The 72089-nt window shown below is 42.2% G+C and overlaps 2 protein-coding genes and 1 long non-coding RNA gene across 4 annotated transcripts; 2 read left to right on the top strand and 1 right to left on the bottom strand.

Moving 5' to 3' along the window:
- Positions 1-13109: 13109 nt before the first annotated feature.
- LOC147897138 (uncharacterized) lies at positions 13110-16372 on the top strand. The gene has a single exon (XM_087381593.1). It carries the CDS (start codon positions 13380-13382, stop codon positions 15642-15644), a length of 2265 nt encoding a protein of 754 aa, XP_087237719.1. The 5' UTR covers positions 13110-13379; the 3' UTR covers positions 15645-16372.
- A 14082-nt stretch (positions 16373-30454) lies between these two features.
- On the bottom strand, positions 30455-47556 carry LOC147897139 (programmed cell death 2 C-terminal domain-containing protein). 2 transcript variants are annotated; one of them, XM_087381884.1, is made up of 9 exons: positions 46756-47556; positions 46383-46478; positions 46082-46165; positions 45857-45954; positions 45296-45690; positions 32148-32382; positions 31845-32055; positions 31639-31730; positions 30455-30938 (listed from the first exon to the last, which is right to left on the bottom strand). In XM_087381884.1, exons 1-9 carry the CDS (start codon positions 46795-46797, stop codon positions 30935-30937), a joined length of 1257 nt encoding a protein of 418 aa, XP_087238010.1. In that variant the 5' UTR covers positions 46798-47556; the 3' UTR covers positions 30455-30934. The 2 variants fall into 2 exon arrangements, with proteins under 2 accessions (XP_087238010.1, XP_087238009.1); XM_087381883.1 differs by lacking the exon at positions 30455-30938 and having other exon boundaries at positions 31358-31730.
- A 15748-nt stretch (positions 47557-63304) lies between these two features.
- On the top strand, positions 63305-63860 carry LOC147897140 (uncharacterized). The gene is made up of 3 exons (XR_015541740.1): positions 63305-63360; positions 63454-63522; positions 63745-63860. It is a non-coding gene; the product is annotated as an uncharacterized LOC147897140 (long non-coding RNA).
- Positions 63861-72089: the final 8229 nt, after the last annotated feature.

Here is a 72089-nt window from a genome sequence, read left to right on the forward strand (position 1 = left end):
TTCTTGCAGGGTCTAGGTTTTGTGTCTTCATCTGCAGATTCCAACCTCTATCTATTCAGACAGTCATCACACATGCTCTTCCTAGCTTTATATGTTGATGATATCATCTTGTTTAGCAATCATACCTTTACCATGTCACGAGTTAAGCAGCAGCTTCATTCTCACTTTGATATGGTTGACCTAGGAGAACTAGGATATTGCCTAGGAATGCAGATAAGTCGAGATCGTTCTAATGGTCGCATTCATTTGTCTCAAGGTAAATACATTCAAGATCTGTTATCTAAGTACCGAATGCTTGATTGCAATCCAGCTGTTATTCCCATGGATCCTAGTGCTCTTTCGCATTTGCACTCATCTTCACCTACATTGAGTCCTTCAGTACCATTTCCTTATCGAAGTTTGGTCGGTAGTCTTCTCTATACTATGGTGTGCTGTAGGCCAGATATTGCCTTTGCTGTCATCACTCTCTCTTAATTCAATTCATCTCCTACCACTATTCACTGGCAACTCCTTAAACGTATCATCAGATATCTTCATGGCACACACAGTTTTGGGCTTTTGTTTCAACGTCAGAGTTCATTTGATTTTGTTGCCTATTCCGATGCTAATTGGGGAACTGATAAGAGCACAGGTAGATCCATTACAGGATGTTGTTTTCTGATTAATGGTACTGCTGTCAGCTGGATCAGCAAAGCTCAGAAGGTTGTTGCACTCTCCTCTACTGAAGCTGAGTATATTTCAGCTTCTACTGCTTCTCGTGAGATTGTGTGGATTAGACGACTGCTGGAAGACATCCTTGGTTCTCTATCTACTCCCACAATTTTGTGGTATGATAATCAGAGCACTATTGCCCTTACCAAGAATCCAATTCTTCATTCAAGAACCAAGCATTTTGCTCTCTATTTTCATTATATTAGGGATCTTGTGAAGGACAATCTTCTTCAAGTTCAATATCTTCCCACAGCTGATATGCCAGCAGATGTATTAACCAAACCACTCCCTCGTCCACGATTTCAGATGTTGAGATCTCTTCTTGGATTGCATCCATCCTCTTCTGAAGGCATCACATAAACGAATCACATATAAGGTGGTGGTGCTTGAGGGGGGGATGATAGAACTTCACGTGATGACATCGTGCACGTATTTATTGCAAGCACCACCCTGTATCACATGGAGGGAGGTTGAGCATTCAAAGATTGCACAAGCCTGCTGCCTAAATCATAGGCGATGATTGAGAGATCAAGCTCTATAAGAGCATGTATACATTCTACGTAAATAATGAAAAAACTCTGAACTCTATCTTTCGTATTCTGGTTTATGCTGTGAATTGTATCAGATCCAAGGTCGTGTTGGTTACCTGGTTGAGAACGACCGTTGGTAGCTCGCTTCAGCCGCATCTGCTCATTTCGCAGGTATAGAAAAGATTAGATACATAGAAGCATCGCCAAACCTCACAGCGTTCTTCAATTAATTTTCTATCATGACGAACCTTGAAGTCGAGAGGTGGCTTCATCAGGACATCCCGGTTTAGGTTCTGCAATACTCATCATGTCTGGAGAAAAGTGACGTTCCAAAAACGAACGAATCAAGAAATTGGAATATGGAAAATGAATGGAAGAATACGAATAACGAAGCAAAGAGGTCTATAAATTGACCGCTACTGGTATCCATCGATTCGCCTGACAATTGTTGGTCTTCATCTGGGCTGCTCATGGTCGTCGGAGGTAATGTGTGAGTGATTGCAAAACAAAATTCGGGTTTCAGAGCAACACATAGATTCGTGTTGCAGAGCAAATCACACACATTCCCGACGGAACGATGTAGAGGATCAGCTTATAACGATCACGAAAGTGGCATTCTGGCACAAATAGAAACTACTCGTTTCCAAGGGATGGTCGACGTTGGAGAGTCGGGAAGAGCTTCTAGGACTTACTACCATCTACAAGGGCTCTCGATTGCTCACGACAGAAGCTCCCTGACACGCAGGCCGTGTATCACGGTGCTTGTTTTGGTCTGGGAACTCGTTTCGAATTGTAGAAGCAATACGCTGATCTCTATAGCTGCTTGCTCTTGTTCCTCCATCTTTCTCTTGCCTTCTGGAGGACCCGGGAATTGGCTCATGACCGCCTGTACCTCCTCCATCCCGCTTCGATAACTTACCTCATTGCACACAGTACCCAACATAATGAAGAGCCTGGCTTTGCTTATTTTCGAAGTTGTCTAGCGCGTCTGCTTGCTGCCCTGGTTCAACGCAACTTGGCATTCGTTCACTTTCTTGCCGGTCGTCCTGTGCAACGGGATACATTTTGAGATTCGTTGTGTCTAGCAATGCACACGTTGATGGAAGAACGTTTAGAATTGAAATGAAATATAGGTCGACCAAAATCGCGCAAACAATTGTAACTACAGAAATGAGAGAGAGACGTTCCAGATCCGCCTGTGAGCGCTTGCTTTTGGAGGAGAAAGTGGCAGATTTTCCATAGGGTCCGGTCATCGTTGCAGGGGGGGGGAAGGAAGTCTCTGCGACGACTGATCCATCAAAGCCTCTAATCTCTATTGTGTGTAACAAACGAAATAAAACAGTTGCTAGGATTCTGCATTGGCCATCAATCTATTGTCGCGCCGCCTGCCATGTAATCCCAGTTCTGGCACAGAAATCCAACGCGAAATCACATTGGTCACAAGGAGTTTACGAATGTCGTATGAGCTATGCGAAGAGCTTCGAGTATTTGGAGCTGATTCACCATCCGTTTCAATGCTCTAAGCATGCTTTCGAGATGTATAGCAAAAATCGTCAGTGGGTTGCTGTGTGAACAGCCAACAAGTAACATGGATGCCAAATAACACTTGCATGAAGAGCTACGACTCGATGGCAAAACTAGTACGAAACTTCAACGAAATGTCTTCGATTGATAAATAGTAACACAATTTTTGTTCACACGTTCATGCAATGCGTTCATGCCTTCAATGATCAATCTATGCAATCTATACAATCATCTCATCTTACGAAACACTTACAAAATTAACAGGTGCGGTCAACCTGCATAGGCTTTGATCTTGCACAACTTCGAACCAATTATTCTTAACATGCAGGGCTTTGTATGCGGAAAGATCGTTGAGCAAGGGGGATAAGAAACAGATGGTGATAGCGTCGAGTAGGGGAGAAGCGGGGAAATAGAGATGGCGATGGCTATGAGAAAATAGGATTTCATAGGGATTGAACTGCGAAGCACTCCAAGCACACAACAGACGAGCATGCGATGCAACTAGAGAAGAGGCTAGAACCATCATCCTCATAGCTTGCAATCACAAAGAGATAGCAGCCATGGCGAAACGAGTTGTTCTGTGTGCAAGCTACCTCAAGGGCTGCCTCTCTTGCAGTGCAAGCATTCTGCGTCTGTGGGGAAGGACGGTAGGGAAGGATATGAAGGTTGATTTGAAGCCATCCATAGATAGCTGGAGGAAGAGGGCGACGTAGGATTGATTGTAACGATGCCAACGTTCACTGCGGACTGGTTCGGCGAGCGATTGCAAGGCGCAGAGCACGGAAGAGGTGAAGGCGATGAAAGCTGGCCATGCAACTCAAAACCCTCATGCAAACTGTAAGTCAATCGTTTGGAATACAGAAGTTGTGGATGAGGGCTTCCCCCAAGTAGTGGCAACACATTGGTGCAACATAGTCACGTAGGTCCAGCGAGATGTTTTTTATCGCGCCACAAATAAAACAAACAAAATTATTTTTATCTTCTTAGACATCGACTCGACTAAGACGTCACCTACTCCAAGCCAAAAACATTTAGGACCTCCACAAGCAAACAAATGAATGTTATCAATGTTCAATTTATTAGTGGGGTAAATGTCTTGCTAGTGATTAGGTCAAGGCTCAACTCTAGAAATATTCTTCGTTATTAATGTCGTGTATGTCAAAGAAATTAATATTTATCTTTACCATGATGATAAAAACACTATTTTTGGTAGTTAAAGAATGCTTTCTACGATGGTGTCAAGTGCACTCTAGTTGAGATCGTAGATGGCAGTTGCTTCCAACTTTTTATTTAGGGGTGTGTTAGAAAATTTTAAACAATGGTTGGAGCTAACAAACTTGTTTGGCATGGTGTAGGTTTTTATATTTCTCATGAGAGGTTTACTCCAATGATAGTAATTGTGGTATTTTCAAGATGGTGGATCATGGCAAAAGGTCTAGAGTCGTTGCAATTGATTGGTCTACCTATACATCTATTCTACCTATTATCCAAGGACGGAAACAAGTGGCACTTGGAGGAGAAGAGTTGCCACATGTCACAAGTTCCACGTATGCACTTCATGTCCATGTCATTTGGTGCTTGTTCATTTGGACTAAGTGCGCGACTATAAGGCGATCCTTGTAGTGGATGCATCCGATTGCTTTGGCGTTCAGATGCTCGGACTGAGCAAGCTGTTGGATACATCGCTAGATTGGTGCACGCTTTGTATGATCCACGAATCAAAAGAATGCTCGACCATTGCTAAAGTACAATTGCCAAGCTTTGTATGAAAAAATCAATCAAGAATGCTCGGCCAAGGAAACAGGATGCGTGGAGTGATAATTTATGGGTGCATAATGAACGACAACAACATCAGTCCGGTGATGAAATCCATTGTAAGAGGGCTGCAGATCCGATAATTGTTGGCCACTGGATTCTTGATAGTGGGCTTCATGAGACTGGATTCACTTGGGTATTGCCTGCGAGCGCTTCAGATCAAGAGGACTGTATCATAGACGACGGCTTGCAGATTGCATTCGGAATTAAGATTTTGGTTCTTTCTGTTAATCGTGTTGCATTATCGTTTTATTAACCGTGTTGTATCTTCTTAATACGAGCTTCAACTAGAAGATGTATGTGCTTAGACAATAGTACAGGTGCTCCCATAGTCCTTTTGAGATTTTCCATACTCGTGTTTCCTAGAGCGACATTTCATTTGATTTCTTTCATTCAATACTCTAATCATTGTTGTTATTATATATACCCTGGACTAATCATTGTTGTTATTATATATACCCTCGACTACCATGAGACAAATCGATTTGAAAAAGACTATTGCCCACTCCTCAGTATGATCCCGGCCTGTGATTCATTTGCCACGTATTCAGTTACCAAGCCTTAAGGTTCACGTTTTTTATGTGATCATAGCCTCAAAGAGAGACTGGACTTTTCCACAGCATAATTGAAGGGAAGGGGCGCGTGCTCATTAAAAAGCTTGCTACAAGTATGCACAATGCATGTGCCTTTTGCTATGCAATTTCCTTGGGTAGTTTTTTGTGACATTCATGTGACGAATAGTGTACACTACCATCTATTATATACACACACTTGCCGTTTGCAAGCACAAGTAGTTTTTTTGCAAGTTGACATTGTGCTTAAAAGGTGCCATTCATCCACATGGATCCTTTGCTTATCTCATGGGTGTTTTGCCCTTTCAGATTTGTTGTTCATGGATACGCCCTCTTACTTTTACACAAATGGAGAGAGAGAGAGAGAGAGAGAGAGAGAGAGAGAGAGAGAGTATAATGCCACAGCATCGCGTAAGCTCCCTACTTGTCTAGACAAAGGTTGGTTCTAGGAACATCATAGCTCCGCCATTTGTCTAAAGAATCAACTTATTTTTAATGAGATTTTAATCGAGGACATGGTATATTACCTTATGGGGGGATATCCATACTATTATTATGGGAAGATTCATCACTCTTTGAAGAACATGTCTAGTGGATGGCAAGGGATTATGATCCTTCCGTACCATTGCATCAACCTTTGGAGATTAACATACCTTATGGGGGGATATCCATACTATTATTATGGGAAGATTCATCACTCTTTGAAGAACATGTCTAGTGGATGGCAAGGGATTATGATCCTTCTGTACCATTGCATCAACCTTTGGAGATTAACATAAGCCCTTATCTTACCATTCTCTTTTAAGAGAATGACAATCAATGATAATCTATATGTCTTATCTCAGAGATGAAATCTTTTCTATCAATATCTACAATGGTTGTTTTACTAGGATTGCATATTTTGAATTCATGGGGTAGGGCTTCACATCCTCCTTCATGGTTATGGTATGAGCTACCACATGTGTTTGCACACCTTTCATACCCTTGCGTGACCATACCAAATTATATTTGTATTCAATGAGGAGCACCTCTAAGGGTTTAAGCCTATTGTAAGAGTCCTTTGCCACGAAGGCTGCATTGGTGATTCTCTAGCTACAATTGAGTATATGACCTTGTCTTGGTATAATCATCATAAGCTTCATGCTTTCCTTCTTCAACTTTCTCCTAGCTTGTAGTAGGGCCATGGTAACCTTGTTTACCTTGTACTTGGTGTAGTACTCAAGGGTTGCATGTACTAGGGATCATCTTTTTCTTTTCTTTAGTTGACATGCAAAAAAAGGGTGTCTTTTAATCATACAATATTCACAAACAAGGGATTTTAAAAATAGGCCTGGGGCACTTGAAATAGAGGCTTTACATATAGCGACTCCCCCCAACATAGGACCAAGTTGTATTAAATGCTCCAACTCACCCTTGTAATGTGTTTGCTAGGTTAATGGTCACCACATCGAATATTGCTTTAGTTATTCTCTCTCCTCTCCTCTCTCCAAATTTGTTCAGCATTTGCATCCTACCAAATGTCTCTCTCTTACCATTTGTGTGGTGCAACCATAACCTATGATTGAACCATGGCCGCTGATGGCCATGACATGGTAGGCGCAGTAGGTGAGGGTAAGCCTCTAATATTGCACACATTTGTTATGTGATTTAAGTCATGGATTTCCTTCAAAGTTTCAATGTGTTAGTGATAGTGGCTTCCCTCTTGATAGGTGTTTGATACTCCATAAAGGCCTCTCTTGAGATGAAGTTCTCACACTTGATGTCTATTGCAGGTATGCGATTGCAGGTATGCGGGACTCTTTCCATATGTCATGGGTACTTATGCTTATGTAAGAAAAACTTGTTTTCAGGTTCTGATACATTCTTGCTCACACACTTGGGACTCTATGCTGGATAAGTGCATTGTGAGCTTGGATAGTTTAAAGGCATCAAGCACAATGATCATACTCCACCTTGCACATTCATTATTACCAGTAGATGATGGTTTTGGTACTTCCTTTTGAAAACATCTTAACCATTCATTGAGAGACCACATTCAAAGAAGATTCCAAAGAATGTTGCTACTTTAGTGCACAAACCAACATTGTCTTCTACTCATGCGCCCAAGCCTAAGTGCCAAAGCATGATGTCATAGTTGGATAGACAAAAACTAGAGAACCTTGATGGCATATTGCATTTTTATCCTTTGCACTATGTTTGAGACTATAATTGAAAGTTTGAAGTGATCATTCTCTTATGGTATTGGTAGTGCAATGTTTAATAGTACATCTTATGCTTCACATTGTAGACAGTTTGTGTGTATTCGTAAATGTTTAACATTCCATATATTTACATAGTAAAATGCATGCACATTTGCAATTGGGTATCAACATATCTATGTGAAAATATGTTTCACAATAGTGGCTATGTGTTCAATAAGCATATGCAATTATGTGTAAGTACAATTTTGGAAAGTGGTTCACTTGCACTTACGTGCACACACAATGTACTTACGTGAATTCATATGTATGTTTTGCTTTAATGGTTGATTTTTCACACATTGCACTTATGTGCTTTCATAAATGCACGTACATATAAATGCACGTGCATATACACGCTTACTTATGTGCACTTATGTGTACTCTATGCAATTGACAGTGGTTCACTTGCACTTATGTGTATTCATAGGTATGTTTTGCTCTCCAGAATTATTTTCACACACTGCACTTGTGTGCATTCATATGTACATGTACATATTAATTTTGAGTTATGTTCCTTTGCACACTCTCATTTATGTGCACTTATGTGTAATCTATGCAATTGACAGTGGTTCACTTGCACTTATGTGCCTTCATAGTAGGTATGTTTTGCTGTCAAGCACTTACGTATATTCTATGCAATTGAAAATGGTTCGCTTGCATTTATGTACACACACATTGCACTTATGAGCACTCATATGTGCACTTACAGGTATACATAAGAGCAATGTATGTGAATTTATGTGCACATTAGGTAGCAAAATGTTTTCAGTTATGTATATCATAGGTAGTACAATGTGTACGTATACATTATCAAACTACTGTTGGCATACATTAGTGGCACTTTTCTTGTATCTAGCCTATTTTGAGAAATTTTCAATAAAACTAGGTACTTGCGAATTTTGGGTGCATGTGTACTAGAGGCCACATACAGGTATTTGCTAATTAATTTGAGTGCAAGAAGGGTTATGGTAAAAAAGTTATACCTAGCTAGCCTATGTAGCCTATGAATCGGTGCATTGATAAGTAGTTGGATAGATCTGACTAGCTAGTTGACTTGAGGGTCAATTGTATCAATACATTTCTAGGAGGCCTTCTACAAGAGCATATTTGCAACAAGCATGCTAAAACACCATCAAATGAGCCTCACACCCCCACCCATGGCCCCTACTAGCATTGTAACATTACTAGGAACTCCTTGCATGTAGCCTTTTAGTAACTTTGAAGAATATATGTGTGAGCAAAACATTAACGGGTGCACACCTATGAAAGGGACGACAAAACTTTCACACATGCTAACCATTTTCCCTTCACCTCAACAAGACCTTGTGCACACAAGCACATATAGTACAAGTGTGTAGTCTCTGGCTGTGACTCACGTGTCATGGGGATCTTGCAAGAACGCTCCAAGAACGCTGATGGAGTACTACTCCAAGCTACTATGGTTTGAGAGCAATGCATGCAAATGCCATCCACTAGTGTCACTCTAGCAACTCCCAGCTTGTTGCAATCGTGAATCCATAAGCAGAAGAAGAGGAAGGGGAGAGGAAAGTGGAGAAGTAGAGGAGGAGAAGAAGAAGGGAAGAGGAGAAGAGAACATGGCATTCATGAAAGACACTATAAGGAAATAAGAGACAACTCCAAAGAGGAGGAGGAGAGCTTGTATTCCAATGTGTGCAACCAACAAGTGAAGACGAAAGTCAACCATTTGGCCTTTTATACATGCCACCTTTTGAAGGGAGGGCCAACCCTAATCTTTATACCACTCTCTTTCCTCATTCTCTACAATCAACTTGGGCCTATTGGGCTCCAAGGCACAATCATAGCACTATGAACTTGCCACTATCCCATCAAATGGCATTGCTAACTATTGTAGTTTGCAACAAGCAATCAATAGCTCCACCCAAAGCTGGAAGTACATTGTTAGGAAATTGAGAGAGGGAAAGGAATATAATAAAGGTACCTTGGGGAGATGAAGTGTAGTACATATGTGCCCAGTGTAGATCACCCACCAGACACCACTCTATGAGCATTTTAACATATGCATCAACTAGAAAAAGAAGGGCATCTCACTTGAATAACAAATAATAAAGTAAACTCCTTGTATCTAAGTTGATATAAAAACTAGAAACAACATCCACTCTATCAACAAGTTGATCCTTTCCCACTAAAAATGTAGAAATGACACTTTGAATTGTGCAAGACAATTGGGAACTCCTTGTAATGTGGATGGTTCTTGTCTCATCACAACATGTTGCCCCAAACAACACTTCCAAACTACATGGACATATTTAGAAGAGAGGGTATTTATGTTCGTTGAGTAGCTAGTTTGAAAATCTACCAGTTGCTTTACCTGAAGATAATTTAGGTCATGGAATATTTTTTGCACCAAACGTGAAAGAGGTCTTAATATCTACTAGATAGTTTTGCAAAGGAATAGAAGCCACACTAATCAGCTAGAGAACTTTATATGTGCTACTATTTGCTACTACTAAATGTATACATCTACACGGCTAGCAATTTAGCCCTAGGTGGAACGAGGTTAACATAACCAACAATGAACCCAAAGGGTAGCAACAAGAAAACAATTATGTGCATCGATTCTAAGGTTGACATCTAAGGTGAGGCTAGAACAAATTCATCAATATTATCCTCACCAAAAGCATCACATGATGGGTACGATTTTCATGTGTTGACGTATTAGTAAAGCACCTGATTAGATCAATTTTTAATGGTCGTACTTGTCCCAAATTAAAAAATGTCTGAGAGACATTGCTTTGCCCATTCATCATCACAAGGGTAAACAAGTTAGTTGTGAGGTAATGGTGGATACACATATCAAAGCCATTATTGTGGCAACCTTTGCCAAAGACACTTATGTGGAATGGGCATTTAAGTTAGAACTCCCTCATTAATTGTACTCGTAGATGTTGAGGTGCCTACCCACTCTCGTCCCGTTTGGGACCAGACTTCAACATTTCAATGGGAATCCTCTTAAAGATTTGGTTCTCCTTCGATGGAATTCACTTCATACCCCAACAAATATATCTCATACCAGTCACTATGTAAAACAACAGGTATAGATGTACACACAGTGTGGTCTAGACCACAAGCAAGATAGAAATAGTATTGAAAGTACTCACCATGATGCTTAAAGGAGATGCATACATACAAACATAATTGAAAGCACACAATATGCCCACGACATTGAGATGTAAGTTTCCATGAGACAACCTCATGGTGGTAAATGCCATGGTACATCGATGGTTTCTCTTGTTGAGCTATAAGGTTACTAACCAAATGCCCTTGCTAAACAAAACTATACAATATTAAGTGGACAATCAGGTACACAGCCTTTGTCAAGAGAGTTTGACAAAGGCTGTGTACCTGATTGTCCACTTATTCTATAGTTTTGTTTAGCAAGGGCATTTGGTTAGTAACCTTATAGCTCTCAACAAGAGAAACCATGGACTTGCCTCATTAATAGTGGGAAGGCACCTCAGCATCTATGAGTACACCTAGTGAGGGAGTTTGTGACTTGAAATCTTGAACTCCAAAGTGGACGACGCTTGCCACGACTGAGTGAGAACTTGACTGTGCATGAGAGACCTGTGGAGACTTCATGGAGGAGTGGGGAGTGGGAATCCAAAATGCCATCGAGTGGATGAGGTGACTAGTGAGGCGGGTTTAGCTAGGGAGATGAGTAGAGAGATCGAGGGAGATGGGACCCCGGGCAACAGAAGGGTTTAGCAATGAGAAAGATGGTTTGTGTGGGAAAGGAAAAGAAAAGGCCCCCAGGCAGACACCCCCTCCATCCCCACCGAGTGACAAAGACATGCTAGATGCTACTAGAGGAAGAGAAAACATGAAACCAAAGGCTTCAAGAATTGCCCGATAGAGGAGACGGGCAACAAAGAGAAGATGGTCGTTAGCCGTAGTTTTCCAGACGGACCAAAGAAGCAGCCCAGCATGTAGGAGGAGGTAAAGAAAAAACCAAACACAACCTGAGAGACTTGAGTTGGGTGACCCTGACTAAGGATCCCCTAGTGAGTAGTACCCTCCTTGATGTTCACAATTGCTTCTCCCTGGGGGGTCGTTTCTTGCTACGTGCAAGGCCGATGACAACCCGTAACTAGACCAAATTTTGTAAATATGGTCATTTTTTGCAAGGCTGACCACCCTTATTATCAAATCAGCATGTTAAAAAAAAAAACTTAGACTCTCATCCACAAGGGTAAGCTTGCTTTGAAATGTGTAGTTGGGTGGTTGTAGCATCATGGAAAGCTATTATGTTCACATGAGAAGGGATAAGTAGTAAACATAGGGTCATTGCGCTTGATTGTGAAAGCGGGCCGGAATGAGCGCCCACTTGGGGTTATAGCAACAACTGATGTGATGGGCGGGCAAGTGAGGGATGAAGGAAGGCAAATGGATGTTCAGGATGCTCCCTTTTCAAAGAGAAACGAGTTTGCATGACCCACCTTTGCAAACTCTTACCATGGCCACTAAAGACATGTGTGTGTTTTTGTGTGTGCATGTAGACATGTGTGTATGTGTGTTGCATACAAAGAGCTTCTTGTTATTCATGAGTCCATAAAAGTCCAAGAGTCCAAGGGTGGTAATCCAAGAGGTAGTGATGGTCCAAGAGTCCAAGGGTGGCATGTGGCATCATTTCTTACACTCTTCTTCTCCAAGCTGCGATGTGGTGAAAACCTGTCCTTGTTTTTTTTTTGTCTATGGGTAATAGGTAGAATTAAAGAGGGTGAAAATGATTTCAATAGTCTTGGAAATGAAGGGAGAAGACAAGTGAGAGAGAGAGAGAGAGGGAGAGAGACAGGACAGATCTTAGCTTGAATAAGCCATCAATTGTTTTAAAACAAAAGCAATAGTGTAGCGAAGAGAGAGCATCAAACGGAGGTTAATTAGGTATGAAGGAAGAAGAGGAAGAACAAGGGATAAGGTAAGCACGTATAGAGGGTTAAGTGAGAGCCTGCTCATGTGAGGGGTCCTATTTGGAAACTTTTTCAATTTGGCTGCTTAATTGGAATGTTCACATGCTTGGTTTTTTTCGTAATCCTTGGAAGGTGTGGCTCAAGAGGCAACCAAGTGTCATGATTATGGGTGATTTTGCACAGTATCCTTTGAAATCGCAATAACTACAATTAGGTTTTTAGGTAGGCAAGCCCACTTGAACCCAATTTTTATGGTAATCGGGTCGCTTGCTTGAGGTAGTTCAGAGGTTTATAACTAGCGTGATCACATGAACATCCTAGTCTCTAAGTAAAATCTCTAAGTAAATGCTGGTGACATCTATGTAAAAGGGGCTGCTGATTCAGCTGATGACATGTCGAGTGACAACCCCTTTGCCTTGCCTGAGCACGTGTCAACCAATCGAAGGGGCATTGCTAGATTTGTAGCAAGTTGATTTGACAAATGACATGTGCGATGGCACCCGCCCTATTCGCCCAAGCCTTGCTTGAGCACCTCCGTAAACCAATCAACGGGGCATTGCACGAGCTCATGACATGTTTGGTGGTACACCCCGACGAATGATGATCTCGAGCATATATGTGGCGATATATAGTGGGATGCTAAGGCCTGGGTCAAAAGGTGTGAAGGGGGGGGAGATACTTGGATGGTAAGCGAAGCGAGTCTAAGGTTTTAAAGCGTGAGAAAACGAAGAAAACAAGGAGGAGAGAGACGAAGGGAGGAAGGGAAGGGGAAGGGGAAGGGGACCAATGAACTCTTCAATTAATTTTCTTGCAGGCCTTCTTTCCCAAAACCCCCCCTACCCACAAAGCCACCTGTGCGTCCTGCGGTCCTTTGGCTATGGCGTTGCTCCTTTGCCTATTATGCCTATCGATGGCTATGGCGCCTGCATCGCCCCCTGTAGCTCTCTTTAGGGTTTTGCCTCTCCCTCTCCCTCTCCCTGCCTTGCTTCCCCCCCCTTTCTGTCTTCCCGCCATGGTTCACGGCTAACAGCCTCGGGCATGGCCGACGAGAACCGTACCGCCTTTGGAGCTTCTCACGCTGTCGATCCCCCCCCGTCCACAGCAGCATCCGCCGCAGTTTCTCCAGGCTCTCAGCCTCTCTACGTAGCTGCTTCCTCCGCAACGGAAGCGGTGGACACCGCCGTAGCATTTGAAGCTTCCCGAGACCGTCCTGGTTTGGAGGTCGCAGCTGGTGGAGGCGGTCCGGCGGTGGAAGACGGAACGAACGAGACCGCAGCGCCTTGTGTGTCTGTAGGAGGTTCTTTAGCTGCCGCTTCGGTCGAGGTCGAAGCAGCAGCAGCAGCAGCAGAAGCAGGAGACGGAGGAGAAAACGGCGAGCTTGACGAGCATCCAGCTTCGGATTTTGGAGGATCGGTGCCCGCAGGCAAGCAACTCCCTTCCTCCTCGCACTCAGCTTCGGATTCCATGCCTTCCATCTCCAAATCGCCAGTGTTCAGTAGTAGCCTCAAGCAGAGCTCCGGTGGCTGCTGCATGACTTGTGGCCGTGGAGCTGAGGGCCGGAGGTTGCACCGATTGAAGCATGATGGCGCCGTTCGCCTCCATTGCAGCTCCTGCATCCTTTTCTACAACAAAGGCATGTATTGCTCCCAATGCTTTCAAGTCTACCGCGACGCTAGTCAGCTGGGAGACCCGGCTTTGTGGCTCACCTGTTGCAAATGCCAGCGCCTTAGTCACTTGGAGTGTGTTCGCAACCTTGCCTCTTCCGCGAATTCCTTCGATTTCTCTTCTTTCACATGCCGCGATTGTTGTAATCCAAGTAGCCGCAAGGATGTTCGTGGCAGTCATCTTCTAGACAACAGCACCTTTGCGAGGAAAAAAGTTTTATCCTCCGGGACCTCGCCAGATGCTCTGCGACTGGACGGTGATGTTCAAGAGAGGTCCAACATTTCTGATGTCACAAGTGCACAAGCTGGAGATGTGGCGAATTGTGAGCCTTCTCTCGAGTTAAATCGAGTGGTTGAAAACTCTTCTGTTCTGGATCAAGAAGCCGTGGCGGCAGCTAACATAGTGGCTGCATTAGCAGCGAACGAGGCTCAGGATGCCAAGGCTAGAGCAAGAGGTATGGCAGCCGCTGCTGTCAAGGCAGCAGCTCGTGCAAAAGCTGCTCTTGATGCTGCTTACCGTTCTGGACGAGAGGAAGCTAGGTGGAGACAGGAAGCGGCCAAGATCTTACCTGTTTCTGCAGGTCCGTCCACCACGCAGTTTACAGGCGCAATGCTCAGTAGTGTGGTAAACACCTCGGGAAAAAGGAAGTTCGAAAAGCTTGGAACCCCAGTAGGCGGTGGTGATCCCTCAGGTCAGTCAACAAGGATACCCTCTATGGAGGAAGAGTCGCCGAAGCAAGTTAGTAGTGTTTCTGGTGCCTCTACAAGTCCCAGAATCTCCCTTCCTAGTCACAAGAGGAGGACTCTCTCTTCTATTGCTGCTTCCGAGGCCACCCGGGCTCCTTCAAGTCTTCATGGGACATCACAAGAGGGCGAGGGCGCTACATTTTTTGAGGATCAGCATCATCAGCAGCAGCAGCAACAAAAGCTGGAAACAGGGACTTCAATCAAAGTTGGGCAGCACGAGGCTTCTAGTTCTGTACACGAAATTGCTGATCAAATTCTTAAAGATCTAGATCACGTTGGCCCCTTTGCTAGTTCAGAAGGTCTTGCTGTGAGTGCTTCTCCAGCAAGCATTTTAGAGGGTGACATCCTTTTGGGGACTCCTAGGTCATCGTCTACAACTCTTGTTGGTATCCGTGAACCAAATGTTGTAGGGAATGGCTGTTCCACTTTCTTGCCAGAGGACTCAATTGGAACTTCTGGAGTTCCTGTTTTAGAGAATGGCTTGGTGGTCCTTCACAGAGAAGATTCTTTTATAGATGGCTCTCACCCTCCAGTTTCTTCAATCACAGCCAACTCTATCATGGACACACATGGAGTGTTTGGGAAGTTGACTGCCCAACCCAACACCAAGGAGGTGGAAACCTTTTCTCATTATACAGGTGAAGCAATGATCGAAGATCTTGTGGATTTAGGGGCGTTGGTACCCAGAGAGTCTGAGAAAGGAGTACAGCTTTCAAACGGGTTTATTGCAGTTGATGGAGATTCAACATTTGATGGTATTTCTGTAGAGAGTGCTTTGACTAGTGAGAAGTTGAGAGAAACCGCTGTTGGAAATGGGACTATGTCAAAGGCTAACAGAGATGCAGGTCTGGAAGAGGCAAGTCATCAGCTTAGTCCATCAGTGGTAAACTAATAATCAGTACAGCAAAATGACACAAAGCTGGCAGGAAAATAAGGTGAAGGCTTGAAAGACGAACATGTTTTGGCGAATGAAGCTTTCGTTAAGAAGAGTCAGGGACCTATAATACCACATTGGTCAGTGTCCAACCATGGCAAAAGGCTCACAGTCTACAGTATAGCCAAGGCATCTGTGATGACTTGCTTGCTCATTTCCACTGCAGTCAACGTTTGACAGGGGCTCAAAATGGCCAAAAGGCCTGATTATTTGTCAGTCAGTTTTGACTGCGACATGACTGGTTTTTCAGCTGCAGATGCTTCTTCATTGTGAAGTCTTTGCTGATTATGTTAAAGTCCTGTTGAGGGGCTGATCATGTGACTGGGTGATGTTTGAGAAGTGCAGTGGGCTCTATCGTGGAGATTCTCTGATTGAAGGCTATTCCAGATGTGGAAAAGTTTCTGTAGTTATTGGAAGCCTCTGATGAACTATTGAAGCCTCATCCCGAGCAGGCTTCCAATTACCAGAAGATCTAGTGATTGAGGTGTACAATATTTTTTTGAATCTACAGCAGGGCCTACGAGCTTTGTTAAGCGTGTCCTTTTGGAGGGTGGGTTAATTGGTGCTTGCAAGTAGTATATGCAGACTTTTGAACATCTTTGCAGAAGGTCGCATAGAGTAGCTTATGTAGATGTTGCAAACTTTTGCTTTTTTATTTAAATATAAGACCTTTATGTGAGGGTGGTTCAGTGTGGCGACGAATAATTTTCATGTCAGAATATTTTTAAGCAACTTACTAAATCATTCTGTTATTCACTGCCGTGGCAAACACGATAAAGTATTTTGGGGCTTTTAGATTAAGTAGATAGATTGTCCGACCGAGTAAACGGGTCTTACCTGATTTGTTAGATTCTTTATGTGCACCAAGGATTATGAGTGACTCTTTTTCTCTTCATTCCAAGATTTGATGCTTCCACTGTACCTTCTCTCTGCATTCTGTCTTCATGGGAGCCAGAAATGGCAAGATGTGTATATGTGATATATTTATCTAACCTCTATTGCTCTGCAGGAGCAGCAGGTGAGTCATACTGGGACCATAGTCTGTCTGGGTAGTGCACAGTTTGGGTTTTGGAAGTGCAGATTACAGTTATATAGGTCGATGAAGGCTGGTGCCAGAACAAAAGAATTGTGCCCCCAAATTTTTGCCAATGTTCCATTAATGTAAAAAGGATGCTGAGCAACTGGTGGAAGCTATCACATAGCTTCTAAAGCAACAAAAGTTAAAAATTGAGGTAGAAAGAATCTCTCTTAGTGGGTACAACCCCCATGTGCTCACTTTTAGAAATCATCTCAAATACACTACTTTGCATGAAAAAAGGCTGGTAAACTATTGGCCTCGTGTGGAGTCACAAATGCACTCTCCCTTGTGTAGATGCAGGCATTATGTACATATACTCGAGGCTACATTCATATTCCATTTCAGAGTATCAAATATTAAATTTATATAAATTTGTTATAGAATTTGTGATGCCACTTTGATGATGGAGTTGATGGCTTGCAGATTTGGGATGCCACTTTGACGAGTGGACAGAGAACTGGAAGTGATGGCTCCATTACTGTGACGAGTGGACATAGAACTGGAAGTGATGGCTCCATTATTATGTACCTCATGGGGTCAATAGTTGTTGAGTTTCTGAAAGACAAAAAGCCAGCTTCAGAGAACTGCTAGTTTTACACAGGCAGCTAGAAAGTGTTTGACATTGCATTTACAAGTGCATCCAGGTGCGTTTGCATCCCTCACATACCCTATTGGGAATTGCACACGTTGAACCTCCTAAATACTGCCTTGAGTTCGATTAATTGTATGCTACCTTTTAACCCTCTTGCTTAAGATGAAGATAATCCATCAACTCTCATTGTTTGAAGAGTTGCCGTCCCCTAAAGAATGTTTCTTGTTCTGCTTACCCTCGATGGATTTACCTTTACCCTTTTTGGTAGAAACAATAAATATCTCGCGGAGCAATAGAGAAACAAAGGTGAGAGGCTTCAACCTTTCTCCAATCGTCCGGGCAGTCTCCAGCCCATTGAAGTTACACTGAAGCTTGCTGATGAATAGCATGTTTGGCCAACCGCCACAAGTTGATCCTTGAGAACCTTCACCTTGACCAAATGGTGTTGACCCTCCTAGTGCCATTGTGAATACCTGATTCTGGAGAGTAAGTATATGTGCCACATTTTGGGTCTTTATAGATCCGTCAAGGTCGGCGGTCGGATGGAAGGGAATCCCAACTGTCCGATCGTAGACACTTCTACAGAACTTCGAATCCATTGTTTTGCGCTGTCCTTTGTGGAGGTTCTCCCGTACGTCGCTGTCTAAGTCAGAAAACAAAGGAATGTTGATGTGTTTCTTGGAAGATGAGCCTCCCGCCCAACCTCGACGTCCGTGAATTGTTAGCAGTCGGCAATTGTAAAAAATAATTTGGCTCAAATTTCTTTTTTAGAATTGCCTCCCGTGGGCAATTCACTAAGGACTTCATTCTAGGCTTCGCCCATCATCTCAGCCAATTGAATGTGCAAAAGAACTGAATCTATAATCATCTGGATAATCATTGACCATGCCTGAGCACCCAAATTTTAACCTTATTTGGGTCTACAGTCTTTACAACCATGTGTGCTGCATCCTCTTGGTCCATAGGCTTAGTCTTGACACCTTCAATAATCTCCTAGTGCTCTCAGTGCCATGTGACTCAGTAGCTTTAGCTTCTACATATGGGGAACTTTTCCCATGCGTTGTTCCTCTCTCTCAAATGTTGGGTATAGGCATACGAGATGCCTTGTGGATTCCATATCAAACATGTTCCTTTGCATTCACTACACACCTTCACTTAATTAAAAGCACACTCGCCAGAATTCGCCTCCCCACCATGGAAAACACACCTAAGCATGAGTAGGCATGAAAAGTATGTTTCATAGTACCAAGCATGGATTCTATTCGTAGCTGAGTATAATATGCTTGATATGAGCAATAACTTGATCCTCCTCAAAAGTGTGTATCATAGTATCAATACAAAGCTTCCAATATCGCTCAGCATCCTCTATTGGGATCATGACCATGCTCGGAGGATAATAAAGATAGTGAAAGCATCTATGACTCAACTAGTTCTTACGTTTGAGTCGATTCAATACCCACTAAAATTGACGTGAGAGCGCTCAATAAAGCTCTTAACATGTTCGACTTTAGTAGCGAGGATGGATAGAAAGAGGGGATGGAGGAGAACCTAGAGGATCACCCACCTCCTCCTTGGAACAATAAATTTTAATCTCATCCACACAACGATCTAAATAATTTTTTTACACTTGATCAAATGAATGATGATTAGCATGTCACCAACACGTCACAATGGGTACCTAAATCCTCTATGGAGGCATAGATAAGGCTACGTGAGGGATCTCTTAAAGCATTCAACGAAGACTTTCAATTGCAAAGGATCTAGATGCTCATGATGTTTGAACTAGTATGCTAGATGCTCAAGCTAAAAGCTTAAAATCTTTATGGTACAAGTAGAAAATTTTGCAACAACTCCTAAATAATACTCCTACTATTGTGTAGCAAGATGATAAGGGAACAGAAATGCTTACTAGAAGTTTTAATGCCCGAAAAAGTATAATTATAAAGGTAGACCTAAGGGCAACCTAGAAACTCCTCTTTTTGGTCCAAAATTTTTAAGAAACCTACAGTGCTAGCTAAACCAATTTTTGTTCTTTCTTTTAACATGTAGGGCTTGTTAGATGAACTTAAAGCCACCGCATTCCAAGGGGAGCAAGTGGTCATAGGGAAATGGCTAAGATATATGCAGATTTCTCCTTTGGTAATTGGGTGAAAGCATGGATAGGTCGTACCACTTTTCTCCTTTTTTGAAGGCTTTCACATGGTGGTTTTTGGGGTGTAAAAGACACATTTTTCCACATGGCTAGAAGATGTTTAAAATTTCCAACATGGGGGAAGATGTTTAGAATTTCAAAAAAGATATGATGAGAAGGATCCTAGACGTGCTACTTCAGTCTCTCACTTCAAAAAAGGATATGATGACAAGTAATGTGGGGTGTCCTAGACGTGCCACTTCACTCTCTCACTCCAATGCAAACACACTACAACAACTAGTCTCTCTCTCTCTCTCTCTCTCTCTCTCTCTCTCTCTCTCACTCACTCTCTCACGGCAACAGTCTACAGTTATTCTGAGACCAGAAACGTGTGGGTGGCTTCCTGAACAGGTCTCTCTCTCTCTCTCTCTCTCTCTCTCACCAACAGTCTATAGTTATTTTGAGACTAGAAACTTGTGGGTGGCTTCCTGAATAGGTCTCTATGTGTGTGTGTGTGTTTTCACGTACTCATTTGTCTAACCATGCCTTCTTCATTTGTGCAGAATGAAAACTACTTCGAGAAAGTGTGCCAAGAAGAATGTGCGCGCTGATGATGTCAAAACAAGAGTGTCGTCGTCAAATCTTTTTCACAAGGTAAGGTGTTTCTATCAAGATTAGTTTAAATGCCTTATTCCTTCATTGTTTATGCATGATTCTAATCGAGGCAAGCAGTCCACAATCAATTATGACTCTTAGTTATGTTGTATGGTTTTCTAGGATGTGGGAAGCGATTTGAATATCCTCGTCTCAGTAAGTTTCGCTATACAGCCAAGGAATTGAATGGATAGTACGGTTTGTGCTTGTCGAGCAAGCTCTCGGTCCATATAAGTGACACTGATCTCCTAGAGAGTCAGTGGTTGACGGTGTTCACTAGCAGCCACATAAAGGGCATCAAAATTTTCCTTAGCATGGTTTGCCCTGAGTTCTTAGATGAGTGTATGCTAATTTTTCAAAGAGTATACCAGGGGATTCTGCCAAAAAATGAGCTCATCACCAAGTTTGTAAAGTGCTTCACATTCGAAAAATGCAACGTAGCCAAAGATTACTGAGAAGGGCACTGAATTACGTGGGAAGTTTTTGGGGAAAATGTCTTGAAAACGGTTATGCCCCAAGCGGTTGGCCTCAATAAGAAGCTGGACAATTGGAGGAAGGTCAATGGGATAATAAAAGCTTACTCTAGTGCAAGGACGTCAATGTCCCCGCAGGAGACTGTAATGCTTACGAGTGTGAAACTCAGCTTTGCTAGAAAGGAAGAAACCTCAAGGACACCTATGAAAGAAAGAGAGATTGTCTACTTTGGATGGAAGGAGATTCCAATACAAACCTTGAACATACAGCTAGCTGTCGGAAAGCTAGAGGCACAAATTGAACTGTGTGAGATGGGTTAACGGCTTTGCAGGGTTGACCTGGACAACCATGAGCCAGAGAAGGAAGATATTGAGTCACTACAGGTAACCACACTTCCAAAAACAGTGCTTCAAAGTGCTTCTAGTTAATGTAAGTGTTTGAAAAATCTAGAAAGTGCTTTAAAGTTGTGGAAAGTTATTAAAGGTACTTTAAAAAGATTTAAAGTACTTGGACAGTCCTTGAAAGTCCTCAAAAGTACTCTAAAATACTTTTAAGTATTTTTAAAGACTTTAAAACATTCTCAAGTACTTTAAAGTACTTTAAAAGTATTTTAAAGTACTTGAGAATGTTTTAAAGTCCTTTTGAAGTACTTTAAAGTACTTCTATGTACTTTTAAATACTTCAAAGTATTTAAAAATTCTTTTATGTGCTTTTATGTCCTCAAAAGTACTTTCAAATACTTCAAAGTATTTAAAAATTCTTTTATGTGCTTTTATGTCCTCAAAAGTACTTAAAAGTGCTTGAAAGTGCTTAGAAGTGGTTAGGAGTGCTTAAAAGTACTTAAAAGCACTTAGAAGAACTTAGAAGTACTTAGAAGTACTTAGAAGAACTTAGAAGCACTTAGACGTACTTTATAAAACTTAGTTCTATTAAGTATTCCTAAGCTAAAGTACTTTATAAGCTAAAGTACTTTAGCTTAGGAATACTTAATAGAACTAAGTTTTATAAAGTACTTTTAAAGTTTTATAAAGTACTTTAGCTTAGGTACTTTATAAAACTTTTTTAAAGTTTTATAAAGTACTCTAGCTTGGGGATACATAATAGAACTTAGAAGTACTTAAAACTCCTTAGAAGTACTGAAAAGTCATTTAAAGGATTCAAAAGTACTTTCAAGAATTGGAAAGTACTTTAAAGTATTGAAAAGTACTTTAAAGTACTGGAGGTACTCAACAGTACTTGAAAGTGCATCAGACTTCTTTCAATGTCCGGGAATGTACTTAATGTTCTTCAAAGTACTTGAAAGTGCTTCAAATACTTTGAAAATAATTCAAATAACTATACAGGTCTCATCAGCACTTTGTTTGATTTTCTCAATATTGTGTGGATAGTGAAATCATTTTTTTATTCCTTCTCTCAGATCATTTCTTTGTTGAATATGCCCATGCAGAAAAGATATGAAGCTACTATGACCACAATTGCATATGCGAGGAGATGATATGAAGCTACTATGACCACAATCGCAAATGTGGAGAGACGATGTCTGCTTATAGAGGCATTGTTGGAATAGGTCAAGCTTGGTGAGACGCTCTATATACACCCCACACCCCATGATCCGGATGGATTGCGCATAAGGGGATTGTGGTATCAGAACCGAGACATTAAGGGAGGTTGGGACTCGACAACGGGTCCAACATGAGGTGCCACGACTTGGAGACTAAGTTCAACATGCTGGTACCTTAGACTTGGTATCAGAGCAAACCTCAAGGTGTGATGATCCTTCGAGGCGGATCCTGTATAGAGGTATGGCATCACGTAACGGGCGAAGTCAATCTTACGCACATGGGAAGGAGGCGATATTAGGGGTGATGAGGAGTGGGAAGCCGAAGATGGAAGCCGTAGTGGACATGATGAGGGCAGTTCCAAATTGGGTGAACGTGCTCCTACGTAAGGGTTAACTCTAGTAACCCTAGTTCAATGCTATGTGCCACATGTCACAGGCTAAACAAAGCCTTGGTTTGTGACCCTTGGTAAAGTATCTACCACGTGTTTGATTTCAGGCCAAGCTTGGTGACCCTTAGGATAGGGTAAACAGAATAATTGATGATGTTGTTGATTCCATTTTGGAGATGCGTGCTTCAACCCCGTGTGCTTGGAGAGGTGATGGCGAGCCCGTTCCACTTGTACGCTTGGCTGCTTATGTTATGGAGATGAAGCAATTGGTTGTTGTAGGTTGGACATGGGTGAGTATATTGCATGATGTCCTCTCTGTTTGTGGATGCCTTTCCCGTATTTTCCCCTTATTCCTTCTAAATTCCCCTGTACTCCCCCGCCCCTCTTTAATTATTCATTTCTCCCACTCATTCACACTTGTCCTAATTTCCCTCCCCCCACCGTAAGTGTGTCTATCTCTCCAACCCTCAACCTCTTCCTCTCTCGACCCTTGATATTAGCGCTTGATGAGGAATCCTCTCCATGAAACCAACTAATCCTACTATAAATACTTGCCCTCCCTACCTTCTTTACCTCCCTACTTCTGGCTTGCTTGCATCCTCTGTCTTCATTGTCTTGCTCCCCGTTCGGTTCACTGCCCACTGCTCCCTTGTTTGGTTCACTGCCCTTTCGGTTTCGGTGCTAGGCTCCAACCTCGCATGCTCTGCCTCCCCCCGTCTTGGTTTTTGCCCCGTTCTCCTCGTGATTCATGCCTTAGTCCCAGTGAGCTACTGGCTGTGGGTTGCCTCTTCTCTTCGCTTTAGTTGCTCGTGGGCTTTATGGTTGCACGGTTTTGCTGCGACAACCTTTCCCGATTTTGTCAGTGACATTTTCCCCCCTATGCGTGTGGCGACAGTGCTCCTCTGCCTTTCGTTTCAAGCCTTGAGGCTTGAGCCTCAGTCCTCTCATGACCTTTTCGTTGAGATGGACTCTCAGGTCATTTTTCTCCCTTAACAACCAACCCCCCCCCCCTCCCCCCCCCCCCTTCATTCCCCTTTGTTAAAAATTTCTCCCCATTATTAACTTCCCTTTTTATGTATCTCCTAAAATCTTTTTTAAATCTCTCCTAAACCTTTCTTATGTCTCTCTTTAAAATTTTAATTAACCCTTTTTATTAAAAAAATTAATTTCCCTTTTTCTTATTTCCCCCATTTTCATCTCTTTATACTTATTATCTCCCCTTTAAATCTTGTTTTTTTAAGACACTCGCATAAATTTGGGTACATGTGGATTACTTTCAAGTAAATGGAAAGTTCCTCAAGAGTACTAAAAGTACTTTATATGAAAATAAAATATTTTGCAAGTACTTACAAGCACACACATTAAATTATTTTCCCAATACTTTACACTAAAATGTAAAGGCATAGTGAAAACATGGTGACCAAGTAAAGTAGTCTACACATTCTGCAATTTACATTGTACTAGCAAAATTCTTGCTTTTTTACATCAAATTTCTACAATTTACATTGATGTCAGCCACTTGCATTGATAAGGCATTTATACCAGCAAAATTCTAGTATAAATACAAGGAGGGGTACATAACTTCTAATATAAATACAAGGAGGGGTACATAAATCCTTGCATTTATACTAGAAGAATTAAGGTATCCCCTCACCTCATTTTTTTCTTGTGACAATCTCTTTCATGGTACCACCACTCATTGTATGGTAAAATTCTTCCTCCATGAAGTACATACTCTTGTACAAACTGGTTTCCAAGCATGGCATGCACATTAAATGGGCACACCGATTCCCATTCCACCCGATCAACTACTTTCAACCACTTGTGTAGCCATGGCCCGAGGTCACGTGTCAGGAGACTTATTATCTCTTCAAGAGATTGGCCTCCATCCTTGGGACTATCACATATGTACCCAAGGGATTCTTGCAACACTTGTACCCTAATTCATCCACCAATAAGGTGTTCGTACCATAAAAAATCTTCCAAAATTTTTTGATATGCTGAAAAAATGTGGGTTTCCCATTTGGAAATTTGAAATTTGCCACCAAGCAACTCTCCTATGCCATCCACCCAGCCACCATTTCTTTTGTCCTTCCAAAGAATTTTTCAACTTGTGTTCTAGTTTGGCAAGCGTTGCAGTGCTCCAAATAAACAGATTCGCATTTGCCACAAACCAAAACTACTCTGCATCTTTCCGTAGAAAGTGCTTCACTCCACCGTCAATGATACATTGTACATCGTCTAAGCTCGAATCAAGGAGGGAATGGTCCCTTCTAGGGTCAAACGTGAACAATAATACATTATTAATATCGAGGAGGATAATGGCTAGCTTTCCCTTCCAATAATCTTCTTGAAATTTTGGAGGTGCCACGAATGCCGATGGCACCCTGTCAATCTCTATGATCTCGGTTGTAGTTTCTGGCACCTGTATTTTTTTCGGTGTTTTGGCCCTATATAAGGGAACCGAATAATGTATTAGGACATAAAAATGCTTAATAATGTACTCTATTACAATAAAAACTACACTTTTATTACTAAAAGATAGAGCACAAGTAGATGCAGAACGATAAAAAAACGTCATTCCAAAGTGGAGTATACTTAAGAGCACTTCATGACCACTTAATAGTGACTCAAGACCACTTAATAGTACTTTTGGATACATAGAAGCACTTAGTAGTACTTTTGGACCACTTAGAAGCACTAAATAGTACTTTTGGACCACATAATAGTACTTCAGAACTATTTGTAAGTACTGCAAAACCACTTAATGCTAGTTCAAGAACATTGAATAGTGCTTCAAGACCACTTAAAAGTACTTTTGTAGCACTAAAAAAATGAATCTTGAATAGCACTTCAGGACCACTTATAAGTACTTCTGTAACACTTAAGAGTACTTCTGGACCACTTAAACTAAGTAGAATTTCTGGACCACTAAAAGGACTAAAGAACCATTTATAAGTACTTTAGGACCCCTAAGAACCATCCATCTGCATTTTTCTACATAGGAGGCAAAACCATCCATCTACATTACTAAAAGATAGAGCACAAGTAGATGCACAAAGACATAAAAACATCATTCCAAAGTGGAGTACACTTAAGAGTGCTTCATGACCACTTAACAGTACTTTTGCACTACATAGAAGCACTTAGTTGTACTTCTAGAGCACTTAGTTGTACTTCTGGACTACATAGAAGCACTTAGTCATAATTTTGGACTACATAGAAGCACTTAGTCGTACTTTTGCACCACTTAGAAGCACTAATTAGTACTTCTAAACCACTTAATAGTACTTCAGAACTATTTTTAAGTATTGCAAATCCACTTAATACTACTTCAAGAACACTTAATAGTGCTTCAGGACCACTTAAAAGTATTTTTGTAGCACTTACAAAAAGAATATTGAATAGCACTTTAGGACCACTTACAAGTACTTATGTACCACTTAATAATACTTCTAGACCACTTATTAGTACTTTAGCACCATTTAAAGTATTGCAGAACCACTTAATAGAACTTTTGGGCCACTAAAAGGACTAAAGAACCATTTATAAGTACATGTGGACCCCTAAAAAGTGCTTATAAACCATCCATTTGCATTTTGCCACATAGGAGGCACAACCATTACTAAAAGATAGAGCACAAGTAGATGCACAAAGATAAAATTTTCATTCCAAAGTGGAGATTACAGAAGTGGAACTTCGTCTCATAAAATTGCATTGGAAGATCTACTATATTTCGAGAGTCTTTTACATGCTCAAAGTGTTTCTACATATGTGGTATGAACTATTTTCACAACCTCCCTTCAAAGCATGTAGCGTGCATTGGAGGATCTTGTAGCTCTAAAGCTTTTTGCATGCTCTAGGCTTGACAAATAGTATGGGAGCAATACTTTTGGGCAGGAAGGGGTTGCCCTTTTCTCCCTTCTCTACATGTCCAAAACTCCCTGCATTTTTCTACAAGTCACATCCTTGCTTCATTGCATCTACTTTTGCTTTCTTATGTTGTCCGCCTACATTTAAAAAATGATCATTACACCCTTTCTAGCACATGTATGTCCACAAAGTTTCAAGACAAGATAATGTGACATACCTACTTCACCGTCATTTTGTTTTCCTCTTCCTGCTGTCTTCTTAGAGAATTTATTTGCCAATTGCTGAAGGGTCTCCACTTTAGCGTCAGGGCTAGATTTGACATCAATGTATTTTGAAAGCAGTGTCCACATCAGCCTCTGCTACGTTGTCCAAATGGGCAGTCTCCTCCTCAGCAAGCCTCCCCTCTACCTCCTTGGCAAGACTCTCTGTTGCATTCTCCGGGGCCTACCCACCATCTCCTGTCACATCATCCAAAAGAGCAGTCTCCTCCTCAGCAGTCTTCTCCTCTGCGGTAAGTATACTCGTCACCCCCTTACTTTGACAAGCGTAGGAGACAAACATAAGCCAAAGTAATAGAAACCAAATACAATCATTTTTTTGGAACTACCCAAGGCAGAGGACCCTTATTGACACATAAAATCCATACATCATTTTAGAGGGACTTCTCAAGGCAGAGGACCTTTTATTGAATCATGTCACACATACTTAGAATGCAAAATCTTTGTCATCCACAACATAGGCCAAGAGGGCCTGATCTTTCATCTGGTGGTTCATCAACTGCAAGATTAGCATGATGTTGCTCTTGTTCTCAATCCTTCCTTTTTAAGCAGTGTGCTTCAAGATGCCCTTTGCGCTTACAGCACCTGCATGTGATGTTCTTGCTGGCTCTCCATTTGTTGTGGGAGATGAGGGTCTCGTCAGTGCTTGAATAATGAGGAGTTGAATTCTTGTTGTGGTGATCCTTTTCAAGGAGGAGAGCTACCATATCATCAAATGTGGTAGTAGTGAAGCTAAGTACTTCAAGAGTGTTCTCAAAGCGAGAGACTCCTTCCATACTTTTCAAAAGTACTGCCATCTTATCCTCATTGTCAGGAGGACATTTTAAACTTGACAATTGTTGTTCAAGAGATTGGAATTCAGATAAATGATCACGAAACTCATCATGATCCTTCATTTCCAACTTGTAAAATTGTAACTTTAGAAAAACTTTGGAGTTTGTAATTTTGTTAACAAATAGAGTCTCCAAACTCTTCCAAATGTCCTTTGCAGTCGATTTGATGTCCACATGATGAATCAAGAAGTCCGCCAAGGAAAGCCCAATGAGAGAAATGGTCTGAGTGTTCCGTTTCTTCCATTCCTTGTGTTCGATTTCATCAGCATCTTCGTCATCGATTACTTCCCATACACCTTCCTTCATGAGAAGGAGCTTCATCTTGGTTTGCCAAGTGGGAAAACCTTCCCTCTTGAATTTGTCCATGATCACCGAGTTGGAGGACATGGAAACCATGATGCTCTAAGTACAAGATAAAGATAGAGTTCTCCGAGAAGTCACTGTGCGGGAGCCTTTAGCATATAATAATGTCCTTTTGCAAGGCTGAACCACGTGCAGTGGGATACTCGGCGACCAGCCCATGCCAGGGGTCATGTTTGGCTAAGGCAGACATATTGGGTGCACCTAGTATTTGGTGTGATTTCTCTCTTGCAAGTACTAGCATTTGGGATTTTGTTTCATTTCATCATGGGATCCTCTTCCATGTCTAAAAAGGAGTTTTTCAGCATTAAAAAGTTTGATGGGACAAACTTTTCTTTATGGAAAGAACTAATAAAGGATGTGCTTATTCAAAAGAAGCAAATTAAACCCTTGGCAAGGATTGAAGCTAAGCCTGCAGATATGTCCGAGGATGATTGGAATGAGTTGGATGCATTAGCAAAGTTTACTCTCAGACTTCATCTTGCAAAGTCAGTTAATTTCACAGTAGTAAATGAGCAGACTACATAAGATTTGTGGAAGAAATACTTTCTATGGGGAATGTGTGGCTTGTGGCTTACCTTTCGAGGGTGAGGATGTGGTTGGTATTTTCATGCTTGCATGTAGACACCAATACCACCCTTTGTGCATTGCTAGTGCAAGTACAACCACATCTATATGTGTGAAGCTTGGCTGCAGCCACCAGAGAATCCCAGAGCTTGCCTGCAGCCAGGTGTCGGCCCACCAACCATCAATGTTTGGTCATCACTATCCTTTGGAGATAAGCTTGTAAAGGAGTTTCATTTGATGTACGAGAAGAGAGTGGAGTCAGTGGCTAGGCGACAGAGAATGCAACAGGGAGTGTTAGCAAGAAAGTCATTCATTTAGGGATGATATACCGTGTTAGCAAGAAAGTCATTCATTTAGGGATGATATACCCAAAACCAATCATTCATTCAGTCTACCTAATGTCAAAGACACATCATGTTACAGCTATAACTGTGAAACTTAGGTGTAAAAATCATGTTGTAGGTATAACTGTAAAAGGCAGCTGTATAAATCAGCACTTACCTAAACCGTGAAATGCATGCTATTATATACATTTTCTTCAACCTCGGGTGATAGCCTAAAAATATTTTACTCTCCTAGTATTGGCTCCATATGAAAGTTGATGGCCCGCACTAGGTGTGCATACATAAGAACGGGAGGTTTGTTGACAAGCAACTCCCACACATCATCATTTACTCTCTCATAGTAGTATCCTGTAACTACTAGTGATATAGCATGAAGAATATTGCCCCAATTGTCCAACATCGCCTTGGATATTATTTCCTTTTCCTTAGAGCACTTAATAGTGTAAAATTATGCATCTTTCTTTCCATTACTTGACACATTGACATCAAAGTTGTCCTCCATGCACAATGCGTCACTCAAGGCATCTGGATGACCGGCATACATGGGGGTATCAACATCCTCTTCACTAGAGCTATCATTTGATCCTTAACCATCACCCATGGTGATAATAGTATGATAATCCCAACTTTCTACATACGCTTTATTCTTGCATCGTCTCCATTTTCTCTGCATACATGATCACAAAAGCAAGAGAGCCTCCTACATCTCAAGGTATATTTATCTGTAGTTGAGTATCCGTTAATGGAATGCATAGACCATAAACCTGCCACATGCTTGCAGTCTCACTTATTATCTCTCTGTACTTCATCCTCTTTGATTTTCCAAAAGACTATGTTCACCTCACTGCCACAAAACCTGGCCCTTACAAAATTCATGACATCATGCGCACACTTCAAAGTCCATCCATTTGGTTTCAGTTGTTGATGTGTAAGCTCTTTCTTTATGACAGCTCCAGCTCCATCATGTTCCCATGGCTTGAAGCTGGAAAGCTCCATAACATTTCAAGTGTAGTTAGGCTAAAATGCCTGGCAACAAAGTAGAAAGGACACTTCACTTTGAACTAGTCCGCACATCCATCCGACCACACCTAATGATGTTTTAGTGCAAGATCCTAATGTTTAAGCCACTATACATTTAAAGAAAAGAAACTTTGCACAAAGAGGATGTGTGTTCACAATGTGTTGGTACGAGCCAAAAGGAATCAAGAATGATTGTAGTGTCAAAGCACAGCATAATGACACGGTCATGTTCTAGTATGAGAATACAACCAGTGCATAAAGCTTCAACTTCACAATTTAAAGTAGCAAAGTAGTTGCAAATGATGTGCTTGACGAAACATGATGTTAGAATAAGTTTGTACGAGAATTGCAAATATGAGGCTTTTTACATATCATATCAAAACCACAATTTATGGTATACACAAACATTGCAACAACAAATGGCCATCTTGAATGTTTTAGCTATTGAGATCATTTCAAATTTGCCAGTAGCCTTGTATGAGTATTATGTTCTAACACAAGTTTCAAATGACATTTTCATATTTTCTACAATACATTTGGCATCTACCTCTTTGGGAGGAACTCTTCTCTAGTCCAAAAATAATGATTAGAAAATTTTAGCCTTTCACTCAGTTACAAAGTTTGGTAGTCTAAACAATGACTAGCTCTTTTGCGTCTTTCAAGCCAAAACACTATATTATTGATGTTTGGGCTCCACCCTACGATAGTTTACTGCATCCATGTTCTGTCTAGAAGAAGTTTTTCACATACCTAGAGAGCCTTATTTAAAACAGGTTAATGATCTCGAGTATGTACTCTTTAGTTGATTTCTTGAAAGCGTGTGACTCTTATAATTGTGTGAACCTTGTAAGTTTGCATGTGAATGAGCTTACACGCCATTGCTCCCTTCTCTTCACTCTTATCACAATGTTATTGCCCTTCCCACCCAACCAGTTGAGCCCATTATACAAAATATTTATGAGAATATCATGGCTTAGTACCATGGCATCTCTAGTTTGCAGTCCCCTCAGTTCTAATTACACACGCCATCCTTGACATGCATTCCAGGATATTCCAAGCATTGCAGATGCATTCTGCCACCTTTCCAAATAAATTCACCTGAAAAGATGGACATGACAAATCGAATTACAATCCATTTCTCTTAGCTAGTCCCTTTAAATTTCAAAAGACTTCAAAAACTGAGTTAGCAGGAATGCACACTATTAAAGCATATCCACCACACAAATGCTGGGCATCTGCTAAGACAGCAGTGCATGTTGCCGTGCGAATGAGTTAGCCATTCTAGTCAAGTACTCCAGAAAAGCCCTACAGTTACAATGAGGCCTCAAACATGCAGCTATATTGGCTTCTAACTACCTTTTAAAGACAACTTTCCTAAACTTTGGATGTGCTCAATACCCTTAAGAGCCAAGAAAACATGTATGACTACCCAAAAAGATCAGAAAATAGTAAAAATCAGAGACATCAAAAACAAAAAATTCAAAATGAGTGCAAAAAATGCCCCACAAAAGCAGGGGAATCCATCCATGGGAAAGAAGCCCTTTGATCTTTCCTAAAATTCAATCAAAAGGACCTAATTTTGATTTTATTACCTGGAATGAGTCTTTGACAAGTTGTAAACATAACAAGTAAAAAGGAGCAACATGTACTTCTGTTACTTACTGTGCTTGTATTCAAGTACAAAGATGACACAAGCCAGTAAATAATCAAAGAAAAAATGCATCAGAGATTAGGTGTGCATCGGCAAGATATTCTTCGAACATCTATGGGTTGAATGGAGTTTAATCAAGTTTCATACTGAAGAATGGTGGCCTCTTCAATAACAATCCATGGTTTTGTGTGTCCATTATGCCCACCTCCACTGCTCGAAGAAAGAGATGGTGTACAGCTCTGCTCATGAGACAAAAAGAAGCTGCATCAAGGATGTATCACTGAAGAAAGGAAAGCATCTAACTCGATCATGTGTATACGACTGGAGAAGTATACATGCTTACATATTTATACCTGTGCACATGTAAAAATTATCAAAGTAAGCCATTCCCAATCATTCGGTGAGTATGCTGTGGAGGGAAGATCCTTGCAAGCTTGCTGCAAATAATAGAGAAGAGGTGGCATCAATTGCATTTCATACACCCTAGGTCCTCCACATAGTGAACAAACACCAGGTTCCCCTCTGTCTTTATTCGCCCATAAAGGACTTCCTCTGAAGCAATATCTGAAAGGAAACATGGAGCATGTATTAGAATTCCCAAGTTCCAACTCCCCTTTCCTGCATTATTTGATTGTAACTGATAACATGATTGAAACCTGAAGCATTGTTCCGGGTAACAGTCCAATCTTTTCTTGAACTTCAAATATGTTCGATCTGCTGACAAAGCCCTGTCATGCTCATACTCTTCTCCTTCCCAAGCCTCTTCCCCTCCAATAACAGAATCTCTTTCTCCTTCCTCTAAATGCTCTGTAGTTTGCAACGCTGAAACTGCTCGGCTTCCACGAGAAGGATGTGACTCTTTTTGAGAATAAACATAGAAACATGGCAGCACTGTGAAAAGCAGTAACACGAAACTTTTGATCAGGTATGCAAGAAACCTTCCCTTGCTGGCAACAGGAAAGGTGGAAACCTTCCCTTGCTGCTGGCAACAGGAACACCTTTCGTATCTTTCTAAGATAAAGCATTAGAACAGCATATCTACTTTTAAAAAGGAAGAATCACATATAATATCCGACGTCCAAAAGCTGCTACCAAGCATCTCAGCACCAAGGCGTCTCAAGAATACAGCATATACTGAGCAAATAGTTTGAAATCCACAGGCCAAGGCTTGAAAGTATAACCTCTTTAGCCTGACCCACAGTTCCCACCCTTTGTCCTTATGATCATCTTGAAACAAACTAAATGGAAGACCCAAGACAGATCCTGCAAAGCTAAGACAGCTTGGCAGTGTACTATTTTAGTCAGTAAAACTCTGCACACGAAATACGGCTAGATGAGTTTCATATTTCTATCGGCATTGCATAATCTCCACCTAGTGCAGCAACACATCTAGATGAATCCAGGAACTTGCCCAAACCCATCCTCTAAAAAACTTAACATAGTGCAGTTTCAATCTCATGATAGTCACTCGTAAGGTTGAAACTCCATCACGCATAGCAGGGACTAGCTACTATAATATCCCCACTGATGCCATCAACACCCAACATGGGTGTAGGCCATAGTATAAACATATGCTCTCACACATGCAAATCCACACACCCACACATACTTGAGCATCCATTTATACAAAGGTCTTCGTACTTCACTTAATAAGGATCTTTTGCTTGCCCATGACCACTTTTGAGTACTTCAATAAATCTGTGCATGCATTCGTTTCAATTTCCTTGTGACGATACTTCCATATCAACATATATACCTAGATGAATCCAGGAACATCCCCAAACTCATCCTCTAAAAACACAACATAGTGCAGTTTCAATCTCATGATAGTCACTCACAAGGTTGAAAACCATAAACTCCATCATGCATAGTAGGGACTAGCTACTATGACATCCCCACTGACGTCCTCAGCGCCCAACAGTGGGTGTAGACCATAGTATAAAAATATGCTCTCACACATACAAATCCACACACCCACACATACTTGAGCATCCATTTATACAAAGTCTTCGTACTGAGTTTCTGTCGGCACTCCGGAGGTGAAGGGCAGACTCAGCCATGATGAAGGCTAGCACTAAAGGAGAAGGCTAATCAAAAGGTGGTCCAAAATCTCTTCATTCAAGCTACAACTGCTTGTGAAGTCTAAACATTTTCATTTTAGTCTCTCCCCAACGAGCATCTAAATCTAAATCTAGCTGATAGGGCAATGCACCATTTAAGATAGAAAGAATTATCACAATACCAGCAGGCCGCAACTTGGACGAAAACTTCACAAGGTGAAATTTGCATGTCCGCTAATACGGCAGAAGCATATACCTAGATGAATCCAGGAACATTCCCAAACTCATCCTCCAAAAACATATTTTAATTAAAAATATGTTTTTAATTAAAAAACATATTTTCATTAAAAAAATCACTCGTATAACAATATCCCCTAAATCCTAAGCATGCTGCAGGATATCTTTCTAGGCCATTAATTGTCTGCATCCACAAACAGGTAAGTGCAGAGCAAAAAATGTGACAAAGCACTCCCACCAGTTCTACTCCTCGGCATCACATCCTCCTCACGAGTGGGTTTCTCATGATAACTTTTCCAACAAATAAGATATATTTTGACTTAGAAGATTAGAAGCCTCGCCATACACACACACACCCCCCCCCCCCCCCGCCCCCCCCCCCCCCCCCCTTGCATAAGGCTCTTAGAGTTTAGAGTTGTAAAAGGCAACAGATTTTTTTCCAAAAAAATTTATTTCTCAGAGAGGTACCAAGATATGGATCTCAAAGAAGCTCAACCAAACTCAGCTCAAGATGAAAACTATAGAAATGAGCAAAGTGAAGGACGCTCGCAAGGAAGGAAAATGGGCTGTCTATAGAGATGGAAGAGCAATTATCAAAGACTTCAAAACCAACCCTCAGTCTTAAACTGATGTAATGCAGGCCGATTATCTTGCGTAGTGTATCATAGCTAACTTTGGGAGTGGGTATATGCACTTCCAAGAGACTCTCAGTCTATAACTGATGTTGGTGTTTATCCTTTTTTTGTGAGGCCCATAAGGCCTCCTGCAGACGTTAATACATCTTTCTTTCTCTCTGACTTCGTCCAAAGTGCTCTCCATCGGACCTAATGGAGCATTTGCATCAACTTATGGTATTGGCCCACCGTCCATGGTGGGTCGGTGAGAGGGGATTGAGTTTATCTAGGTCACCTCCTGTAACAAAGGGTTACTTTTTACTTAGGCTAAAAGTTAGTAGAAAGGCCTTTATTGGCTTGTAAGTGTTTTCTTCTTTTTTTAGGGGATACCATAAGTTGCCACGTGGCATCCTAGGAGGTAATCCCATAAGCAATACTACTTTGTACTACCCTGGGCCATACCTATATAAGGGCTCTAGTTGTACTTGGCAATATATTCATGACTTGTACTTCATTATTGAAATAGAATATACAGCAAGAGTTCAATACTCAACTGAATTCTAAAAAGGATTGACTTTCTCCTGTCCTTGTGCAGCCCCTCACAAGTCTCTGTTGAAGATCCAGCCCATGATCTTCCTCTCCTACCCTTTTTCCTAAACATAAGGTACTATACTACTTAACTCTCCTGCAAATTCTGCTAAACTTAATAGTGTTTACTTTTAGTAAGGAGCAGTCTTGTTGCATTGGTATCAGAGCACTTTTCGTGGGAATCTGTGGGAAATTCTTTGTCCAATCACTTTGAAATTTGGAGCATCTACTCTTGAGCCTAGGGCCTACCTCTCTGCAAAAATTCAGCAGAAGTGCTCTCTGTTGTGAGCTGCCACATGGCAAGCTCAGAGAAACCCTGATTTTCGAAGTGCTCAGAATTTGGGGCTTCTTACATCAGTGGAAAGCCCTTGCAAATGACAATTAAGAATAGGTTTCCTATCCCTAGAATTGATGATCTACTGGATGAGCTTAGAGGGGGCAAAGTACTTCACAAAGATTGACCTAAGGTCAGGCTATCATCAAATAAGGATGAAGGAGGGAGATGAACATAAAACTGCCTTCACGACAGAACGTGGACTTTATCAATTCAAAGTGATGGCATTTGCTCTAACCAATGCACCTGCAACTTTCCAAGCCCTAATGAACAAGGTATTGCAGCCTTTCCTCTATAAATTTATGTTGGTATTCTTTCATGATATATTGATCTACAACAAAATGAAAGAAGAGGATTTATTGCATGTCTAGCAAGTATTGGAAGTATTGAGGACACACCCGTTGAGTAAATGCACTTTCATGGCTGAAGAAGTGGAATATTTGGGCCATATTGTCAGCAGTAGTGGCATTAAGGTGGATCCCAGCAAGGTAAAGTGTGTAAAGGATTGGCCTTGCTGAGAGGGTTCCTTGGTCTAGCATCATTTTATAGAAGCTTTATAAGGCATTTTGCCAAATTGGCAGCTCCTCTCACTGATCTTCTAAAAAGAATGCTTTCCAATGGTCTTACAGTGCCAATAAGAGCTTTGAAGCATTAAAGGAGGCATTAACTTCAGCGCCTATCTTGGTATGTCCTGATTTCTCTCAACCTTTTATAATTGAGGCTGATGCTAGTGGAAGGGGCATTGGAGCTGTTCTCAAGCAGAGTCATGGAGTTATTGCCTTTGAAAGTCGGAAATTGGATGACAAGGAGTCAAGTTTCCACATTTATCACCAAAAGATGCTGGCAATACTTTATGCAATCAAAAAGTTGTTGGAAAGGTCACCTCCCCATCTGTAAGCCCCCAAATGAGGAGAGTGTGGGGGAGGGAGACCTAGGGCATAAGATGCCCAGAGAAGAAAGAGAGAGGGGGCTGCCACATGGGCAGCACCTCACAAGAGAAGAAAGCTGCAAAGGACGGAACCTGTGGAAGGAGCAGAAGGCGGGGACAGCAAGCCCTAGATCTGACCTGGCAGGGCGCGATGATATCAGCAGTGCACGGCGCAGGACATGTGGCTGGGAAGAGGGCCTGGCAGAGGCACAGATATGGCAGGATGTGCAGGCCCAGATATGCAGCAGGAACTGTGGCTGTCAGTGGGCAGGAGGCAGGCCTTTTATAGGCTGGATACCTGCCTTGAATGGAGGGCCAAAAGACCCTGGAAGTTTGGGCCAAAAGCCCTGGGGGGTGTGCCCTTTTAGGGCTGGACCAGCCACAGACTGGTCGGCCAGTCTGGTCGGCCAGTCTATAGCAGGCTGGTCGGTTTTTTGCCAGCCCCCTTGGGGCCTATATAAAGAGGCCATTGGGCCTCACTCAATCATCACTTGGAGCAGCACAAGTACCAGCAGAAAGGAGCAGCAGGGAGCTTGCCTTAGGCCTCATCGCAGGAGGTAAAGGGAGCACACAGGAGCTGCAGACTTAGCAAAGAGTGCTGCCCACCTAGGCTGGTGCAAAGACAGCAAGGTGGAAGGGATCTGGACGGAAAGTCTACAGAAGCTGAGGTGGAGCATGCGGACTCGAGTCTAGAGATAGCCAGCAGATAGGAGAAGGACCTTGTGGGAAGATCAGAGGACCACATCATTGGTGGGACTCTGGATCTGTCTCTTTTGTATTGTGTCCATAGTTGTGGATGGAAATATATATTTTGGTGGTTTCTCTATGTGGTTGGTTCATTGTCTATTGATGAGTCTGCACACCTATTGTATGCACATAAGTAAAGAAGTCTGTGATTCCACACCCACACCGCACACTGTGTGAGCTCCTGGGCATTACTATAAGTCTTCCGCTGCGTGTACCCTCTGTTGGGTATTTTCTAACAAAAGTGGCACCACTACATTTATGGCAGCCATTTCAAGGTCAAGACTGATCAGAAGACTCTCAGATATTTTCTATCTCAGTCTTCTCTATCACCCAAGCAAAGGAGATGGCTATCCATTGTGCAAAACTATGACTTTGACATAGATTACAAGATGGGCAAAGAAAATATTGTGGCAGATTCTCTTTCCAAGATATGGGCTTGTACTTTATCATCTATTACTGAGGTTTATAAAGATTGGATCCATGGCATTCAAGAAGAGTATCTCAATGATCCTCAAGCATCTGCTATGTTCCAAGACTTGCAAGATCCTCACTGTCAGCAATATCCCAATTTCAAGTTGCACAATAGGCTCTTGTGGTATAATGATAGAATATTTCTTACTAAAAATTCCTCCTATAATCTGCTAATCTTGCAAGAATTTCACTCATCTCCTTGACAAAATATGAAGAGGGGAGAGGAGAAGAGTGGAGATGAGGAGAGAGGGCACAGCTAGAGAGGACACCACAAATGACTAACTCTAGACTACATTTAGTTGAAAAAATAGAATATATACAAACCCTTTTAGGGTTAGGGTTAGGGGATCTAACCCTTTCCTTTATAGCACTCTATAAGGTTAGTGCTATGCACATATGATCACGTGATGGTGCTATGCACACATGATCACATGATGTTGAGCGTAAACTCTCAACACCTTCCCTCAAGATCAACATCATGAAGTAGGCCTTCCCTCAAGATGATGATTCTGGGGAATCGAAGAAGGACTGAGCATTACATTCCATCACACCCCTTTAATGGGAATGTCCTTCCTCTGCGTCAAACCAAGAGCTAGTCGGTGTTTCTCGAATAGCTCTTTACCGAGTGGTTTGGTAAAGATATCTGCAACATTTTCTTTGCTATCACAATGCTGTAGTGTGATGTCACCAAGTAACACTCTTTCTCTGATGAAGTGTTCTCTGACATCAATGTGCTTTGTCGTGGAGTGATATACTAGATTCTTGGCCAATGCTTGAGCCGATTGATTATCACAGTATATTGTTGTTGGCTTTGACTCATCAAAGTAATCTGTTTCCGACAATAGTCTTCTGAGCCATATAGCCTCACATGCACCTGTAGTGGGTGCTCTATATTCTGCTTCAGTTGAAGACAAAGAAACAGTTGGATGTTTGTTTGACAACCATGATATAGCACCTTGACCAAGGAAAAATGCACATCCCTGTGTCGATCTCCTGGTCTCATGATCTCCGGCATAGTCACTGTCACAGTATCCATGCAACCGTGGATGACTTTCTCTGTATTCTATCCCAAACTATCTTGTACCTCTAATATATCTCAAGACTCTTTTGGCTGCATTTCAATGAGACTGTTTTGGATTTGCCATAAATTGTGCTAGTGAGCTTACTGCATAACAAATATCTGGCCGTGTTTCCGACAATAGTCTTCTGAGCCATATAGCCTCACATGCACCTGTAGTGGGTGCTCTATATTCTGCTTCAGTTGAAGACAAAGAAACAGTTGGATGTTTGTTTGACAACCATGATATAGCACCTTGACCAAGGAAAAATGCACATCCCTGTGTCGATCTCCTGGTCTCATGATCTCCGGCATAGTCACTGTCACAGTATCCATGCAACCGTGGATGACTTTCTCTGTATTCTATCCCAAACTATCTTGTACCTCTAATATATCTCAAGACTCTTTTCGCTGCATTCCAATGAGACTGTTTTGGATTTGCCATAAACTGTGCTAGTGAGCTTACTGCATAACAAATATCTGGCCGTGTGATTGTCAGATATATAAGAGATCCGATGAGCTACCTGTAGTATCTGTCATTGATTGTAGGCTTTTCTGAATCGTTAACCGCTGGTTGGAAGAGTATCTAAGGCATTTTTGCTTTGAGACCCAAGCATCTTGGGATCAATGGTTGCATCTGTAAAGAGTGGCAGCGGAAGATGTAAGCAAACTGAAGCTACAGAATCACACAGAGAATACTAGAGACAACAAGATGTGCCACAAACAGATCTGCTGTAACTTAGCCCATAAACCAGGGCAGCAACTGTAATACAAGGAGTCCTGAACAGGATGAGAAACAGGAGCTGCAGAAGGGGCTGAACTGGAGCAGAGGATCTGGGCACAAGGAGGCTGGAGCCTGAGAGCACGGAGGCTGGATCCTAGGAACGAGGAGGCTGAAGGAGCCTGGAGCGAGGAGGCTGAAGGAGCCTGGAGCGAGGAGGCTGGATGAGCCTGCAGCGAGGAGGCAGGAGGAGCCTGGAGCGAGAAGGCTAGAGGGGCCTGCAACGAGGAGGCAGGAGGAGCCTGGAGCAAGAAGGCTGGAGGGGCCTGCAACGAGGAGGCAGGAGGAGCCTGGAGCAAGAAGGCTGGAGGAGCTGCACCAGAAGATCTGCAGAGGGAGCGTGGACAGCCAACAGAACAGCTGAAGGGAGGCTCCGGTGAAGATGGCCAGGAGCAGGCTGAAGACAAGAGCCCAGAGGAGCTGCTGGAAGAAGTGATAGAGGAAGTGAAGGGAAGGAGGCCCTTTTATAGGGCAGGCCAGGGGGGGAGTCGGCCAGTCTGGCTGAACCGACCAGCCTGGTCGGTAAGGCCAACTGGGCCGACCAGCTGGTCGGCCAGCCTACCCCCTCTGGCCCCCCTTGCTGCATGGGGGCTGGCCACTCCTGGAGATGCTGATTCTCAACACCCCCTCTCAGCTCCAGGGTGTGGCACAAGACCCAGAGAGCTGGTATGACGTTGGAGAAGGGGAGGAGAAACAGATTTGGTAAATATGTCGGCGACGTTGTCGGAAGTGGTGCTGAATAGGAGCACAATGGTAGAGCGGCGAGAATTGGGGTCGCCAGCCCAATCGGAGTCACTCCAACCTCGGAGAGTGAGCGGGGAAGGAGAGGAACCACCGGCAGTATATAAGATCCCGAAAGTAGAGGTCCCCTGAAGATGGAGGAGACGTCGAGCAGCTTGCCAATGAGAAAGCGAAGAGGTTTGCATGAAGGTACTGAGGGTGCCGACAGAAAAGCCGAGATCCAGTCGAGTGTTAAGTAGCCAGAGAAGAAGCAGGGAGCTGGGTGAGTCCGCAAGAAGCTGGTACTGTCGATGACGAGCCGGACTGTTGAAGGATGGTGAACGGGAGAGTCCCCCTCGAGAGTATGTTTCCGGTTGGGGCCATGTAAAGAAACAATCCAAGACTCGGAGTGTAGTGCAAATGAGGAAGGTTTGTCGGTGAAGAGAATCCGGTAGATGGGAACCTGTACGAGAGAGTAAATGGAGAAGAGGATGTCTGTCCCCCTCTGAAACTGCGGCGATGTTATCCTTCCAGGTGTCATAGTTAGTACCATCAAACTTCTGAGTTTCGGAGAAGTGGGGAAGGATGGAGATCCGTACTTTTTAGATAGGACTTTATGATTTCTTGAGTGGCTGAGGTCCCCCATGTGTTTCAATACCAAACAGAGAACTATCGAACCCAAAAATCAAGAGCCAATAAATTCTGCCAGGAACCCCTTAATAAAGTCGTACGGGTGAAGACGGGACCCGACCCGATGCGCGATGAAGGAAGGGGGGGAGAGGCTCTTGATGAAGCAGTAGGCTGCTATTGATAGTCCGGGGTACGGGCGCAAATTTTCAAAATATAAATTCACAAAACCGATTTTCAAGATGCCGACTGGTGCCTTGGAGTAGGAGATGCTAGAGAAGCTGTCGAGGTCACAGATGTACCTGGATTCAGGGGCAAGATGGATGCCGACTAAAATTGGTGCACAAGAGGTACTGCCGACCAACAAAACATGTGCCTAGGAAGATGCCGACCAGAAAACTAGGAGCCTGCAGTAAAAGCCAACCATAGGGAGAAGTGACCAAGGTGCCGATCTCGGGGCAGGAGGAGAAGGCAACGGGCTGATCACAGAGGCAGGAGGAACATAGGCTGCCGACCAGCAAGAGAGATGCATAGAAGAAATCACCCAGGTGTTGGTGGATGCTTCAGTAACCAAGAGGATGGGGAGCACCTAGTGCTCTGATACCATGTAAAGAGTGGCAGCGGAAGATGTAAGCAAACTGAAGCTACAGAATCACACAGAGAATACTAGAGACAACAAGATGTGCCACAAACAGATCTGCTGTAACTTAGCCCATAAACCAGGGCAGCAACTGTAATACAAGGAGTCCTGAACAGGATGAGAAACAGGAGCTGCAGAAGGGGCTGAACTGGAGCAGAGGATCTGGGCACAAGGAGGCTGGAGCCTGAGAGCACGGAGGCTGGATCCTAGCAACGAGGAGGCTGAAGGAGCCTGGAGCGAGGAGGCTGAAGGAGCGTGGAGCACGCAGGCTGGATGAGCCTGCAGCGAGGAGGCAGGAGGAGCCTGGAGCGAGAAGGCTAGAGGGGCCTGCAACGAGGAGGCAGGAGGAGCCTGGAGCAAGAAGGCTGGAGGGGCCTGCAACGAGGAGGCAGGAGGAGCCTGGAGCAAGAAGGCTGGAGGAGCTGCACCAGAAGATCTGCAGAGGGAGCGTGGACAGCCAACAGAACAGCTGAAGGGAGGCTCCGGTGAAGATGGCCAGGAGTAGGCTGAAGACAAGAGCCTAGAGGAGCTGCTGGAAGAAGTGATAGAGGAAGTGAAGGGAAGGAGGCCCTTTTATAGGGCAGGCCAGGGGGGGAGTCGGCCAGTCTGGCTGAACCGACCAGCCTGGTCGGTCAGGCCAACTGGGCCGACCAGCTGGTCGGCCAGCCTACCCCCTCTGGCCCCCCTTGCTGCATGGGGGCTGGCCACTCCTGGAGATGCTGATTCTCAACAGCATCTAGCTGAATTTTGTTATAATACCACCAAGCATACTTCAATTGGTATGAGCCCTTTTGAAGCCATGTTTGGCTATAAAGCTCATATCTCATCAACCATTATTGATCAAGCATTGACAAGCCAGCAAGCCAAGGATGATTTGGCTCACATGACTGCTCTATTACAGCAATGTAAAGATAATATGGTAAGGGCCCAAGCAAGGATGAAGGATTATGCTGATAAGCATAGAAGAGATCTTCATTTTGAAGAAGGGAATTATGTATTTCTCAGATTACATAAGTCTAGGCATGCTTCTTTGAAAGGTAATACCAATGTTAAACTTGCTCATAGGTATTATGGACCTTACAAGGTTTTGAGGAAAGTTGGGGAAGTGGCTTATGAGTTGGAGCTCCCACCATCCTCTAGAATACACAAGGTATTCCATGTATCACTAGTGGCTCAAGAAGTATTTGGAGCCTAAGGAGCAAGTTATGGAAGAGCTACCTCCTATGGATGAAGAGGGCCAAATTGAGTATATACCTGAGAAGATCCTTGGATTTAGAGATCATGTGTTGAGGAACAAGTCCTACATGGAATATCTTATCAAATGGAGAGGTCTATTGGATGAGGAGTCTCCTTGGCAGCCATCCACAATTGTGGAGCAGTTCAATTGCTTAGCTGAATTCTATGGCCAAAATTGAGTCTTTATGAGCAGATTTGATTTTCTCTTGCTATATAGCATATATGGACAAGCTGCAGCCAGCATTCACTATCCTTTCTCAGATCAGCATGTCTCTCACTGGATTATATAATCAGATCTGTTATATTGGACAGCATAGCTCTTCCACCGGATTGCTTGATTTCTTGGGAATATTATATGATCCATTTACAGATCAGCATGCCTACAGGGAGGTATTTGACTGAGAAACTTCAATGTTCAGCTGATATGACCAGAATTGAGCTGTTCAGGTTTACAAGGAGCATTGGATGTCCAGGTTACAGCCTTTTCAAATTTGAGGACAAATTTCTATTTGAGGAGGAAAGATTGTAACAGAGGGTTACTTTTTACTTAGGCTAAAAGTTAGTAGAAAGGCCTTTATTGGCTTGTAAGTGTTTTCTTCTTTTTTTAGGGGATACCATAAGTTGCCACGTGGCATCCTAGGAGGTAATCCCATAAGCAATACTGCTTTGTACTACCCTAGGCCATACCTATATAAGGGCTCTAGTTGTACTTGGCAATACATTCATGACTTGTACTTCATTACTGAAATAGAATATACAGCAAGAGTTCAATACTCAGCTGAATACTCAGCTGAATTCTAAAAAGGATTGACTTCCTCCTGTCCTTGTGCAGCCCCTCACAAGTCTCTGTTGAGGATCCAGCCCATGATCTTCCTCTCCTACCCTTTTTCCTAAACATAAGGTAACTACACTACTTAACTCCAAGGCTGCAAGGAATGATGGAAAATGGGCAGTATACTGTGAGGGCGTAGCACTCATTAAAGAGTTTAAATCCAAGCCAAAAGACTCTCAGTCTTAAACTGATGTATGGCCGATTATGTTTCTTTCCAAGTCATAATGTAGGTACTCTAAATAAATGGAGCTGCTTTATGCACTCCCTGGGAGCTACCCTCCCTAAGCTGATGTACTAATTGGTTTTCATGTTGTCCCATAGACTTCTTGGTCTTCCGTGGACGTTAATAGACTTTCTTTCTTTCTTTTCTTTCTCCTGCAAATTCTACTAAACTTAGTAGTGTTTACTGTTAGTTAGGAGCAGTCTTGTTGCACCTCCACTGTGAGCCCCCAAATGAGGTGAGCATGGGGGAGGTGTACCATAAGGGTCTGAGAGCTGCACATTTTGGTTGCAAGCCACATGGTAGCAGGCAAAGCTGCCATGTGGGCAGCCTTAGTAGCATGTACAGCACAAGAAACAGGCTGGGCCGGTGCAACTGCCATATGGCAGTTAGGCAGGGTCTGCAGAGTCAGAACAAGGCTGTACAAAGGTACCTCGAGCAGGTCTGCAGGCAGTAGATACATGTGCAGGAGACAGCAGCAAAGCTGCAAACAGGAGCTGGTTGGAGGTATTCTGCAGGTCAGGGCAGGCTGCAAACATGCAGCAGACAGGTGCAGCGGCTCATGGCAGCCAGTCGCAGGGCAAAAAGACAAAAGAGCCAGTCTGTGACCTGGTCAGACAGTTTTCAGGGCATTCCAGCCTTATAAAAGGACCCCCATCCCTGGGGCCATTCTATTCTACCAAGCCTCTATTGTGGGCTGTTTACCAGGGCAGCAGAGAGGCTAAGGATTACATAGAAGCTGAGCCGAAAAGTCTGCAGATCACCCACAGGTTCTCAGGTTGGCTGCAGTTCCAGAGCAGCAAACAGATCTGAGGTTTGCGGAGCACTCATCTACAAGTCTACATCAGGAGGAGCAGGCTGAAGGAGTGTCACACAGAGAACCGCTACGCAGCCCACTGAGGCTCTAGGAGAGCATGAAGGTTAAGAGTGTTTTAAAGGCGCCACAAGAAAGTAAGAGAAGAGTTCTGGAGTCACAGGGCTCCATATCTAGGCAACACCCTGCTGCTAGATAGGGGCTACCATGTGGTAGTGCCAAAGGTACAATTACCTGCTGCTAGGCACATTGCGCACCCTGCATGTGCGCACACTTCCCACATTCTCACACTGCTCCACAAGCACACCTTTTCATAGGCACACGCGCTGCATGTGCACCTGATTGCCACATCACCTTTTTGGCCCCTCCTCTTGACTAGTACACTTTAAGGAAAGAAGTTGGATTTGAATTTAGGACTGTGTGATCCCTGGACATAGTCTTAGTTTATCTTCCACTGCAGGAAGCGTAGGTGCAGCAAGCAACCTCCCACTCTATTTTCTAACAAATTTTGTTTCACGGGTTCACTGGCAAATATAAACACTTGTATGCACTGGAGTTCAAGCAAAGGGGCTCCCATAAGGCACATTGTGGCCAAGGATTTTATCCTCATCTCTTTGCAGCGTATGAGGACGCCTGAGGCCCCACTTCAGCCAAGGGAATGTCATGGGCATCCTGACCCTATGGCATGCTGCCTATGTGGTAGTAGGAGCTTGGATGAACTTCAGCCTACAGTGAGAAATTACAGCAAGAGTGCCCCCATATCCCCCAATAAATTGACTATCAGAGAGCTGAAGCCACTTGTGGACTCTGGGCTAAGAAATGCTTAAAGCACCAACCCCATGAATGAGAGGCCCTTTTAATGATATGTAAAACAAGTCATAGTTTTCATAAGTCTTACCTGCTAAATCAGGATCAACTGTTTCGCCACCATGGTTACTTACATCATCTTGAACTACTATGATTTCTTGTTGAGTAACAAGGTCTTGAGTTCTAAATGGAGTTACTGCTGCATATCCAGCTTCTAAGAGTGCCGTTTCCAGCTCCTCCATGGCCAAAAATGCTTCCTGTTCAACATCTTCCCTGCCCGTGCCAGCACCCCAAGTATCATCATCCCACCATTCACTCCCATGTTGATGCTGATCTGATCCAGTATTCCTTTCCCCTTCGCTAGAGTCTTCCCCTGTCAACTCCGTTGCAGATGAGCTTGATGCTTCCGTGCTAGATCCTACCCCTCTGATGCTGTTTTGGGAAGAACCAGATGCTACATTGCTTTGGACTCGAATTGTACGCCAGCTGCAAGATATCAAGAGACAGATCTGGAAATGTAGTTCAAAAATATATTTAACGGCAATATTGTAGAATAGTATGCTAGAAAATACGCAGTGGAAAGAACATGATACAAGAATGAGCATCATCTCCTTAACAGGAATGAAAAAAGCGAAGCATTCTAGCAGCAAACCTGAGCGGGCTTATGCCACAGTTTGTGGACGGGCAGCCAAAGACGTATAGGGTTCGTTCATCAATTTGAAGGCCACCCACTGTCAATGGTGCATAGACCTACAAGTTTTTGGACACCAAGTACACAGAGTGAGGAGGAAAATAATAGCGAAGTAATAGGGCAAGCACAAATTTCATCGAAATAATAAAACTCACAGTAAAACATAACAGACACCGATAACAGAACCTGTGCAACTAGCCCAAGGTCTCCCCCACATAAACCACACTTCAGTAAATCACGGTCTAACTCCTCTGCAGGCATTGGCCAATCCTGCAACACCTTCCCTTTTCAGCTCATCATGCCAAAGCAAATGCTCAAGAGTGAAAAGTAGCAACCAATACAATGCAGAGCATCCTTCTCCCTGTAGTGAGAATAATATAAACAATGTCCTTCAAGTACAGCCCTTTTGTTGTTTTCCTGCAATTGGCTTCTTATGCTAGATTATATGTAGGCCTAGGAGATGAACTTTGGATTTAGAGTAACAAACCGGAAGACCTCCAATTTTTGTGGTGTAGTGATCGCTGGATTCAAAGTTCTCCTCTGCCCATGGACCTGGCATTCCAAGGATTACATCCTTTGCCTCCTGCTAACGAAGAAGGTGAACGACAACTTCCTTAGTACAAGGTTGAGAATTGTCTCCTGGGTCTGAAGGCATCGTGAAGTACATATGCAGGTGCATTCCAAAACTCATCATAATTGCAGCATAAAAGCTTCTGCGATTTGAAAACTATACAAATAATCGAACAATAAAGATATTAGATCGTTTTCACTTGTGCGCAGCCGCATTCTTTATTAGACAGCCTCGCCCTACCCTCCCAGCAAAAGAGGAAAAGAAGAATAAGGACAGAAGATTGACGAACCGATTCAGCCATCGCAAGATCAGATGGTAAGGGACGTCCCATTCCAATTCACCCAGGCAGTAGATGAAACAGAGCAGCTCCTTAATATCACAAAAATCAAAAGCTAGCCCCGAGATGGTCTTCGCGCAACGCAACGATTCGTATTCGTTACTCTGCTAGAAAGAGTGGCTCCTGTACAGACGGTGTGTAACGGTAACACACGGATTGTCCGCTCACCAAAAAACCAACCTCCCTATAACTGTGCGGTCTCTTTTACTGGAACTTGCAAGAATCGGCACCCTTCTCGCAAGCGACAGCTCTCCTATCCACGTATCCAGTAATCCATGACAAGCCGGAAGATTTCGCAAACGATTTTCACCCAGATGATCGAACCGATGCGCCCGGTACAGGAGCTTGAGGGCGAATGCATGCGCAGTATCGTGCGTCGCAACTGATAGCGAGATGCAATCCGATGCTATCTTCTGAATTCCGTTGAATTCAATACGTCGGATCGGATTGAAACTTCCGAGGCAATCGTCGAGACCGCCGAGCAAATCCAATGGAGCGAAAAACTCGAATCCGATCGCATGAGAGCCCTAAAAGAAGCTAACTGGATCGAATTTCAGCCCTAAATCGAGCTATTTGGGAAGCAATCGAGCTGCAGCAATGCCGATTTGATTCAGAAGGGCAATGAATACAGAATTTGTAAACTTCAACAGAAAGAATGCATCGAGTTTGAGAAGCTCCAATCGAAAGCTCGAAATTCTTGGAGCGTGGAAGCGATTGTTGATTGATCTGATTCCAATATTTTTGCCCGATTCAGCAATGTTTTTGGAGACGAAGGATAAAGCGGTCATCAACCGGTGCACCGGCTATAGCCGGTCATCCTCCTTTGCGACCTTTCCTCCATGGGGTGCGATTTTGCCTTCCATGAATCCATCCCTTTTACACGCTTCGGCTCCAATTAGGGACCCCAATTGCATTTGAGCCCCAATTAATTAATTTGTGGGCGCAGGGAAGTCCTTAATTAATTTGGAAGGGCGGCAGATGAGCGTTTGCAATTGATTGATGGAGACAGGGGATCGGCACGCTTTGCTGAAGCTTGTTGGAGGGGAGTGGAAGCTTCTGCTCTCCAGCCTCTTATAAAAGGAGGGCAGAGGAGGAGGGCCTGTGAAAAGGCTCTCCCGGATTGAAATAGGAGACGGGGGAGAGAGGGGAAGGGAGGGAGAGGGGAGGGAGGGAGAGGAGAGGCAAGGGATGAGTGGAGGGAGAGAATGAGGTACACACAGTGAGGGAGCGATATGAATAGGTTAATTCAAAGTGGATAGGTTAATTGCGAGTGGAGCGATCAGAATCAACACGAATGAATAGATTAATGCGAGTCGAGAAGGGCAAGGGAGCGAGAGGAGAAATTAATTAATAGTAGAGATAGCTTAGAAGCAAATACTACTCACTCCTCTCAAGGCGATTACCACGGCCTATGCCACGACATCCACTTCAAAATGTCTGTGTGGTTTAGGCTATGTGATTTACGATTGGCCGACACGCACTCGAATCTCACTAACGCCACTTCTTGGGACACCGTATGTAAACACCCTCACTTTTCCTTCACACCAGCCCAGTGTTGCCATAGCCTCATACCTCTTTGCAAAGGTCGTCATCCTTGACTTGTGTAGTTTCTAGCATGAACCCCTCATCCACGATGCCAATGCTTGCATGACAAGCACAATAGGCATCCATACGACTGCGGATTTGAGCCTTGTTTGAGATCTAGGTTACCTCTTTGCATGGCCTATCTAGATTATCTACCTTGACTTATGGAAGGAAAAACCCTATAAAATGAGTGAAAAAACCAACTACTAAGTAATATAAGATGCGTATGAGTGTTTAAATATCATGGTCCTTCTCTCGCTTCATCCTCTAACACTGTAATAATCATCGTTCGAATGCTCGTCAGCACCTATATCTCCATCAAGTTGGTTCTAGTTTTTAGCTTTACATGATGCCTTATCCATGCTCTCTTGTTTTGAATGGTATATTAAGAATAATGTTTTATATTGTATACTAAGATTTAATAATGGGTGTTGCAAAACATTATCATTATGCTTGAATCATGGTTGTGTACCGGTGCTTTGCTTCATCTAGACATGTGTCATCCTTCACATTTGCTTTGGGTGTGCAAGGCAAACTTGCACGTTGTCACAAATGAGGGACCATGTTACTTATAGATGAAATGAAAGACCATAGAAAGAGAGTAAAGTACACAACAAAGAAAGCTACTTAGCCTTTGTGGCCAAACAAACAGATACAATTGGCTTTTTGACTACATGCTATGCACATGATTTGCACTAGCAACAAGATGACTCTAACTCTAACATGAGTTGTTCCAGCTACAAGATGGTCCTAACTAACATCTATGACCTTATATTTCCCTTACATACATGACTTTTGACAAGGGGTGGTGGGTACTACGCACATACGTTCATCAGAAAGGAACACCAGCACCAAAATCCCATGACACTTTCATGACCTAGCCATTGAATCCTCTTACATTGGCATTCCCCACCATCATGCCTTGTCATGTTGTAGCAACGGTTATCTGCAATTTTGGTCAATGAATATGCAAAGGGTAGCGTCATGCTTTGCATGAGCCAATCCTTCATTCTTTTGCTTGCCATTCGCAGCTTGGCCTTTGTCTATTTGTCATGGGCCTTTGTTGAAGCCTTGTCACTTCACCTTAAGTCTTCCCCCCCCACACACACATACATGCGCGCATGCGTGCGCACGTGCGCAATCGCACGCACTTGTGCAAACACACACACACACACTCAATCACACACACTCATGCACACACACACACACAAACATGTCACACTTACACATCTTACACTTCCCTCTCTAGCTATATACTAATTGGCTACTTATACTTATGTTTACATTGCTGTGGCATGTTACGCTTAATGCAGGGTAGCATTACTCCTATTGTTGAATGAGTTACTTGGAGAACCTTTTGAAGGATGTGATACTACTAATATGACAGTGGCAAGGGGATTTTAGTTTCATCTACTCTGGTTTTGTATGGATTGTTCATTTGCATGTTAGCCCTTTGACACACTATAGTGGTGTGATTTGGCCAATGACATACTTTAGTGTGGTTTGACATTAATTCAGCTAATGCATTGGTTTCTTGGGACACTCATCAATTATGATCAGTTTATAATATTTATGCCTATTTTTGAATCCTTGTAAGAGTTCTTTACTTATTTAAGTAAGATCCTTTGTGTTAAATTGCTCATAATCTCATACTGAGTTTATACGGCAAGTGGTTTCTCTTGATAATTATATATATCTAATTTGTTTGAATGCTCTATATACACTTACAATTATGTTGGCCTTTTATGAATGGATCCATGTTGAATGCTTATAATGGTTATAATTCTTGAAAGGAGAATCGGCTATCACATGATGTGGTTTAAAAATCATTAATTCTAAATTTCAGGCAGAGGGTTGATGTTGAGTAATATTGTCATATTGTTTTGGGATGACGGCACCATGATTATTTATAAGGGTATTAGTTATCAAAATAGAGTATGTTATCATATGGTGGTGATCATTGTTATCCCGAAAACATGAGATGTCTAGGGATGTGGGTAAATATACTTAAGGATGTCCATGTGTTGCTTTGTGGTAAAGCGGTGAACTCTTGCCTTTTTTGGTGATTTCTTCTCTAACGAATTAGCATCCTTACCTATCACTTGGCTTCTCCATTGTATCTTACCTTACGTGCTGTTATGAGTGACCTACGCCTCCCTCTTCTACATCTAAACTTTCTAGTTGAGGCACGGTGAAAGGTGATGGAGGACGGTGATGGTCAACTGTGTCCTTCGCAATCTAGGCTCCCTCGACTCCCTCTCAGACCTGTGTATGGCTCCCTCCTTCCATCATTCTTGTCCCACTCAACTCACACTTTGCCAAATACAATACTCATTGAGAATCCTTCGTTCTGCATGGAAGATGTGACAGTGGCGGTGCCCCTTTTATCCTCTTTTGGAAGAGAATACTTCGACCCTGACTTCCCAGACCTCACCGCCTTCCCTCCGCTAGTCGACAACTCACTTGTGCAAACTCAGACGAGTGTCAGAGCAGAGCAACTTGGACTTCACCTGCTGGTTCCCAAGAAGGAACCCAAAGAGGCACCGATGATCGAGAAAACACCTTCTCCCTCACAAGCCGTGGAGGTAGCAGGCTTGGAAGGTCCACAGGTCGTAGTTCTCTCAACATCAGAGCAGCAGCTCCTAGCCAGCCTAAATAAGCTACAACACTTGGCTCCACGTACGTGGGGGCTCTCCAATAGAATAGAGGGGGCTTCTTCTCTACCCCTTTCAGAGAAAGAAAAAACATTCTAGCAACTCCCGGACAAGCGAGAGTACAAGAAGAGAGGAACAGGTCCTAGACCACAACTGCGAAGTCAACCCAAGAGGAAGGCGAGCCGTCCAACAAGAACTTTCGCAAAGTTGACATCCCCGCCGCCAACAGAACAGAGTTAGGAAACCGATCATCTGATGCTCCACGAGGCATTCAAAAGCCGCGAGCTCAAGTGTTCCAAGAGAGAGGACACCTTTTGAACTAGGTAAAACTGTTTTTGCTTAGTTTAATGAAGATCTTGATGAATCGGTCAAATGGCTTGAATCACATGCACTTATCAGATATCTGCATGGACCTCGTCCCCCAGCCGCTTTCCTTCAGAATTGGTTTAGAGCCAACTGGAGCAGGAGAGGCAATCTAGTCACTAATGTCCGGTTCCTCTGCCGAGGCTACTTCATCTTTCTCTTTGAGAAAGTCGAGCATGCTACGAGAGTTTTACATCATGAACTCTGGACTGTGCGCAACCAGCCACTATCTTGATAACTGATCTCCCTTCTTCATCCTGGATAACCCACACTCAACTATTCTCCCGGTTTGGGTAGAGCTACCTGATTTTTCGTTCTTGCTATGTAACCAAGTTGCCTCAATATGTAGCAGTCTAGGAGAGGTAGTTAGTGTAGAAAGGGAACGGTTCATTAATCCCAGATGTAATCCCCAGGTCTGTGTTCAACTTGATTTAGCGAAGGAGTTGCCTGAGACAATTGTAATCCTTAATCGAAGGGGAGGAGTATTAAGAGAGCAAAAGGTTCTGTATAAGAACCATTCCCAATTCATGTTTTCTATGTGGTCTATCTGACCACACAATTAAGAGTTGTCCTCTAAAATGATCCAAGGCCAGAAACAACTCTGATCCTCCTCAAGGTCCTAATGAAAAATGGGCTCCCAAACAGCCTAATGTTCCCAACCAGGCAGAAACTCCGTTGCGCCTAGTCAGTCCGACTAAACCTTAGAAGCAGGTTGTCTCTCCCCGCTACCTGAAGCCTATACTACTACTGACATTCCAATGAGCGTTAGCAAAAATGGTTCCTGAACCCAGCCTCCAGCTCATTCCCAAATTGGAATAGGGGGGTGAATGGGACAAGGACTTTGAGGATGAAGTCATTAAGAGTGATGATATGCTTATAGAGGATCTTGTTGATTTAGAATAAGATCTTCCTCTCCCACCTTAACCAGATAAAGACATAGTGGTTAAAGAAAAACCTACAGCAAGTGCTCATCACAGCAAGAGGAGACTATCTACAGCTAAAGGCGTATGACCTAGGTTGCACCGACTTGTTTCTTTCATGGATAAAAAGTGACCCTTAGGTGATGCTATAGCACTCCCTTTTTTGGTCCATTATTATAGCACAATTGGGGCCTTTTGACCTAATGCTAGCTACCCATCAAATATTTGTTGTAGATGTTAGGGGTAATTCCCAAACTACTAGTGGTAGTTTTGTCACTACCATTAGTAATTTTATTAGAGTGTTCCTTAATGGTAGTTCTCCTACTACTATATACAATATTACCAATAGTAGTCCTAATCCCAATGATAGTACACATAATATTATTACGACTGTCCAACTTTAATCATCATTATATCTATGAATGCATATATATAGGTCTATCTATATCTATAACTATTTATTCCTCATCCAATACATTTGCATTTATTTTTGGTGCTTTGCTTGCTTTGAAACTAAAGATAATGTGATTTCATTATTGTTTGCATTCTTGTCAAACATGAGGAGCTGGAATGCATAAGAGTTGGGAGGCACATTATAATTTCTGTGTAGATTTGAGCCATTGAATAGCCTATTGATTCTGATTGTTTTCTTTCTTATTAAATCCTTAATTTGGTTATTTCACACCGAACATCGCCATATCAATTCATATTTTTTTAATTCTAGTAATGTCCCATCGCAGCATAGTCCAGGGTTGATCATACAAGATAAATGGGTGCTCACATTTAATATATTTTCGAGAGTCAGAGGATAGTGGATGTAGACTACAAAATCATCACTTTGAATAAATTTGGCAAGATTCTTTTGATAGAAGGAATAATTTCTATTGCACTAACGATGAAAGAAAATTATTGAAAGGCTGATACAAGGCTCAAAATCACACTGGTGCTACTAGGCTTAATAGTCATACGCTAGTAGTAGTACTAGTGTATTTACTAAGTAGTGTGCATGCCTCTCCTCATTAAAATTCATAGTCTTCAAAAATATATAATACATAAGTCAAAATATTCTAATAAGTTTTATCATCCTAATGTTGAAACTAACTTAAATTCATAGTCTTCAAAAAGGTATAATACATAAGTCAAAATATTCCAATTAGTTTTATTGTCCTCAAGTTGAAACAGACTTTCTCTTCCTTCGTCTCCTATGAGCTTCAAACCTTCAATCCATTAATCTCTCAAATAGTAAGAATGGTCTTCTATTAAGAGGCGATGATATCTAAAGTGATCTACAAATACTAAGAATGATCTTATATTAAGAGGTGATGATATCTTATGTGTTACACAAATCGTAAGAATGGTTTTGTATTAAGAGGTGATGATATCTCAAGTGTTCTACGAATAGTAAGAATGGTTCAAGTGTTCTACAAAAGTATTAGGTACCTCTTAGTGGCTGAAGGGAAGGAGTGATGAGATGTCAAGTGTTCTACAAATAGTAAGAATGGTCTTGTATTAAGAGGTGATGATCTCAAGATTTCTACAAATAGTAATAATGGTTTTGTATTAGGAGGTGATGATATCTCAAGTGTTCTATAAAACTATTAGATACCTCTTAGTGGTTGAAGGGAAGGGGTTGGAAGTATGGGAAAAATCTCTAGGAACTACAGGATGGTTGCAAGAACAATTTTGAATGTTATAAATGACATGGGTTTTTCAACATACGGGTGAACTATTTTTAAACATTCACTTCTTTCATGGTTGATAACACTTTTAATAAGAAGAACCATTTTGAATGTCATAAGTGTTGATGCAATCCTATGCTATGAAGTCTATAGACAGTTTTTTTTCCCCGCATATGGGTGAAATGATGTTTACGTTACTAAGTTCAACATATCAAGCAACGCATTTGTTTTGATTATCGAAGGAGTTTGATAATCAGACCCATTTCAAATGCAAAAGAATTGTTGTATTAGTAATGGAATCTGATTTGAAGTGGAAATTCGGTTTCTTTCAAACCCACATACTATTGTTACATAATGTGAGTATGGCTCTAATTGGAAGTTAAGGTAGACTATAATTCGCAATGTTGGTATAGTTACACATAGTAACATAAGTTTTATTTTTGAGAATCTTCCCAAATAGTGGTTTCCACCAAGCTATGTTGAGTACCTCGATAAGGAAATTGTGGAAAAGCTCGCTCACTTTTCCTCGCTCGCTCTATCGACTGCCTCGAGAAAGAGGAGGAAGAGAAATACAAAAAAGAGAAGAGGTGAGTCTTCTTTCTTTCAAAAATCTCGTTTTTTGTCGTTAACCTCTGAAAATCAAGCATGAAAACTAGCACATAGCCTTAGTAATACAAGGAGAAACACGCTTTAACACTTACAAGACAAAATCTCACAAAAAACGAACCTACATTGCTTAAAGAGACTCACCTTCTTAAAAAACTTCTTTTCAACACAAGCAAAGAGAGAGAAGGGTGGAGAGGGAGCACAAGTGTTAGGAGAGGGGCTAGGTAGAGGTAAGGAGTGGAGAATAGAGAGGAGGAAAGCGAGGTCATCGAATATAAGGTGGGAGGACAGATTTTTGCTTTTCTTGCAATAGAGATGTTAAAGAAAGCATCGCGCGGGGTTTCGGGGTTTCTAGTTTAAGCCCCCAGCTATATAGCGATGCTTATATCCAAAAAGCATCACTATATAGCGATGGAACAGAGCAAAGCATCACTATCTAGTAACGGTTCAGGGCACTTACTATGAGAAGAGAGAAAAGGAGCTCATGGGTGGCTATTTTTTTGATCTTAATAGATTTCCTTGTAGCTCATGTTGTGATTTTAGAAGTGTGTAGATGGAAGGGATGAGTGGAAGCTCGTCAAATGATGCGCCAATGCTCGGGAGCACAGAGTGGCTTACGGAGAGGTTGTATTGTCATTGCACTCATTGCAAGCGAGAAGTACGACATCAACGTCATATTATCATGTGCCACTTGCGGATGTGTGGGGAGGAGCCTGAACCAATACCCACCATTGGTGTTGCACGTGGTGATGGATCATTGGTAAGTCAATGCTATTTGAGTTCGTGGTTAATATTGGATACCATTATGACACGAAACCTTGAGACAAGATCTTATATTTACATGAAATCTTAAAACAGGATGAGGAGGGTGACGAGGGTGCGCATATACCTTCACACTTTGAGTAAGACTATAGTCTAGGAGATGATGACGAGGGTATGGTGGACATGATGGATTCTATTTTTAGGGACACTACATCACATGTACACATGATGTCAAAGTCTGAGGTCAAAATGCGAGAGTTGCAATCAACACAGTTGTACGAGGGTGCTAGGATGTTCGTGCAAGACTTAGATGCCAGGATGCAAGACAAAGGGTTGTCACAGGTCTTGATCATAAGAGCTTGGAAGCTCCTCTTACCCTGGGTGAACTTAAGGAAGCAATGATGGCCATGAAAGATGCCAAAACCCCTGGAGAAGATAGCTTACCCGTTGAACTCTTCAAGGTTTTTTGGGAATGCATAGGCCCCATACTTCTGGAGGTATGTTAGGAAAGTATCTCCACCTCTTCTCTCCCTGATCACCTAAATAGTGGAATAGTTAAACGTATTCCAAAAGATGAAAGAAAAGATTTAATAAAAAACTGGAGACCTCTGACTATGCTTAACTATAGCTACAAAATCTTTGCCAAGGCACTAGCACTAAGAATCCAGCACAAGATGGACAGATGGATTTTGCAGGAATAGAAGGGATTCATAAAAGGGAGACACCTCCTAGAGGCTATTGTAAATATCTGGGTAAAATGTGAGCATGCTAGGGAGTCTAGTCAAGATATTTGCTTCATCAAAATAGATTTTGAGATAACTTGCTTATGATAGGCTTGATTGGGAGTTGCTAATGCAATCCATGAAAGACATGGGTCTGAGACCAAATTTCATCGTTGCGGTCAAATTGCAGCTTTCCAATGCCTTAGCCAAGGTGTGCATCAATGGTGAAATGTCTTCACCTTTCCAGTTCAAAAGATCCATTAGGCAAGGCTGCCCCATCGCCCCTCCCCTATATGCTATAGCTACAGGTGCTTTGGCTAGTTGCTCATTGAAAAAATGTATGAGGGCTCAGTCAAAGGAATTGAGTTGCTGCTTAACTATGCATTAGAGTTTAGCTGGATACACTCCCCTCATTTACTCCCAGTTCCTACACTTATGACTATTGAAGATATGATCCCTGTATTAAATTCCCGGTGGAACACCTCTGACTCTACGCTTTGCTGGAAGCAGAGATCTCATTATATTTGGGCTAAAGCGATTTCGGAGAAGATGTCGACCTTGCTTTAAGAAATTTAAGAACCTTTTGTCAAGTACGATGCAGTCAGAATAGTTCGTGCAAGACTTTGATGCCAGGCTGCAAGACAAAGGGTTGTCACAGGTCTTGATCATAAGAGCTTGGAAGCTCCTCTTACCCTGGGTGAACTTAAGGAAGCAATGATGGCCATGAAAGACGGCAAAACCCCTAGACAAGATAGCTTACCCGTTGAATTCTTCAAGGTCTTTTGGGAATGCATAGGCCCCATACTTCTGGAGGTATGGCAGGAAAGTACCTCCACCTCTTCTCTCCCTGATCACCTAAATAGTGGAATAGTTAAACTTATTCCAAAAGATGAAAGAAAAGATTTAATAAAAAACCGGACACCTCTGACTATGCTTAACTGTAGGTATAAAATCTTTGCCAAGGCACTAGCACTAAGAATCCAGCACAAGATGGACAGATGGATTTTGCAGGAATAGAAGGGATCCATAAAAGGGAGACACCTCCTAGAGGCTATTGTAAATATCTGGGTAAAATGTGAGCACGCTAGGGAGTCTAGTCAAGATATTTGCTTCATCAAAATAGATTTTGAGATAACTTGCTTATGATAGGCTTGATTGGGAGTTGCTAACGCAATCCATGAAAGACATGGGTCTGGGACCAAATTTCATCGTCGCAGTCAAATTGCTGCTTTCCAACGCCTTAGCCAAGGTGCGCATCAATGGTGAGATGTCTTCACCTTTCCAGTTCAAAAGATCCATTAGGCAAGGATGCCCCATTGCCCCTCCCCTATATGCTATAGCTATGGATGCATTGGGATGGTTGCTCATTGAAAAAATGTATGAGGGCTCAGTCAAAGGAATTGAGCTGCCTAATGGCAAGAAGATGGTGATGCAACAATTTGCGGAGGACACCAATCTTATGCATAGAAACTCCATTTGTGATGTGAGTGAAGTTATGGAATGCCTGAAAACTTATTGTCTAGCTTCTAGCTCACTCATCAATCATAGCAAAATAGGTTATTGCACTCTAAGTGGAAAAGCTCAACTTGAGCTGGATCATCTCGGCTGTCAACTGATCCAAAAAGGCACTATTTTCAGACTGCTTGGCATACCCATGGGCTTTGAGGTGTCTATGAAGGATCGATGGGATTGGGTACTTAATAGGTTCAGCACACAGCTGGAAAAGTGGAGAGGATTTCAATCAAATATGGTGGGAAGAAGGATGGTACTAAATCATTGCCTATATCCCATAACTAATTTTTTACTTGTCTTGTTGGCATCCAAGTCAAGTAGGACTGGATAAACTTATCGCCAAATGCAGATCCTTTCTATGGGGGGGTTATAATAGAATTGCCAAGGTGAGATGGGACTTTTGCACTCGACCCAAGAGTGAAGGAGGGCTAGGAGTGGTTGACATAAAGCAAGCGGCGGCGAAATTGGTTGCAAGATGGATCTTCGAAGTTCTTCTAAACCCGAAACTAGATTGGGCTACAGTCCTCGCTCGAAACGTCAAGCTCTCAGGGCAAAGAGATGGAAGAATTACCCAATTCTGTTTGCGGTGTTCTGTCCAGAACCCTGCATAACCAAGGGCAGTGAGTTATGGAAATCCTTGTGGAGAGAACTAGAATTAACTGCGCTTCTCCGAGAAAGGTTCTTTTATGCGACTAGACCCTATTTGGGCGTCAGTAATACACAAAAATGCTTTACTTAGCAATACTGATTTTATTAGAGCCTACTTCCTTTTCAACAAGGGTATCCAATCTTGGGGTCAGCTGTGGCAAAGAGATCATATCAGATGAAAGACCTTGCTGGAGATTCGGAGAGAATTCATATTGACCAATCAAGGCGCTATGTTTGTCACTAATAGGCTATCTCTTTGGGAAGGTGACACAAAGTGGAAGGGGGGCATAGTGCTTAACTATGCATTAGAGTTTAGTTGGATGCACTCCCCTCATTTACTCCCAGTTCCTACACTTATGACTATTGAAGATATGATTCCTGTATTAAATTCTCGGTGGAACACCTCTGACTCTACGCTTTGCTGGAAGCGGAGATTTCATTATATTTGGGCCAAAGCTATTTCGGAGAAGATGTCGACCTTGCTTTGGTTGAGGCTTTCTGGACAAATGCAAGGGGCCTTAGGATAATTAGAAAAGGGACGGCAAATGTCGATGCTATGAGGGGGCACAAGAAGGTGTTTTTCACTTATTCGTAGCATACCCGTCAGCTAGGAAAGTCTGGAAGAAAGTGTAAATACAATGAGGCAAGCCAATCAATTGGAAAGCAATTCTGCTTCGGGATGCATCTAAAGCACTCACGATGGGCACTTGTTCGGGCACATGCATTATGGTTTGTGTGGATTTTCAGAAATGAATTTCAATTTAATGATAAGCATATATTTTTTTCTGAATGGTTAGCAAGCATCAGGGATTTATGATAACGACCTTACGCAATTCTTTGTGGAGATAAAGAACCACAAGTTGGAGCACCGCCAAAACTTCAATCAAGAATGCCACTTCAAGGGATCCATCTATTATGAGACGGACTCAAACTCAGACTGATTCAGTTGCGAAGTATGATCTGGATGACTTTAAGATGTGCAGACAGGAACATAAATGTATATCATATGAACTGTTTATAATATAAATCATTTTTTTCTCAAAAAAATAAAAATAGACTTTCTAGTTGGCTGACGTGGAAGGCTGGTTCCTGTGCTTTATGGCCGTGATCTCTTTACGAGCTGGACCTGGGCTTCTATGAGAGAACCTTCATAAGAAGCTGTGCATTCTCCACTTACCCATGGCGACATCTCATGAATCATTGGTGCTACTCCTTTGCTTTCCTGCTCGTGGGCAGTTTTTTGGCTGCCTGTCTCTAGTCTTTCGCGTATCTTGTTGCTCCCAAAGCCTCCAAATCTGGCTGCTCATGATCTCCTACTACGGGTACTTTACGACGGTCTCTAATTACCTTGCTCTCAATGTCTTTTGCTATGCACGTTTCGGATGGAACCTTAACTACGTGTGAACAACCTTTCTCTTCATGGTGGACAATCATCTTTCGTGTAGCTCTAGCTCTGGGCTTTCGTTTTCTTCTTGCTTGTAGCTCTAGCTTTGGACGCCTCTCGTATAACCTCGCATAGCTTCTTTCTTGTGGCTCTAGCTTTGGGTGCATGTTGGTCTGCATATAGGTCCTGATGCGTATCACTCAACTGCATTTCGCCTTCATGGAAGTTTGCAGGTCTGTGCTACGTTCGGATCTACGCCCCCTATCTACTCTTACGTAGGCGCTGTCGCTCGACTTAAGTATTTGATGATCATTGAGCTTTAGTTATGGCCGGTTACATTATCGAAATTCTGAGAAAGATGCTCCTACCATCGTGTTGGTGCCGGGCGCTGGACCGAGCTCCATCTTCATTCGCACGTACTTAAGTTCATTCTCTTATCGGCCCCAACAGCCGTATCTTGCCTACGGAACAGCCAATACGTATAGTTTGTTGTAAGAATTTCATCAGAGCAGCTCTGGGAACGGCGTGTCTCTAGCTGCAATCGCTGTAATAGTGTTGGTTTGAATAGTGTCTATATGTGCACCCAGGAACATTTACTGGAGTCTACTGTGGAAGCTTTGGCGCTGGCGAGCTTGTATGCAACTGCAGTTTTAGCTTTGTTGTCAGTTGTGTCGATTGGGAGATGTCTTTCATTTGATTGTTTTTGGCTCATTAAAGATTTTCTGGGAATACTGTGAAAGCCTCAGTTCTGTTGAGGCCAGCTCCATGCTATTAACGTAGGTTAATTACGTGCAACAATGGAACTACCTCGCTTTATGTGTTTATCTTACGTTGTTCTAATGGCACGTCAACTGTCTCTGGGATTACTGTGATTGAGGCTAGCAAATCACGTTTTGGCAATGCTTCTATAGAAATAGCTAAATGTTATGGATCAAGCTCGATTGTTGCTCGTTGCTCTGTGCATCCTTCATGAGAGAGGCAATATCGTGGCAAGACTCTGGAACGCTTCGATGGGACCACTTTTTGTTGTAATTTGCTGTGCGCATCTCTATGAAAGGAAGCTTTAAGATAGAAAGCTGAGGCTACAGGGGTCCTTTGGCTCCATAATACCACGTTCGGGTGCTTTGGGCACCATGGCGGTTCTATGTATCACCCTGTTTTGGTCTACTGGGAATCCCACCTTTCGTCTCCTTTGGCTGTCTCGATTTGTGCCACGTTATGTCCCTCTCTTCTTGCATTATGATTAGCTCACCTTATATCACTACTGGTTCTCCTTGCATTCAGCTTCACGTTGCCACTGTCAGAGCGTGGCTTGAGAAGCTTTTGCTTTTGTACCGCACTCTTTTTGCTTCTTTCATTCTTTATTTATGATGTTTTCTGCTCATCTTTTCCTACAGTTTGGTTCTTGCTTGGTGTTTATGGTGTGTTGCGCTTATCTATGGGTTTTCTGTGTTTGGCGGTGCATGTTGGTGCATCACTTGCGCTCCAGCACATTTTTCTTTGGCTGTCTATGAATCGGCAGCCTTTCTTCTCATTTCGTTTGCATCTATCCATGCCGGAGGATCTATATAAACAGTTGTGCTTCGATCACACTGCTCGTTGAAGGTATTCGTTTTCTTGCTTTTGTGCAACTTCTGTAGTCCGATTTCGCTTTTGAGAATGGAAGACAACAGCAGCGTTGATGGATTTGTGGAGTCCATTAACACCGAAATCACTACTTTTGGAAAAGGTTCTTCAAGTTTCCTTCATTCTACTTCCTCTTCCTTCGTTTCCTATTCAGTTTCCCTTTGTAACTTTCGTTAATTTTTCAGATTTGGAGAAAAGGTTCGGAGGAAACCCTGAGGAGAAAAGGTTCGAAGGAAACCCCGAGGAGAAAAGTGATGACGCCAATTCTGACTCAAGTGGTGTGCTGCTCTGACTCCGATTGTATTCTTGCAAAAACATCTTAATTTATAGGGATTGTGCGTTTACGGTGTTGTAAATTTCCTGCGAAAGTGAAGGGGGTTTTGAAGTGTGGAGTATCCTAGGCTGTACTTTGCAGAATGTGCTTGGATTAACAGTCGTTGGTCAGATGCCCTCGCTTCTCATCGCATTCGCTCCGCCTGTGTTATGAATAATTCAGCGATGCCACTTTTGAATTGGCAAAGCTTACCAGCCATTCGGTTAACCTTCCAAACTATTTCCGTTGAAATTTTAGTTGCGCGTTAAATTGCATTTAACGCTCGCAGTTCACAGGTGACATTCTTCAATCTGCGCTTCTTCAAATATCCTTTCCTTTGATCATGACCCGACAAACGTAAGGCAGGCTGGGCCTGCTTTCTTGCTTTATAGCAATTGGCTGCAACCCTAGAACCGTACGATGTGTTCCTTCCAGTGTTTGTAGTGGAGTGTCAATGTTCAGACACGACCAAGGTTTCAGGTTAGTCGTGTAATTCTGGTTTGCTTCAGCGAAGAACATTTGCTCCGCTCGGTTTTCATAAATCCATTTAGGTAGCGCAAAGACATGAAGGATAATCGAATTAGATAATCATACACAGCATGAAGAGAACTAGAAACGTAGCTATATCAGAAATCATTGGCTGATATTTCCAGCTAAAAACTGCAGCGGCATCTGAGATTGGTTGCACTGATTGAGAAGCTTGGGAGATATTCCACCCGAAGCACTAGTAGAGTTTGATGCTACCTCTCTTCCTCCTCCACTCCACTACAGAGAGTGTTGGTTCAAATAGATTAACAGTCCACACTGAGCTGGATGTGTTCCGTGCCTTGGTATTCAGCTAGACTCAGCGCTATGCATGCACTCAAACAACTGATGGTACTGTATTTCAACGAAATCCTGAGTAGTAATCTAATTTAGGACATTCTTATGTCTTTTGCTGCCTGCATTTATTCTGCTTACATTCATTCTTTGCATCAACATTTAGATATTTCATCTAAACAATTGGGAAACCTTTAGTTGAAGGAGTTAAATGATAGGACATTGCATTTGCTGTAGAAACGATGAACTGATTTAAATGATAGGACAGTGCATTTTTTATTCTTTGCAAATCATTGGGAGAAGAGGTAAGCTGTTTTTTCAAATAAAAAGGAACGGAGTCTTGCTTTTGATTGTAATGAATGGTGGCCCTTAGTTTCTTCTCATAGTAGGTGAACCTTATGTGAAGTCATTCTGACCTCTAAACTAGTGAATTTATTATGTTGCAATTATCCTAATCGAAATGTTAACTTCATGTGAGAAAACGGGTGAGATTTACTGCTGTTTATTTGAATTCTACTCTCTTGACCGAGTCATACCTTGTGATGCTATTCACATATTGCACAGTGAATCAAATTCCCCTATTGTTTCGTACATATCTCATGACCTGATATCGCTTGAATGCTCTCGTGTTTTGTTTCCTATCGTCATTTCTATTGTCCTTGACTATTAGACTGTCAACAATTTCTATTTCCTCAGCTTTTTTTAGAGGTACCTGTAGCTCTGTGTCTACAGAACTCACGGTCATTTTCTTCTAAGTGCTTATTATCTTAGCCCTTTTACACTTTTCGTTGCCTGTTTGTCCCTTTTTTTGGGTGGTCCTTGAGTTTTAGATCATTATCTACAGGTTACGGTCCACTCTCACGGCCGTTTGTTGAAGGGACACCAGAGAAGGAGATATGGAAGGGGAAAAGCATGTATGGACGATATGGATGTGTATTGTGATGAGGCGAGCAGTGTGTTCAAGGGTAATTTCACTCCATTCATTGCATAGGTTGTACGCGATTTTTTGTCCCTTTAATTGTTTATTTTAATGAATGTGAGAAACTGTTGTTTCACAGATCTATCTCCCCTAAGTACCAGAAAGGAAGTTGGGCAGCCATTGCACTTTCCCACCAACAATTTCGAGGGTATGTGTCTTGGTTTTCTTCTTTTAAGAATGTGCTCATACGTTTGATGTAGAAAGTTTTTGTAAATGTTTCGCTGCGAATTAACATTAGCTTTACTGTTGGTGTATTAACATCAGTGGAAGCTACTGTTGGTATATTAACATTAATCTTCCACTGTTTGTAGTATGGAAGTACGTTAAATGACTAGATTAGTGAATTGTCTTTCTATTTTTTGCTAAGCAGGGGATACAGCTTCATCAAATGCCCCTGTTGTTATGAAACTGTACTCCAAAGCTTTGAAGATCGGTGGCATGTCAAAGACTGGTGCAATAAAGAAGGCTACTGTAGCAAAGCTTTGAAGATCGGTGGCATGTCAAAGACTGGTGCAATAAAGAAGGCTACTGTAGCAAAGTATTTACACAAGGCTTTTCTTGCAACGGCAAGGCAAGCGTATGCTGAGGGTAATCATATGTAGCCTTTGTGTAAATGTTTTTGTTGTTTGAGTGCAATTGGTTCAATGATCTGATAGTGGTTCTTGTTACACGCACTCTCTCTTGTCTTTGCAGGTGTTTTTTATCAAAATCGTAGGCTAAGTACTTATTGTTGCAAGTATAGCTAACATGCATTGAAAAATCTGTAGTTGCATGTGTGGCAAAGAGGTCTTTCTGCTAGATTGTTAGGATCTAACAACTTTGCTTTCCATCATTTGTGAACATAACAAGTGATGCAAGATTTTGTAAAAAAACTCCGCATGAGGAGCTGTTTTCATTTGCAATAAATTGGGCCTTCTAAGAGAGTGTATATATCTCCGTTGTACATTCCTTAATGGGGTTTTATAAATTTCCTTTCATCTTTTTTTCGAACAAAGTTGATGTGGTAACACCCAAGCTGCATTTGTACAGCTTCTGTAATTATTCTTTGTTTTCTATGGAATCTCTGCTGATTTGCAATTGGGTCCAGTAACTGTTGGAGTAGATTTTTAGGTTGTCTCTTTCTCAGTAGTTTCAACAAGCTGGGTTTACTCAGTATTAATGGTGTTTATTTTTACTATGGTTCGCATTTAAGGTTCCTCGTAGATCATTAAAACATTGCACTTGCTGTTCTAATGTAGAAGAGGTTCATAAAACCCTTGGCATACTTTTTGAGACATGTGTTTGGTCGTCATCTAATGCGCATGTATGCGTACTTGCAGCCAGTAATAAGTCTTCAGTGAAGAAGGAAGCTTCTAATGAAGCGAATTCATTTTCAGAGCCTATACTTAGGTCCACTAGTCAGCCCCCTCTACGAGTTGTGGACTACAATATAAGAGCAGTGATAGTTGCTCCACCTAATTTTGTGCGAGGAGGGAATTCCCTACCAGTACTTCAGATATCTGAGTTGTGTGAGTTCATACGATTCCATTTTGCATTAGAGGGGAGGCTGTTGGTAAAATATGAAACCTACAACGATATGGATGTATCGTTCCCCACCTGTTTGAGAGCCGATAATCAGAATTGTGACACAGTTACTTTGGTTGTACCACATGTATATGTGCCCCAATACGAAGATACCCTAGTCATTGACTCCTACTGGATTGAGGATGCCACCATTGTAAAGAAAGATGTAGGAGAAGGTGGAACATGTTGCTTCTCTCTCCACGTAGATGCTACTACGAATGCTATCAAGGCTGAACCATTTGAGGGTATGATTACAATGCTCCTTGAGACGACTATTGCTTGCAATGTTCCTTGGGTGTCTTCGCTTGTCCGCACAGCAAGAGGCACAATCTCGAAAGTTATTGGGACCATAGCTTGTGTGATAATAAAGGCAGATGAAGATAGTTTGACGATAGCCAATGGTCGCTTACAGGAAGACAGAGCCACTGTAAGTACTACTACATTGTAATTGCTGATGTTGTAGGCGTAACTACTGTACATACAGTTCATAATTTGTTCTTAAAACATCTTGTTGCAGCTCCACTTTGTAACTAAGTGCAAGAGCATTCTGTCACGCCTAATCCAGGAGTACCATGATGAAGGCATCGTGATGTACACATTTTGCAATGTTTCTTACATGCGTGGAAAAAATACATTGGGTTTTTTTTACTTCAGCAGAGATTCCACAGGGTGAGAAAAGAGTTGAACTCTGCAGCACGCTTTCAGTAGCCAGGTTCTAGACTTGAGATACGGAAGCAAGGTAGAATGTCTTAATGTTTTGAAGTTGCTTATTGCATTGCATTGTGTTCTTACACTAAAGTTTTACTTTATTCATCGTTGTAGGTGTAGGGCATTCTGCATTTCACTCATTTGAATGCACAGCTCATTGATTACCAATGTGCTTCTTGCGGTGGAGTGCAAGTTAGTCATGAGCCTGGCCGTCTTTTCTGCTTCACATGTGATTCTATCGAGCGTGTAGTGAAGATCCTAGCCTCAGTGGACAAATCTTGCTGCCCGATGGATCAGATGTGAATGTTGAGATTCGTGGCAACCATGTTGATGCTCTTCTACGCATAGATACTTCATTCCTTGAGCTTCATGCTACTAGTGTTGTGCCCTCATTGTGCAAACTAGTTGCACGTTCACAATAAATAGTGCAGGTTCTATCATAGCATTTGAACCAAATGCATGATGATTACACGTACCATGTGGGAGTGAGCTGGTTTAGCTATTTTCTAAATAAGTGTTTTTGCAATAACTGCTTGAGCAGCCAGAACAATTGTGGATTCTTTTTTTTAGTTGACCTAAAGCCTTTGGCTTCTGTTGTATATAGACACGCTGTGTGTTGAAGGAGTTCTTTGAACTTTTGCATTTGCAACAAATAAATTCAGTTTGCTTCCAAAATATTTGCTTATTTCTGCTTATATTAAAGATTGTGGATTGGACATCAACTTTTCTATTTCTGTTTGGTGTCTGCAACTATGAAAATGACAGAATTTCTATTGCCTCTTGAATATCGTGGAGTATAATGACTCTTACACATACATTGTGTACCATATGTACTCAGTGTACCGGTTTTAAAAGCTTTGTTTCAGTCCTTTTAATACTCTTAAGTGTATGAGTGGTGACAGTATTAGGGATGTTTTTATCAAAGCTATACTTATATATTAATATAAAATCTTGGCGAATGTTTATCAAGCTAGTTTTTTTAGTTTCACGATATCAATAAAACATATTACAATTCCATATATTTTCTTTTGAAATTTGAATAAAAAGTTGTAAATTTTGGCGAAACTTCAAATATTTTCCCATAAAAGTTTCAAATCTTGGTGAATGTTTAATCCTTTATTTTTATTAGGGCATACAAACTTTCGACTCCAAAATAAAAGTTTTGCTTCTTAACGAAACTAAGAGGAAAAAATCATCCATGGATAGTATCGAAAATTACTGTTCTGAAATCTTACACACAACCTTGCGCATAACAATATAAGTCTTTTCGCACTTAAGTAATGCAGAAATTTGGAGACTTCCAGGCAGTAAAAACTTTTCAGCAAGAGAATGTCCACTTAGAAGGTCGCTTGTGCTTCTATTATTTTATTTCAACTATACTCAAAATTTGGTCCTCTTCGTAGCTTGAAAGACTGCTGCTCCTTTAGTCTTCTATTATCTCATTTTTAATCATAGAAATGGTGTGGTTTCTGAAAGTTTATCGTTATGATAGTAACATTCGATCATGATTAAGTAATGGTAATCGTTTTCATTGTCTACTAAGTGTTCTGATGTTTGTGATGACTCTATTTACAATGCCTCTTTTTCATGAATAGTGTCATGCTTAAATGGGGTTTTCTTAGGAGTGCCGGCTCTAGAAAGATTGGCCAATACCTTGGGATTTAACATATTTTTTGCTGTTGTGTTTTGTACCTTCAATTTTTATTTCAAATCAATTGGAGCAGCATTTATTTATTTGATGTCAATGTAACAGCTCAGTGAACAGGTTGTTGATGCCATATCATTGAAATTAATGAGGAGCACACAATACACTTCTAAATTTTTAATTCATTTCTAAATTTTTGCTGCTGAGAAGTTTTTGGCTCATTGTTGTTTATTGTTCCCAACTTAATCTGATACGTGATAGAGTTTGATTGCATTTACAAGGGAATGTAAGGTTAATTGCAGGTCCAATTATAATGGTACAGTTGTTGTTATGTTCTGCGTATACAAAGATGAATATTGGTCCCGAACAATGAAGGGGAATGTCAATTTTCCTTGGCTATTCCATTGCTTTCATACTTTCTTTCCCAATGTTTTTTTTTGGTGAATTGTGGGGACTATACTTCCTTTCCCAAGGTCTTTACACTACATAAGTAGTCAGAGTTATTGTAACTAAAGCGGCAACAGTTGCTGTAGAGCTACAGGTAATTGCGAACCAGCCAATAGCCAAAGGAGACAATGAATCTGCTAGAGATTTCCTTCAAATTAACAGAGAGATTTTAACCTACTTTGGATAGATCACCTAGGTTCGGGTCTGTAGGCAGTGACATTTACCCTAGCAAGACTCGCTTTCGTTGCGGCTCCAATGGGTCCCCTTAACCAGGCCACTGCCTATGAGTTGCCAGCTCATTCTTCAATAGGCATGAGGTCAGAGATCCGATTCTCCTCCCAGCTGGCCAAATTGTGTTTTTGTGTAAATCCCCCATTTCGGGCATTTTTGTCCTTTTTCAGGTCTCCGGGCGTTGGTTTTCGGTGTCTCCAAGATCGATTTGGGAGTTTTGGCCCTCTTCGGATGCGCTGGCAATGTCAGAATCATCAAATACTGTACATAAAAACAAGGATCTTATATATGCATTTAATGTAAAGCCTGAGTACTAGACTGACATTTTTGTAGTAAGTATCTGTATTTTATGGCATTTCCCATATTTTGAGTGCAACAAAAATAGGTAAATAGTGAATTTCTTAGAGGGCCCCAAAATGAGTTCCCTTCATTCCTAATGACTAGCATAACGCTAGGAATAATCTCTCTTAGGAATCCTCAACATGCAAGTTCTACTTGCGATTCCTACATGTGAGTTCTACATGCAACTCCTACACAACAAGACAAAGCACCTACAGACGCGCACACAGATGCGTTTACTGAACTAAAAAAAAAACTTACGGGTGTGTCTATTTGCATGTCTATTTGTGCGTCTAGAGACCCACATCTAATGGTGCGTCTATATAGCAGACAGACGCGCATATAGATGCGCATATAGACACGTAAATAGATGCTCTGTCCATAAACACGCTCCGATAAACAAACTATTCTAAAAAGTCGAAAAGGACATGAGCCCGACACAAAAGTGTAGCACTGATACCAAAATCATTCGTTTCTTGGATACGACAAAGGAGAATCCAAAGAGAGCAACTTTCAAAGAAGATCAACCGTAAAGAGACTTACCTTGGATAGAGGTATGGAAGCTTCTTGTCCTTCTTCAAAGTTGCTTCTCTTCCTTGTTCACCCTCTTCTCCTATGTGCTTGGAGATGATTCTGTAAGCCTGGAAGTAAGTGTGGGTGCCTAGAGATAAGTGTCGGATTGTGGATCTGTTAATAGCAAAGCAAGCAAGCCGCGCGAAGATTATGTGAAGAAAAGCAAAGCAACCGCGCTAAAAGTAGATTTGAATGCTGCATCTATAAGCGCGTCTAATGGCATGTATATACATGCATCTAAATACACGTGTAATTGCACGTCTAAATACACAGAGCAGACGCCGTTTTAGACGCGCCTATAGACAGATGCGGTTTTAGACGCGCCACAGAGTTTTAAGATTAAATATTTGAAGAAAAGCAAAATTTTTGGGTTGTTTGTTTGTAGGATGTCTTCATCTTCAACAAGTAGCTCCAGTGAGGATGAATATCTCCATATCCACCATCGCAAAATGTGGTTCGAGCAAAAAATCAAATGTATGTGTGATTGATGTTGAGGAAACATTATCGTGCACACAGGATTACACTCAATCACATCTCAAAGTATGGAGAATGGGATGCGACTGTAAACATGATAAGTGTTAAAGAGTTAAGGTTGATTGAGATATTTATGGGTGTTCATATGTTTGAGTTATGATCCCGTTTTAATTTGATACAGGATGTAGTGCCACACCTGCATATGTTGCCCTATGCTCATTGTGAGGAGGCGAAGCATCGGCGATATGAGGTGGGATCTTCAGGAGGGACTGTTACGGATGCATAGAGTGATGGTGATAGTAGCCCTCTGCCATTACCTCATGAAGCCGTGGAGGAGGTCTTTGATGATATGGTGCGGGATTTATATGTCCATCAATCCAAAGGGAGGGATGATAGCATGGAGCAGGATGATCTTTTTACCGTAGCATCGACTCCACTGTTTGAGGGGTGCACATTCTCTATTCTACGTGCCTCCCTTGAGTTACTAAACTTGCAAACCATCTATGGATGGAGTAATGCAAGTTTGAATCCATTACTTAAGTAAGCTTTAAAGTCTATTTTGCAAACATGGTGAATTATAATAGTGGGTCAATCACTCGAATGCTTTTCCTCATTTATGGTCTTCACGTGCAGGCTATTGTGTAAAATGCTTCCAAGGGAGAATAAATTACTAACCTCAAGAGATATGGCAAGGCAACATGTGACATCTCTTGGAGGATTAGATTACAAGCACATCCATGTATGCGTCAACGATTGCATTTTGTTTCATGGACTACATAAGGATGCAAGAGAGTGTCCTACTTATGGAGAGGCAAGATATAGACTAGATCTCAAAACTTTGGATGTGCCTCGTAAGGTTCTACGACATTTTCCCATAATCCCTCGCATCCAACATATGTTTAAGTGCAAATCCATTGCAGAGCTCATGTCATGGCATTCCTCCCATCGATCAACCAATGGCAAGTGGAGAACTCCCGCAAACACTGCTGCATGGAAGCATATTGAAGACACATGGCCAAGCTTCAAGGAAGAACCTAGGAGCTTGAGACTTGGATTGGGTATGGATGGTGTGAACCCATTTGGTCTCAAAAGCACCTCTTACAGTGAATGGCCAGTGATATTGGTGAATTATAATCTTCCACCCTTTATGGCTATTAAGAAAGGACATGTTATGTTGTCCCTTCTAATTCCAGGGAAACATAAAGTCAAAAATCCTGATGTTTATTTGGAGCCTTTGATTGACGAGCTAGAGATACTTTGGAGAGGTATCGAGGTGCATGATGTGAGCAGGCCTCCCTCATCACGAGACTTCAACTGCAAAGCAGTCTTGATGTGGACGATGCATGACTTCCCAAGCTATGGCGAGTGTTCAGGTAAGCATTACACTTTTAATTATGAGTAGGCAACGGATGTGGCACCTTGAACCCACCTTCAACTCTTAATTGCATCTATTGTTCAGGTCTCACTACATCGGGTTACCATGCATGTCCTATTTGTGGTCCTTCGCTAGTTACCTCACGGGCAGATGCATTGAATAAGGTCATCTATGAGAATCACCATTGATTTCTCCCACCTGATCATCCTAGATATGTTGCCCCTTGGAATGAAGTTCTCCCACAATCACTCACTGCGGGAGATTGGATGAGAATTTAGGGCAGTTCCACGATGACTCCACCACTTGGCATGAGCTGGTAAGGGTTTGTAACTATTGTGTGCTATATTGGCTGGAAATAAAGATTGCCCGCTAACACCAGCTTTTGTTTAGATACTCCATCTTTTATCGTTTACCATATTGGTCCCACCTCAAGATCAATCACCTGCTTGATCCCATGCATATCTTCAAGAATCTGGCATCTACCATTTGGGAACATTTGAATGGGACACGAGATTTTGTAGGCATAAGGGAGGATCTACGTACCACAGGGAGGATGCGTGAAGCTTGGCCACAAGAGAGACCAAATGGGCATGTTTTTTTACCTCGTGCACCATGGAGGTTATCAAAGCTAGAGATGGCGGCTGTGAAGCATGCTATTACTGCAATTCGTACTTCGACTGAATGCATGAGGTGTTTGAAGGGGGCCTTTATAAAGAGCAAGAAAAGAGGTGTAGAGCAATTATATGGCTTGAAATATCATGATTGGCACAAGATGCTCCAAGTAAGTATTTTATGTGCATAATGTCTTTTTCCTTTCAAATTTGTGAGTGAATAATTATAAGCAACTAATCAACCACCTCCTCGTGGGTTCAGTTCATACTACCTACTACCATTTCTCATAGTGCATCGAAGGACATGAAGGATTGTATTTACAAGATGGGCGAGCTTGTGAGGTACTTTACATGATACAAAATATGATGCATATCAATGCTTCATGCAAGGTGTTCATATTGCTTATATGATGTACTTTTTCATTTCTAGGTATGTAAGCTCAAAGGAAATAGATCCCACCATGCTTGAGAATGCTCGAGTTATGTCAATGGAGATGGTTCGTTTGGTGGAGGAGACATTTCCACGTTCTATTCTCACAAGCCAACTACATCTTATAGTGCATTTGGTGGATGAGATTGCTATATGCGGTACTATACATGCACGATGGTTGTTCTTCCTCAAGCGCTTCATGAAGACCTTGAAGGGCTTCGTGAGACAAAATGCAAGACCCGAAGGTAGCATGGTCGAGGGTTGGTTGGTACAAGAGTCACTTGTATATATTTCTAAGTTTCTTGTTGATGTGGATAGC

This window comes from Dipteris shenzhenensis, chromosome 11, assembly GCF_047967505.1.
Source record: "Dipteris shenzhenensis isolate YYH24624 ecotype China chromosome 11, Dip_SZ_1.0, whole genome shotgun sequence".
NCBI lineage: Eukaryota > Viridiplantae > Streptophyta > Polypodiopsida > Gleicheniales > Dipteridaceae > Dipteris > Dipteris shenzhenensis.

What these genes read in the sequence shown, in the direction of transcription:
- LOC147897138 (XM_087381593.1), top strand. Translation starts at nt 13,380, where the DNA reads ATGGCCGACGAGAACCGTACCGCCTTTGGAGCTTCTCACGCTGTCGAT.
- LOC147897139 (XM_087381883.1), bottom strand. Translation starts at nt 46,797, where the DNA reads ATGGGACGTCCCTTACCATCTGATCTTGCGATGGCTGAATCG. An exon ending in ATCTTGCGATGGCTGAATCG is followed by an intron (nt 46,479 to 46,755) that starts GTTCGTCAATCT and finishes CTTCGTTAGCAG; the next exon opens with GAGGCAAAGGATGTAATCCT. An exon ending in CAAAAATTGGAGGTCTTCCG is followed by an intron (nt 46,166 to 46,382) that starts GTTTGTTACTCT and finishes AAGGTGTTGCAG; the next exon opens with GATTGGCCAATGCCTGCAGA.